We start from the raw sequence: 72,089 nt of genomic DNA, 5'->3' as shown, positions 1-72,089 counted from the left end.
GGTATCACCTGTGCCTCAAAAGAGTAGAAATTTGCTGCGTGATTTATTTATTCATTAATTTTTTCCAAAAAGAGGCCAGGCTTTTTTGTTATCCCATGAGCCCATAGTATATTATAATTTATACAATGATATATTAAAATTTGACTTTTGAAGAGAAAAGTTTCATTTTGTGGAGTTTTTTATGTTGATGCAAAGCACATTTGTCCCCCTACCTTTGTGACTTATGAATATCAGAAAATACCTCACATTTCTGCCTAAATTTTAAAGCGATAATGTGCAAAACCTGGACAACATTACTGTTTTTATCCTTGCATCTGGCACATTTCTAACTTCAGACTGCTGTCATAACAGTGAATATCTTTTTAATGTTAGGCATATAAGGATTTCTGGTCTGGAATGATTGTGTCACTTCAAATTGAACTGCTTTAAAAAAGAAAAAATGTTCTGGATATGTTTATTTTTGTTTATTTTCTATTTTCTTGATAGAAATAAAATTGTATGCTTGCTCGTATGCTCTTGTAGGAAACTGTTGTGTTTTGAATAATCTCTAAGCCTCTCTTCTGGCTGGATGTTTGACTCTCTATATATCGGATATTGTAGAACTACAAAAAATAATTGCTAATAATTGCTTTTTTGCCTAAAGCCAGTTCTAACCATATAGGGCACCAGCCTTATAAAAGGTTTAAGGTTAGGTCTTTGTGGAGGCCATTTTTTCTAATTAGTTTGGGGATTTCTATCTTGCTGAAATCCTAGAAAGAGTAAACTGCTCCAAGAATCAATCTTTTGTCTTGATTAGGGTTCACAGCTGCCCACAGTTCTGTATTCAAGGCTAAACAAAGAGTAAACTATTTGACTTCAATGACAATAAGTTAAGAGAAGACAATTTAAGATTTTATTTCTACTAAGAACACTTTACTCTCATGGATTGTTGTGGTAACAATAATTTTTAGGGTTTGTTTTGCAAGTGTTACCTCTGTGTTACTTATAGGGGAAAAAAAGTATGTATGATGGATTCCACATCCTCATTTCAAAAAGATCACTAGATGGAATAAATACAGACTCAAATCGTCTACTGGACTGATAACCTCCCACTCACTCACAAACTTGTTTTGTAATAAATAAAACACACTGTTAAGCTTCCTAAATTTATAATTTCTCAGAATTTTTGAAAATGTGTAAACTTTGCTGAAAAGTTAGATTTCTTGCAGCAAAACCAACCAATTAAGCTCTACTATAAAGGGCTGACTAATATTAGTAGATTTATTTTTTTAAAGATCTTGTTGATAGATACAAAATGTGTGGCTACTAAAGGACATGTAGTGGAACTGCGCATGTTTGTAGGTATATTCAAACCGTGGGTGGTTTAACAATATTCTAATAACAATATTCTGCTTCTGTCTCCTTGAACCCGTCGGCCTCAGCAGATGGCCGCTCACACTGAGCCTGGTTCTGCTGGAGGTTTCTTCCTGTTAAAAGGAAGTTTTTCTTTCCACTGTCGCTACATGCATGCTTGGTGTGAGAGATTACTCTTGTGTAAATTAGTCACTTTTACCTATCCTATTCCATATGATCTGGTTTAATTGTCTGTAAATTGCCTTGAGATAACATATGTTGTGAATTAATGAGATATAAATAAACTTAAACTGAATTAATAAAGAAATAAAATAATTAAAAGGCCTCAGTTAGTATGAAATTCCTGCTAATAAAGGTACAATTTAAACATCTGACCAAAACTGCATGATTATGCACTCAGTGAGTTGATTAGTTATACAAACACAATTAATGATCAATCTATATTTAATAAAATCCTTGAAAACCTAAGTTCTGGATCTTGTGGCTTTCCCACAGTAGGTAACAGACCACAATAGAAATCCACGGTAAAGTGCTTATTTAGGCTTCCTTTTGAAACCACCTAGACTCTATAATTTTCTTGAAATAGGTAGATACTCTGACGACAGATAAATGTTAAATAATGGTCATACATAGGAACAATGCATGCAAAGAATACACCCTGCAGATGCTTCTATTACACTGTAATCTTGTGGTATATTCTATGAATTGTATATATCTCAGTGGGTGCAGCAGAGGTTAAGTTATCATTTTTATAGAGGCAACAATGACATCTTGTGGCGGCTTGAAAAATCCTAACCTCTAATGGGGAAAAAAATAAATGATGCAAACAAGATCAATCAATACATTTCTAGATGTCATGACACCACCATCCACTTTGATGTGGTGCAGAGGACTGCAGCTTTGATGGCCTTCCTTCCATCAAACCAAATTGTCTCTGTCGTTTCATTTCAGATCAGGTTGCATCATTTTTACTTGTAAAAAATGAAAAGTTTGCCGCCCTCTCAAGATATTACTGTTATTAAGACATAAAGAAAAAAAAAACAATGACGTGATTCAGGAAAGGAGCAGTTAACTTCTTGACAGTGCAGATAATTAGATACCGTGAACACTTTGAAGGAGTTTCAAAGAAAATGAACCTACAGGGATCAGCCTGCGCTCTGAGAATCGTGACGTCATGCTATTGGATGTATTTTCACAAATTGATAGCTACTGAATCAGCACACACAGAGGAAACATGCAATTAGGTTTCTTGGTGGCAAAGGTGCAAGCATGCTGGAAACAGACCCTCTGGGATTTCTGACATTTAATGAGGCAAAAGGGAATCAAGTTTGTTTTTCTTTTTTAAACAAGCTGAGTGGTAGGGAACTGAAAACAGCATTAGAGATCATAAGATGTACATTTTATTACCAATTACATATAAAAAACATAAAATGAAAAAAATTATGAGCTGCTTAAAAATATATAGCCAAAGTAATGTATTAAAAGTCTCCTTATTAGGAGGAAGATGTAGTAGAAATCCTAACTGTTGCAGAAGGATGATTTAATGTAACCTGAGATCTACAGCAGCTGTGAATCATACAGTTTCCCTTACAGCTGAGCCTGAGATGAATCTTAAATGCATAGGAAGGTCTGTACTAGAGCAGTATTTCACTGCATGTTTGCAAAGCTGTTATCAAAGAAGCTCAATCACAGTGTTATAAGGTTGAACAATACCATCAGTAACAAGTGAGAGATTTTTTGGGTAAATGTTTTTTTGTTTCTTTTTGTTTTTTTTCCATTGTCACTTTTTTAATTTATTCTGCTGAATATTTTCGTAATTGACTTTTGGTTTATGCTTCTCCTTAACCCTTGAAGTTCTGAAAGATCTCAGCAGCATCCAACCAGGACCTGAAGCAGTCCAGGCCTCGGTCTCGGATTTGCTTCCTTCCTTTATCGGTGATCACATCTCCGTTCTCCTTCACGATCACCAGTTTGGGGACGGCTGTGATCTTGTAGCGCTGCTTTAACTCACTAGAAGAAACAAGAACAAACAAACAAAAACAAGTTACTAACTCAGTAATAACATGTATACTATCATCAAAGCTCAAAGCAAGGTTTTAATTGGTTTTGTTCTCCTTTTTTTCTTATTATCTGTTTAAAAAAACTGATTCTGGCTTATATTTTCTCATTCATATTTAACAAGAGTTAAATTAAGAACAATAAGAGGAATAGAATCTGTTGCAAGTTTATTTAACCCAAACTCTTGTTTTACAACTAGCATGTTCTTCATCTTTTCAGTCTGTCTTACAGTTAATACTAATAACTAGGGCTAAAACTAACGATTATTTTGCAAATCAATTAATCTGTCAACTATTTTTTCGATAAATCATTTAATAATTGGATAGCCAAAGGACCCTTAAAGAATACATTTTTATGAAAATAAACCAGATAGACTCAAACTTTTTCACTTGAGGAGTTTGGGATAGAACATATTGACAGACAATTTATTTTCAACCTTCAAAAAAATGTTTTTATATATTTATATGTATATATATTTTACAATTTTGATATAAATACTGCTCTAATTGGATTGCTCTGTCAGCTAAAGCCGTATTTTACCGTCTCTATATTCTGATTAAAGAATAATCGATTACTAAATTACTTGACGATTATTTCAATAATCAATTACTCATGATTAATCCGATTAACTGTTTCGGCCCTACTAATATCTACATTTTTGCATTTGTTTTCTGTTGTTTTTACACAATTATAAATCTTTAGACAACTTTATTGGATTTGCAATTATTTTGGAGGTTCTCATAAATAACCTTATCTATGTATTTTTCATTTTAAGTTTCTAGAATTTATGCATATTTATATCTATAGGTTTTTCCCCAGTTCCCTTTTCAACTACAACAGCTTTTTCTTTTAATCACTTATTATTACAGAGGTTTACTTGGGCTTATAAACTCTTTGCTTTATCTGCTATAAAGCACAATGTGGTACAGTTGTCTATATAGAAAGCACTAAATAAATGTATCATTTTTACACACTTATAATTAGGGAAATACATATAGATATAAAGCCTGTTCATACATTTGTTTCTAATAAAATGATTATAGTTATAAACACCCATTATAAAGGTCAGGACACAATCAGTCTGCCCTGCATTTAAACCTAATCCTCGGCAGGGTGACCCTCTAAGTAGTTTACATAAGCTACAGCTCAAAAGAGCGGTATAGACTGTAATATTTTATCTAGTTAAATAAAAATTCACTAGTTTCAGCACTTCTTCACAGTCAGCAGCGACTTACTGCTTGTAATCATCATTCCAGGGTAAAGCCAGCCAGTTTCCGTGCATGTCATGATAATATTCGACCATGTCATCAGGAGACTTGTCTGAAGAGATAAAAACGATTTCAAACTGAGCAGGAGGCTCGCTCTCTTCCACCAGCTCCGTGTAAAAATCACACAGAATGGGCGTGAAGTCCCGACACGGTGGGCACCATGCACCTGAGAAGTAGATCCCCACCACCTTGTTCCGCAGAGCTTCCTCCGGATCCACGAACTCGCCGTCTTTATTCAGGAGAGTCCGACCAGAAAATACCTCCACCATGTCTGCCAAACGCTCATACACCTAAACACACCGAGTCCGATACCTTTACGGCGTAGACCCGCTTTAGCTCATAGTTGTTCTGTTTAACTGTCTATTTGTTTTATGTTTAACTTCTTTTCCGCAAAAGCTCCTTACAGCCAATCCCCATAAATCACCTTTCGACCAATCAGATGGTGAGAAAGCTGTGACGCGTTTACGGTCACTTTGGAACGGCATCGTTGTTGCTATGATACAAAGTGGCATAGCCTCCACTGCTTTTTACAGCTGTTTGTGGCATTTTTGGATGTCAGACTTGCAGTTTGGTAATTAAACCACATTTTATTATGGATTAAATATTGCTTAATACAGGTTATTACGGTGGCCCAGAGGGGCCAACACTAATACAAAAAAGCAAAAGCTGCAATGCAAATACAAAAGCTGCAGCATAAATGCAAAAGCTGCAATGCAAATACAAAAGCTGCAAAATAAATACATAACCTGCAACACAATTACTAAAGCTGCAACAAAAATACAAAAGCCACAGCAAAAATATAAAAGCCGAAACACAAATGCAAAAGCTGCAAAGCAAATACAAAAGCCACAACACAATACAAAAGCCGCAACACAAAAAAAACTTTGTATTTGTGTTGCGTCTTTTGTATTTGAGGAGATATTAACATGGTTGTATGTCTTTGTGTGACTCTGTGTTGCCCTGCAATGAACTGGTGACCTGTCCAAGCTGTACCTAGCCTCTCGCCCATTGAGGTCCCGGAGATAAGCACCTGCCTCACCATGACCCTGACAGAATAAGCGGAAGATTGGATGAATTTAGAAAAATGTCAATCTCATTTTTTGTTTTTTATCTTAAAACAACAAGCATTGCATCCAAACATTGAAATGCAAAGAACCGTATTGGCAGATCAAATTTCTATCTTTAATATTTCATTATGTTTTGTTTGTTAGATTTCATCTTCAATTAGTCAAGAATATAGGGTTTTAATAGTGACCTGTCAAAGAATGTACCGTGCCTCTGGCCCAATGACTGCTGGAGATGGACACCAGCACCTCAGCAACCCTCCACGAATAATTGAGTATAGACAACGTAAGGATTAGTAGAAACAAATGATATAACAAATAAGTTAGGCGGAAGGGGGGGTGTACTGCATGTTTTCTTTAAATTTAATGCTATCTCTAATATCATTGACTAATGCACATACACAAATCCCCACTATTGTAGGCTTGAATCATTTAATACTTCATGTTTGTTATTTGTTTTATGGTTAATTTACATCTTTTTATTCATTTTTTCAGTTTATGTCTATTTCATGGAGGACTATCGCATTTATTTATTTATTTATTTATTGTTAAACTAAATCCAGGTAAAATAAATGCTTTTACTAATCTTTTCAGCCTTAAAAAGTCTTCCATGTAATGTTGGTAAAATGCACATAGAGGTCAGTGTGTTACAGTTTCCCTGCTTCCTCAGCAGAGAGCAGAGGTCATTTTGAAAGAAAGCCAGCCATTCTTTTCTTGTCCAGCATTTGCCTCCCATCAGCAGATTCAAGCAGTCTGTGTCTAAAGAGCAAGAAGAGATTTTTACTTTTTGTTTTCATATATTATTTTCCCTCTTTTAACAACATGACCTCTAATTCCAATTTATCCAACATGCGACGGCTGGTGGAACAACTAAAACTTGAGGCCAGCGTGGAAAGAATTAAGGTAGGAACCTAGGTGTTACTGTTAAAGCCCGCTCATCTTGTTTGTTTTGGCTTTCCCACTTGTCAGCATTGACAACACACTGTTGTATGACAATATTATGGCTTTCTACAAAATATTAGGCTACTTTTACTGTTCCAGTGTCATAATTTAGCTAAAAGATCATCCGTAAAATTAGTCCTTTTCAAGTTAAATGATTAAATACTTTAATAGAATTGTAAATTTTTTATAACAGATTTGTTATGATGGTTATTTGCAAAAAGCTTTAAACATGCTTTTCTTTTATTCAGGCAAAAATATGTTAGCATTGCAATATTTAACACAACTGAAGTTTATTATAAAAAGAATCTGAGTTTACCAGTTCAGGTTTGTTGCAAAAACTTTTTTTTCTTTTTTGCGTAAAAAAATTGATAGGTAAAATTGCAGTTAGTAAGATACAGTACATAACGTTTTTGCCAAAAAGGTGATTCAATCTTTTCATGTTAATTGTTTGTTTTTTCAAGGTGTCCCAGGCAGCTGCAGAGCTGCAGCAATACTGTCTGCAGAATGCAGGAAAAGATGCCCTGCTGGTCGGAGTCCCTACAGGGAGCAACCCCTTCAGAGAGCCGCGCTCCTGCGCTGTGGTGTGAAGGTCAGACTCTGCACAGTTCTCTGCTTGTCAGTGAATATCTATTATATCAGCTGAGTTAAAAAAAAAAAAGAATAAGAGATTTTGCATGTTTTGCAGAGTACGAAGACATGATGGACCCAACTGCGACATCTCCTGTAAAGAAAAGGACATTTTAACATTTTGGCTGTTATTCAGATGTTTTTTTTTCTAAACTGTGAACTTTTTTATGAATATGAAAAATATGAAAATGGATCATAATAAAAGTTCTTTTGTTATATATACGTCTTTTACTATTTTTTGATTTACTTGTATGTTTTTTGGCACAATGCAATGTTTTACTCAATGGCAGACTTTTTTCTCTCTTTAAGATCGATCTCTGTGATATACAAAAGCAGAGTGATGTTGTGGCTTTCTGCAAATTATACAAAAAGGACTATTAAAGCTGTTCTTTAAATGACACTTTGGAATCTAATGGCGCTGGAACTTCCTGATGCTCAGTCTAAGTTAGGAACACAGCCAGAGAGAGGAAACCCAGTCTTCCTGTTCCAAACTGCAAAGACACAATGAAAGATAAACCGAAAGCTGGTCGCTTTCCTTGACTTGCTTGTAAAATCAGGCCATGCTATGAGAAAATCACACAACAGTGTTTGCATAAATACGGTAATAAAGTTCATATACTTAAAATGAAAAATCCTGTCTTTTATAAGAAGGTGATTTTATTTAAACAAAACCTATTCCTGTATATTTGATTGTAAACTGTTTTAGTACGTGTATCAAACTGACCCTTTGGTTTAGTAATATAAAGTTTATTACAAAAACTGTCAAGTTCAGCACCTATAATGTCTAGCCGGTCATGAGACAACAACTTTTTATCACTTCCCTTTCCTTTTCAGGCACTCTTAAAGGAAAAGTCTGTAGTGTTTTCCCTATAGTGCTACCATTACCACTGATCTGTCCTTTAATTGGTCTAAAACATTTTTCATGAATTTCTGTGCCTGAAATAGAAATGAACAGGTGACCTTTTAGCTTTGCTGAATGTTTGATATTATGTTGCAATGAAGAAGAGTCTAAAATATATGCAAAGCAGTAAAAGCAGCTTAAGCTGTCTTGGTTTTCCTTCACTGTATCACTTTAATCTATGAGTCCATCCATCCATCCATCCATCCATCCATCCATCCATCCATCCATCCATCCATCCATCCATCCATCCATCCATCCATCCATCCNCCATCCATCCATCCATCCATCCATCCATCCATCCATCCATCCATCCATCCATCCATCCATCCATCCATCCATCCATCCATCCATCCATCCATGTATTTCACAGAAATTTGCACTATGTATAAACAAAAGCACATATATAATTTGTTTTGTTTGTTTTGGGGATTTCTTTACCTTTAAACTTTTACCGATTCATCTTTTACAGTAAATAATTTAGAATATAATTCTATATGATTCCAAACTCCATTCCAAATTGTAGCTGAAACAGTTTTTAAAAAGTATTCCAGCAGTGCAAACTTCAACAGTCACATGAAATTATGACAGAGGATGAATAAATGAGACCATATTGAAGCCTAGATTCCTACAGCAACTATCTCTGACTTTTTAACACAGTGGTTCAAAAGTGAAACAAACCTAAAATCCCTTCAAACTCAGATCAAATACTGTATGTAACACTAAATGAGATGCTCAAAAAGTTTACCGCAAACAGGGAACCTCTCTTTTTTCTTACACAAAAGCAATCCATTTGTGCCTCTGGTCATAAATTCTGTTTGATATTCTAACATTAGTAGTTTAAAACCTTAATACGATCTACACTATTTCACAATTTGTTTTACTTATTTCCTACCGACTACCAGCAAAGGGACTTTGATACATTGACTGGAAACATTGCAAATGGAAATAATATAACACATTGCTATTCAGTACACATTAAAAATGTGTATATTTTTCCTAAGTTACACTTATTTACCTCATTTCTGTCGCTGATGACCGAAAGACCACGATTATGTAGGAGTTAAAACTGGCTTAACTGAAACAAGACATAGACAGTTCCAAAAGTCACAAAATGCTGAAAAAAGTGAGCAAAGATTCACCTAAAGGTTCGGGGTAAATCCAGACAATATGCATGTTTCTTTATTTTGCTGTGGTTCAACTCTGACGCTGTGGAAAATCACAGTTGTATGAGTGATGACTAATCCCGGATTATTATTCTGGCTCCTGAAAAGATTTTTTAATTTTTTTTAACAAGAATTGTTAATAATCCTTACATAAAAATCTAAATGAAGAATGTTTTTTGATTGTAGGCCTCTGCTGTGATAAGTTCATCCTATATCAAGAAATGCACCTCCCAGAATGGGTTTATTTTATTTCATACTGCATGGATTAATTTTTAATCTATAGAAAAGGGTGATGTTACCGTGGAACAGCTCCAGTAACAGTGTCAGTTAGTGATAAGCCTGAGCTTGTTAGTTTCTGTTGAGTTTACCGTTTTGTTTCAGGGCAAACAAACTGATATGCTTCTTCCTTGTATCAAAAACATCAAAGCCTGGGGTGTTTAACAGAACTGCTTTTCAGCAACAAATTTTTTTGTAATCAGTTTTTTATATCTTACTAGATTAACAAAAGCTTCAGGTGAATCAACACTTAATGATCTGAGGGCCTAAAAGTAACAAAACTGACCTAAAGCTTCTGAGTGCTCTCTCTGGTTGAGCTCTAATCGGTCTAAGGTATAAGAAAATCAATCAAATCAGAGCATGTATTGCAGGTTTTACAGAAATCAGATGATTTTTTTAAAATAAAATGATAGTTTTTCTTCAACTGTTATATTTTAGGAGCCAGATGTTAATTGTTTCAATTAAATAATCTACAAAGGGACACCATTTAGCATTTTTGAAATTAAGTGTTATTAGAGTTGAAACAAGCAAACTAAATAAACAAAGTTATTTTTTATGATTTACTGTGAATATAGCTTCTTGCTCTGTGAATTATTGGAGATGTTATTGGCATGTACTCTTGAACCATCTAAAAACTTTTTATTGTTTTTCTATTAATATATAATCTATACTTGTAGAACCAGACATTTTGCTTTAGTTACACCTGTAGGTCTTTTTGAAATGTCTCTACCAACGTTTCACATTAAAAAGCTGAATGTTTGCCCAAGACTCATTACAAAATAGCTTAAACTTATTTTCTTAATAAGAATTTGACTTACCAATTCTAACAAATGAATATTATTTGTTATAAACTCTTAATTTGTGCTCTGGCTGTATGTATGGGGTCATTGTCCTGCTGGTAACTAAATAATGACCCATTCTCAAGCCTTTTATGACATCTGAAAGGTTCCTATCCTTTTCTTTGGTTATTTTGTGCTACCTGTCTTTTATATCAAATCTGATTAGCTCTCTTGTTCCTCTTAAAAGAGAGTAACAACCAACAATGCATGCACACACACACTCGCTAGCTGCAAGGCAACATGGTTAACAGCTGCCCCACCATGCAGCCCTAATGTTACCGTACATAAGAAAAACTGAATACAAACATAAGTAACAAATTAAGTTCAAATTTCACATAATCTAATGAGGAAAAAAGTCTTTACTTGAGTATGCCTGTTCAAATCCTTAGTCTTCCAGGTCTTGGCATCCACCAAACAGGCTCAAATTTGAGACAACTGGATTTTTGCTCACTTCTTTTAAGGACATTTTGACACCTATCCAGGATTCTTTATTGGTTTTTACTCCTTTACCATACTCTGTTCTGGTTGGCAAGCCAAATGTGGATCCCCATCCAGTCCACCTCTGCTTAAGTTGTTCTTTTTATTGTAGATATAGACAAGTGTGTAAAATTGTAATTTTTGCAATTTCATCACAGACAGATGTAATATTCACTTATACGTGAATATAAAGTATTTTCTCCCAGTATTTTGCTTTTCCTCTAAGGTTTTTCTGTTTTTTTTTTTTATGATCTTGGCGCTGATGATTGGCTAAATTAATCATTTCATTCACCTGTCTAACTAGATTCTCATTACTGCTCATCTGATCCATCTGCTCTAGCTTCTATTTAACCTCCCTGCTACCAGTCATCAACGCTTATTATTCACAAGCCAGTGGTGAGATTGTTTCTCAAGCCAGTGGTGAGATTATCTCAGCGTTACCTTAATATTTCTGATTACCTGTTCTGCCTCAACCACTGAGCCTGCCTGTTGCCGTCTGATCTGTCTTAACCTGCCTGCTTCCTGTCATCAGCCTAGATTATCTCTTGAGCCAGTGTGAGTGTTTTAGCATTACCTTAATGTTTTTGATTACCTGATCCTGACCTGTTTCTGCCTCTAAACAAGTGAGCCTTCCTCTTCCCATCTGATCTGCTTGCCTTACCTATCGTTGGACTCCTGCTGGATTCTTCCTGTTTGCTGAATTTGGAGCTGTTTCCTGTCACCGACCTGGATTTGCCTTCGGAACCTCTTCGGACTTCTGATCTCCTGGTTCTGAATCCTGAGCATGTCCTCGACACCAGCTTTGGCTTCGTCCTCTGGATTATCCTGCCTTCCTTCCTCTGCTCGGATCTGATCTCCTGCTTGTTCTCCATCCTTTGGTACTACAGCATCTGGGACTCTAAGAGTGGTGCCCGCTGCATGCTGTCAGTTAGCTGGCTGAAATCAACCTCATTCTCTAGGCACGGACTGAACTATAAAACCAGGTTATTGACTCACACGTTCGTAATCATCCTCCGCCAGATTAACATGGTAACTAATCTGAGTTTTCCTGCTCCAGAGGTTTCTGCCTTAGACGTCCTTGCTGTTACTGCAGAACCACTGTCTCTTAATAAACACCTTTCTAAGAAATCTGTCTCTCTGCCTCCAATACTGGAGCCTCCTGTTCTGAGCCCTCAGTTTTAGCTTTCTTGCCACACTTTAACAGCTCATCAAACAAATTTCTATATCGGACAAAAATATCAACCAAAAATAGAATACAAAAAAGATGTTTTAAAAGGAATATTTCTTTCATTGTTGGAAGAGATATCCAAATCCACATGGGTCATGTAAAGCATGGTGCCCTAACTTTACCATCAATTTAACAGAATTAACCCAATTTTTGGTTTCACTGGTCACACCCAGGTCTGATTACCGAGATTACTGGATTCCCTTTCGTAGAACCTGTTTAACTACATGATCTAGGTTCAAAGAGCTTTTCAGGACTGCAAAGACATTCTTAAAGCTGTGGGATTCCAGTGAACTAGGGTAAGAGGCCATTTTGGTTTCAAGAGTGCTCTGAAAGCCCATCCAGACAAAGGAAGCCAACAACTGACCAATGAATGCCTCGCTTGTCTCAGTTAAGGCCATGTTTAACTGAAACTGCTTACCGGAATGCTCAGTGTTGTTTCTAATGCCCCGTCAATAAGAAAAAGTCTGGGCATTTTGATAGAACTCCATAGCCAAAACACTCATCTTCTTTTTTCACCAGAAGACTCATCCTCATATCAGAATCTCTGCAGAATAGCAAAACAAAAATGTGATTATTACATTTTCTTTGAAAGGCAAACAATTGTAACATAAAAAACAAAACAAAAACATAAAGTAAAACATGGTGGTGCGGTTAGGGCTCTAGCCGGGGGGGGGCCCATGGCCGGTTCTACTTTGGGGTGGCTGGCTGCCGGAGGAGCCCCTGGACTCGTCCCCTTGGCTCCTGGAGGCTCTGGCATTGCGATGGATGAGGGATTTCCTGGGGTCTCTCCTCTTCCCTCAGTGGTGGTGATGGTGGGTGGCGGGGATGCCTTTGGGCATCTGGGGTTTTGGGGTCCCCTAGCGCTTGCCTCGGTGCTCTGGGCGGATGGGTCTTTGGGTCTCCACAACCACTATTGAACATTTTCCCTTTGGATAAACTTTACATGCACAGGTGCACTCTCACAAACAACTACAGGTGCTTGGCTTCAGGTACTTAGAGATTCACTCCCATACAGAAGCCCATATTCTGACCTTCAGCTACCACAGTATACATGTCAGATTAAATAATTCAACTTATACTTCAGTGATAGTATCAAGGTGCCACTTTAGTGTATCCTTATACTATATCCGTTGGTTGCGCTGTTCTTTACACATCTCTTTGCAGGTGATGAAGCAGACTGAAGACGTTTTATTGTTGTCTCCCTTTTATTTCCTCTTTCTTTCATCTGTTCTCCATTTTCCTGTTTTATTTTCATTGCAGTGTCCATACAATCTGTAACACTCCCTGCATAATTTTAATAAAGCTATTTATATGCATAAATCAAGCGGAACACTATGGCGATACCAGTACTGCTCCACTTGTGAAAGCAAAATCTGTTGGGCCCTTTTTTGGCATCAAGACAATTATTCTTATTGCCACATTGCCAGACAGGACACTGTCTAAAAAAAGAAAAAAAATGGCGGTGGTTGCATAATTATAAGAAGCTGCCTTTTTGCTTCCAAATCTGAATGACATGGCTCAGGCAATGAAGCATAAAAATGTACCTATACATCAGAAAATCCTGAATGTCAAAGCTTCTGACCTTAGGCTAATGCATCAATGGGTTTTGCTGCACAGCAGTAATCTAAAGTAAGGCGACAATTACATTACTAAATATCCTAAATAAAAGCAAAACATAGGTTATCAGTTGTGGCTTGACCTTAAACAGATAATTTATGCTCAGATACCCTTTTATTGCTGCTGAAGCATTCCTCCACAGTGATGTAAATGATTTGCCCCAATTTGTTGCAACTTTCTGATGGCAGTTAAGTTGCAAAACCAGTTATCAGGTTAGGATGCTATCAGCTTTTCCTCCTACACCCTGGTTGTGAAACTTTTTCATTAAGACAAGGAAAAATATTGTTTATAATGGAGCATCTTTTTAAAATGTTCTTTATATTTCTAGCAATTGCTCAGCTATGAAGCTCTGTCAAACTATGCCATCTGGTGTTCAAGTGAACAAATTATGGTGAAATGCTGTCATTTACAGCTGAAAGTAGCAGAAAAATATTTTCTGTCATTAATAGTATATGAAAAGGGATTATTGAAATAATTAGTATGATCAATCGCAAAAAGATTCATCACAAAATCATCTGTTGTAAACATGTTGATCCTTAAACAAATAAAGAAAAACATACAATTTAACTGATAGCCTTTGACATTGAAACTTTTATTAACTTCTTCTTTGGCAGAGTTTCTCCTGAACAACAAAATGTAACAGTCAGTTAATATGTCATTCTGCCCTCCTTTTTACACTGTTAGTTTAGTTACCATGCACAGCCCTAAAGCACAATGCAACACACATTATAAATAGAATCAAATGTTAGTCTGGTAAACAGGTTTCCCTTAACTGACAATAACTACTCCACCTATCATTTAATTCTTGCAAGGTAAAGAGACAGGACTTTAAAAAGGAAACAACCTGAATGCGTCTAGTGGTTTGTCCTTCCTTTAAAGGTGTGGGCGGAGAGTAAAAAGACAGAGTCAGGTTTCACTGAGCCTTCCCACTCTAGACTCAGCTTGGTGGAGCTACAGTCCTCAGAGCTGCTCTGATCTTAGTGCTTCCGTCCCCTTCTTAAAGCCTCATATTTTGTTTTGCTCTCTTTCTGGCTTATATGAATATAGTTACCATCAATGAAGAGCCCTGATAGGACACAGCTTTTGGAAATTTCCACAAACTGTCCACACCTCTTTCTAACACCACTGACCCCTGGAAAGGATTTTAACCTCTTGGAATTCTTTTTGCTTATATGTGTGAATTCTCAGAAGACTAATGAGAATCTCTGTCAAGTAAGGAGATGGCAAAGATGTACAGACTCTATGTTGCGCTACTAACAGGTAAGAATCACTTTCCTATTGCTTATGTTAGAATGAGGGATCAACTTTCTTTACTGCTTTATTACATGGAGGTTTCAAAACTTGATAAGATTTGTATAACACAGTAAAAATTGTAGATGAATATTTTATTGGAAGGCTGTTTTTCAATATTTTTGTTTAGTTGTGAAGTCTAAGAGCATTTTCCTACTAACTAATATCTATAAAGAAGCTTCAGAGCTGGTTAATCTTTCAGTGGAGATCCTATAAATCAACAATATATTATCTAACTCTACACTAATCATGACATATGAAATAATCCTGGCTATAGTTTGAAACATTCTGCGATTCACTTGAAAGTTAGTAAAGCAAGGATGGGAGAGGAACTCCTTCTGCAGTGTCAAATGTAGGCAAAAATTGGACAATGTGTTTGCACACTTTCCCAATGAATATATTTAAATGTGTGTGACTATTTTTTTTAAAATTGGTTTTCTATCTGAAGCTCTAGCCTTGTGGAAACATTGCCTGGCAGAATGGAACACAACCGATGGATCATCCGCCTGCCATCTTCATGGCAAGATGGACAATTGCACAGGTGAATACGGTACAATCCCTTATTGATGTCATCAATGGCTGAAAGCTTTGAGGTCATCAAAGCAGACACTAAACTGGTCAAAGCAGTCTAGGTAAATAGTCCCGGTAATCTTTGACTGGATTATGGCTTTTGTGGCCTGTTGACGTTCCACCTCCTTCTATTCATCTTTGGCAGGATTATTTGCATGAAAATGGGTGATGAAATGTTGCATCCCAAAAGAAGAAAAAAAGAAACTTGCTGCCTTCGATTTGTCTATAACACACAAACTTTGATTTATAATGGAGAACATGTAATCATAAGGTGTTTAATAAAAAAAAAGAAAGAGAGATTTGCTTATTTTGGAGATCCCACAAGACAAAGTTAAACAGGTCTCTAGTTCAGTTTAGATGCTACTAAGATTTTCGATTATATTTGTTTTGCTTATGATTTTTTAATAGTAAAATAAATCTATCTGTCTGTCTGTCTGTCTGTCTGTCTGTCTGTCTGTCTGTCTGTCTGTCTGTCTGTTTATGTGCAAGTGTTACACTAAGTGTCATTTTGGTAGGTTTAATAATGTTTGTGATCGTATATTTCGTATATTTATTATATATTTCGTATATTTATTATAAATATACATTATTAAACCTACCAAAACATAAAAACCTTACAAACAAAACCAATAACTGGTGAGATCTCAGTCCTTTTACCTGATCCAATCTCAGTCATCATGGTCATGGCAACCACAAAACACACTTCAATCAGAGGCAGACGGACTTTCTTTCAGTTTCTCTATAAACATTTAGCACCCTACTGACAAAGACTCCTTAAAGTGTTTTAAGAGATTTTGAGAAATATCTGCTTGCCTCTTATTTAATTGTGAGGAATCCAATTTGGCTGTTATGACAGTTTGTTCTGTTATTTTTTTTTTTTAAGAAAATGTAATAAATCAAGGTGTCATCTCTATTAACTGAAAATGTCTCCTTTTTGCTCTCATGTGGGCAAAACTAAAAAACTGACTAAAGACAGGACAGAAGACAAAAACATTTTTAACATCTCATTGAAATCTAATAGTTCAACAGAAAGTTAGTTAGATAATTAGTCATTTTCATTAAAATAATACAATATTAATACATTGAAAGATTCCCCTTTTTAGACATTTGGCTTTGACCTCTAAGCTAAACAAAATAATTTTTTTTACAAGTTGTTAGATTTGCTTTCTAATGTAAAAACCACTTTTTAATATTAACCCACCTCTTGAAAAGATGTTGCTATTTGCTCTTCTAGCTTACCGGTCACCAAAAAACACTGTTCTCATCATCTTTTCTAACAATCTATTGCCTGACTGCATACTCTAGAGGTTTCCTTTCAGCTCTGAGGTCCATGGTTCCAATCCATTTCTCATGTTTCAGCTAACAAACGGAGCACATTCATTGATGTCACCTGGAGGGCACTATGCTTTTACAAGCTCATTTTTTGTGTGTGGTAATTTCACTGAACCGGATTGTAAAGATAGCGGCAGCTTTTCAAGAAGTGCTACGTGAAAAGTGGTGGTCAGAAGTTCAACAGCTGTTTGAGGGTGTGAAGTTAGCAAGCTAAAATAAACACCTGTTTATTAAGGGAATGGAGATTCCAACTTTCATGTTTCAATTAACAAAGATCATGCTAATTGAGCCACATGGAAAATGAGTCCTTGATGACTCTAGGCCTTCACTGGATCATATTGCAGCCAGTCTATTAATAAATTAGGTCAGAGAGTCAGAATGTACGTCATAGTTGCAAGCTGACAGTATGTGGTAAAGTTACAGAGATAGATTTTACAGGAAAACATTTTTTTTTGTGCTTTTGATCAAAGTGGGATCTAATGATTTAGAAATAACGTAGAGATCTGTAGGACAAACTGAAGTAGCCCACACATTTCAAATGTTTATGCACGTCACATGCAGAAGCTATCTGATGCAAAGGATGCTGTCCTGTCATTATTTTATGAATGAAATTAGTCTTTTAGCCTTATAAGAAAAAGGAACTTGAAGCTGGGCACCTTTATTGGCTTTGTAAGTTTGCTTGATAATGGAGCATAAGGTCACAAATTAGATAAATGTTTTAAATTTGTTCCAAATTTAAACTTTTGTTTACTATTTAATTTCGCCAGCAGAAAATGATATAGAAGAGTGGAATGGCCACTTCTCGAAATGTCCAGAGGAGCTAAAACATTATTGTATCCACGGAGAGTGCCGTTACATTAAGGACCAGGAAACACCATCCTGCAAGTGAGTAATAGTTTGAGAAAAATGTGAATGAATAGACTTATAGAAAGAGGATAATTGGGAGGTTTTGTCATAAAGTATTTGATGACAAAAATAGTTTTTAGGTGCATAGAAAATTAATTTTCTTTTTTTATGAAAAAAAAAAAAATATATATATATATATATATATAATAATTTAAATTTTAAAATTTTTTTCAGGTGCCAGAGTGATTACATGGGTGCCAGGTGTGAATATGTGAACATTTCGGAACCGTGGAAAAAGAACAGAAATATCATTATTGGATGCTCCATTACTGTTCTTCTGATCCTGATGATCCTCGTCCTTTCCATCTGCATCTGTTCACAGTAAGACAAATTCTTTTCTTACACTATATATACTTTTCCTTAAAGATAGTTTTGCCTCCTCAGACCAAGTATTAAGTTGTGAGTATTCCTTCCGACTTGGTGATCTATAAGGATTCAAATATCCACGAACAGTCATAAAAGTCTAAGATAATATAGTAACTTCTGCCTTTCTTTACCTGTGTGGTCAGAATGTCACCAAGCAGATCTCATGAGATGAATTTAAAATCTTTCAACAGCCTTTGACTCAAGGTGGCCTGGTACCAAGTATACCAATTATCACTCTTGTTTCAAATAAGGTATTTGTTCTGGACAGCCCATGCCTATAACACAAATATCCAATAACAACAACAAAAAAAGTACTAGCCTTCACAATTAAAAGTTTTTTGTTTTTTTTTTTTAACTAATCCCCTCTAGGTAACAATATCATAGTCAATTTGGGCTCTAAGGTCCCCAAAGGGAAGCCATAAAATTCCACCTGTACATAAAGCAGATCCTCAAAAAACTGCAGTTCTATGCACAAACTCGACACCAGTCAGAAATGTAAGTCCTGCATCCTGAGGTTGGAAAGAACGAATCCTTTCTCAAATCTGGAAGGATGCTCATACCCATTAGCTGAGGGCTTGTCAGTATCCCAACTCCTCTTTCCCGCAGTATCTCTGCTAGGAATACAATTCACGTCCTCGCCCATAGCTGGGCCCCTAAGACCCAGCTGCAATGTTAGTCCTAATGTAACTTGCTGGATTACCAGCTGGAGCTCCTTACCTGCCAGCCTGGTGACATTTCATATCCCAAAAATCGGGTTGTAACATCTGGATTTAGCCCACTCTTTCACCTGCCACCTAGCTTATCTGGGACCAAAACCCAACATTCGTCCCAAACGGTGTTGAATTTATGTGCATGTGGTCCGAAACATGTATCTCAGTCCTTAAATCCATTTTAAATAACCCCCCCTCCCTATATAATTTGCTTTTCATCATTATCACAAAATCGGTTTTAATGCGACCCCATCCTCTGAGGCCATATTGCCATAGAAGACCCAACCAGGAGCCAGAGCCCCAGATAACGTTGCCGTTTGGTTTAAAGGGTGCTCAGATTTCTCCCCCTATGCTTAAGAAACTTCTCTAAAAACAAATTATTTTTAGATTTATAAACAATTACATCATAAAAAAAGGTGATGATTACACAAAGATGTTACATAGCCATCTCCTAAGCCTCCGGATTGAAGAGGCACCATTTTTTGATGAAAAAAAAAAAACTTTGCACCAGCTGTATCTTTGAAAAAAAAAGCTGTTTTTGCAGTCGTTTGAGTTATTGCCCTCCATTATGTACCTTGTTTATCTTCTTTTCAGTCGCAGGTTCAGATTGTGTGGACAGAGAAGAAGACAGCCTGGAGAGCCAAAGAACTTGACAGAGAAGGACACCATGTTGGATACGAGTGCATCAATAACAGCAGACCCAGAGATACATACCAACTCAGTATGAGGACTCCCTCAGAGCCAATTGCAAGCCTGTAGGCATTACATGTATACACGTGGGAGAGCTGCTGAATGCAGCGTTGCTGTGAAAACAGGTCGCTTCATATGCTCTCTGAACAGCACCGAGGACCATGAGGAATACCAATTCACAAGGAAATGTGTCATCCTGGGATAGAACCTAAGGAGCTCCCTTTCTCCTTTTAGAGATCAGCTTTGTTTCAAACATTAAACAGGCTTGTGGAAGAAGAGGGAGATGCCCTCCTGGATTGATGATAAATATATGATGGGGGAGTGTTCAGCTGCCTTAGTGCTGGAGAGGAAGGCTTTTGTTTTAAAAGCTGCGGCCTGTCACCGAGTGCTGCTGGTCACACAGCACTAAATAAATTGTTGCTATGTTGGAAAAAGCTGTGAGACCAACTGGCAGCCAATGATAACAGCCAGTAAGGTTGTTCTGGAACTGTCAAGTGTGGAAGACAAATTTATACCGTATACCGTCAGAGGAGAGGAAAACGACTGTCCTTTTAGGGAGTCTGAGCAACATACATTAGCCTTTAAACAGAGTGTAACACCATATCTTTCAACTACAGCCCCAGGTTTGTTTGCTGCTTCTTTGGCTTTTGTGTAATGTCACTGTTTCATTATCTGCACCACATAATGTTTAGCTATGACTTTAAATGCATCACTACAGATCCGTGTGTTCATTAAGCTTGTAAACAGTATTGTTACTGATGTCCAACATCAGTGCAAGAAAAGAGACAGTAAGGAAGGAGCTACATTAACTGAAAGGCCTGCAGAGGATAAGTAGATATTATGCTGGAGGGTTTAAAAAAAAATCTGTATTTGGAGGTGAGCAGCCTGTAGGCTACAGAACAGCTGAGTCTGTGTGCTCGACCTGACAGGGCTCCCCTGTTGAAGACAGTTTTAGAGCTGCCAAACTTTCACTGGGGTTTCAACATGTATCAGAGTCAAGTAAATCTGCCTCAGCCATTTAAATTAGCCATCAATAAACATGCTGTGGTGTAGTTGTACTTTTTAAAATATTTTTTACATATAAACGAAGAATATGTTTACTTCACAGTTTGTCTCTAAAAAAAAAAAAGTTTATTTCTACAAGAAGTTCCTGAGAAGAGGCAGTACAAACAACCTATTTTGGAGAGTGATTATAGACTCATATCTCTCAGTTTGTTGTTGAAGTGCTAGGCTAATGTAAGCAGATCAGATGTGTTTTGCTTCATGACACAAAAGCTGCAGCAGCCATTACTGTCTCTCTGTTGGGTGAAGTACATCAGGACTGTTCAGGAAAAGCAAAATCATTAGTCCAGTAAAAGTTGTGTTTAAGGCCTACTTTACAATTTTGAAATCCCTGTACAAAAAAAAAAAAGGAAAAAAAGAAAAAGAGGATTTTTAAGTACCGGTAAATAAAATTAACATTGCTCTCCGGCTAAAATAAAGTGTTTGGTTTCACTGACATAAAATTAGAAACAGCAGATATTAGGAGAGGATCTTGGACATAAACTTTTAATCTGGTCATCAGAAACAATCTTAATTGGAAACCCTAATCTGATTCTTTTGTTCGGAGTCCAAAGGATTGGATTGGAGTATCTCTAACCTTATGATCTTTTATCCAACTAAAGTGGTTGATATTGTGAGGAACTAAAGGTAACATGGTTAACAGACTTTTTGTTATTTAACTCTTATCAGCCTGACTTTAATTAACACAGCCATGTTGAAATTTCTCAACTTCATGCTAAAAATTAAACTGAACGCCTGGTGAAGTTGAAGTTTGACGTTAAGATGTAAATCCAAGGCTGCTACTTGTATGAAAGTTGCTGGAAAAAAACAAACTTAAATGTCTCATTTATAGGGATACAGTTTGTATATCATGAGAATACATTCCTACATACGACACTTAGACCACTGGACTATTTCTAAACATGTTTCCTTAGTATTTAAATACATAAACCCTAGAGAAACACATCATCAACTTGTAGTGCTACCAGTATTTAGCAACTTAACAAATGGCAGATCCCACAGGTTTTCAGCTATGTAACTAAGTGCTCCACTTGATTGTAAACTACAGTAATTCCCAGGTTGGAGCTTTAGCCTTTGAGCCAAGTTAAATCTTTAAGTAGGGTAATTTCTAGTCACTCTAACTCAAACCAAAACAAACAATATGTTATTAACAGAATTCAGAGAGAGAACTAAAATGAAATGGGATCCAGGAGTTAGAAATACTAAAGGAGGTTTGCAGTTAGTGTATATGACTGCTGAATTTGTAGCAGGTTTATTTAGTGTTTCTTTGTGCAGGAATTAGTCTTAGCTTTAAGAGTACTGTTTATTGTGTACCGAAGCCTTTTAAGATTTGACTGATATTCACTGGGGGAAAGGGTTACAGTAAGAGATTAAAGCATAATAAAGGGAATAAATTGAAATTAACATAGAATATAAAACAAAAGTATAGAAACAAAAGGAAATTGACAAAAGTCGATAAAAGAAACTGCCATTTTATTAGAATTGGAAATAAAGATTCATGCAAATGCTGATCTATACTTAAAAAGAAAACAAAATTTGAAGTCTTTTTAAAGCTGCATTAAAAGTGATCAATTGCCTGTGATAATTAATGAGAAACACATACTACTAAATTAAATGTAACTAGAAATTGAAAGAGAGACTGGTGCTAAATAACAAGTGAAACAGGAAAATAATAATTATTCTTCCAGTTCAAGAAAGCTCTGATGGTTTTTTTGCTATACTGTCTGCTGATAACAACTGAACCCCAGTCATTAAAAAGGCAAATGATTTACATTCTTCTTTCTCCTTCCCAGATCATTAGACCACGTATCACTAGATAACAAAATGCGTTATATCGTATAGGCTGGTTTATATTCACCTAATGCTAACTTTGTTTGTAATGAAACAAACAACACATACTGTGATTAAGACGATCAATCCTTATAGTTTTACAGTGTTGTGTTGCCATGGTGCAGTAACACCGGCTAGACTCTGCACGGTACACCTGTGACTGTACAGTAAGTCATAATTGTCCTCGGTCATAACTGTCTTAATTCACTTCTTGTGAATTTAAAAGAAGCCGCCCCCCAAGTTCATCTGGGATCAGATCAAATCTGATTTAACAGTTAGAAAGTTTTGAGAAATAGTCCTTTTTTTTGTGTTTTGCAAAACTCCATAGTATGCAATGATTTTTTTTAAATTTCTGAATATTAGAAGTGAACAATACCAATGGACACTTTAAAAAAGTCTGCAATAATGTTTATTATTAACTTTGAATGTTTCCCTGTGATATCAGTGAAACTGTCTTCATAGACATCCGTGGTATGCTGTAGTTTCTATGTGAAGGGCGGGTCAGAGGAAAACAAAACTGATAAGAGGATAGATAACGGCTAAATTGTTGTAGATGTTTGATCCAGAGCCGTGATGGGCTTACGGCCTATCCACTGGATGTATCCCGCCCTTAATCATGTGACTGCTAAGTTAGACCAGAGTGCCCTGGTTACATTTGACAGGACCAAGCAGGTTCATGTTGGATTCAATCACAAAGTTTTTCTATTGTCCATGCATGTTTTGAAATAGCATGCCTACAAATGTGACATTTGAATCAACCGAAGCCAGTTTTGACACTGGATGGAAACAGCTTCACCTGTTCCCTCCTGACATGTGTGCAGGCTGAGCTTTGCTCTGACAACTGTGCAGAGATTAACAAATAGTTGAGTGATATGTCAGCACAGAGAAGGCTCCAAATCACAGGTGGACACTGTAAACCAAAATAGTGAGTGAGTCATAAAGGAAGTATTTTAAGCTTTTAGTTTGTTTTGTGTAGTTTATGTAAAGGCCACTGGAGGTCAGCAGTACACCACAGCCATTTAAAGTTCTCAGCAATTATAGCGCTGCAAAAGCTAACCTCTGAAGTATGAGTTTAACCAGATTAAACTATACTTGCTTTGCTTTTATCAGTTTCACATTTAAACCAAAACAAGTATGTTACCCAGACATATTACCAGCTGTTTTTTTAACATTCTATACCTTTTTATAAATGTAAGATTAAATTGTCTTAGGTATTGCTTATATATAAGGAACAAAAGAAACATAAATCTTTTTTTTTTTTAACAAACACTGTTATTTACCAATGTCTTTAGTAATCACTATTTTTTTATATTCTTGGTTTTTCAGGATTCATCTTATTTAAGCCACAATGATGAACAGTTCTTCTGGCTTTCTAAAGAGCTTTTTGTTGTTTTTCTTTGGATGTTAGCTGCTGTTTGACTTTCTCTTTTAAGGAGCCCCTTTAATTTGGATGCCTTTCTCAAAGCATGATGCAATGTGAACCTTTTAAACAGATTAGCAAATGTTTAATTGCATAATTGGATATTTTGACCCGTAACAGAACCTGGCCCCAAGACAAAATGTTCATTTTTCTTTCTTTTACAAGTCTAATACTAATTTGAGGTATAAACTATCACAGTCCTATTTTTCAGTTATCTACAGGCATAAAAGATTATGCTAGTTCTTAAAATAAAACCTCAACATCTAGGTCAAAACACATTTTCCAACACATGTTTAAGCCATAACATAAGTATGTAACAAATAGTTAGGATGTAGAAATACCCACTGATGTGCTTCCTTGCTGCATGGAGATTGTTAAACTGTATCATCCCTCCTTCATTGAGCTCTGCTTTTCTCTAAACTCAAACAAAAAAACATAAAAGAGATTAATGCTGCTAGACAACAAGGAAAGACAGGCATCAGGGAACTCATTGATAAACAAAAATCAGTCACTGTAAATAAGAAACACAGGAAGGCTCCCACAGTGAGATGACTTGCTTTTTAGCCTCTGGGTATCTGATACTTTCATTTAGTTTCTCTCCTTGAGCTCCATTGTTTGGCGTTTGCTCAGCTTCCTCTGCATCCTGAGCACATCTATCACTACATTCCAGTACATCATAATCCTTTTATTGAGACATCCAAATGTCAGTACTGTCATCTTGATTTGACATAGACATATGACATGATGCTGGGTATGCACCATTTCATACAACAGTAAAATGAATACTGTTACTCATCCAGCTAAATCTAAAAAAAAAAAAAAAACTATGTAATTTCAATCCCAAAATATTCAATGTTAATGTATTACATAGGTTCTTGTACAATAAAAAGTATAGGAGGTTATTCCTGAAGTGTTGGCCTGAAATTTTCTTTTGAAACTTGTCGGTCAGCAGGTTGCGGTGTGTTGAATTTCTGTCGTACATTTTTCCCACTTAGTTGAATAATTTATATATAAACATGAAATAAACTGGTTTAATTATGTTAATGACGTCTTCTTTTGGTTCTTCACTTATTCACTTTCCCAAGTTTTATGGAATGGACAAAATAACATGTTAAGGGATGTGTCTTGGTTAAAAAAATAAGAGCAAAGGAGCATAGAAGATCGGGCTGCTTGTGCTTGAACTGAAAAGTGTTTTTATTAAAAATTTCACTGCATATAATTTGCATCGAAATATATTAAATAGCCTCTTTTTTTAGCATTATAAAAAGAAAATTCTATTCAAAAAAATAAAAAATTTCACTGCATATAATTTGCATCGAAATATATTAAATAGCCTCTTTTTTTAGCATTATAAAAAGAAAATTCTATTCAGATATGTGTTGTTAAAGCTGGATTTTTCTGCTGGATCAATCTTTCCATTTGCTGTGCATAGTTATGCTGAACATGAACATAGATACTTCTTTCATGTGTCAATAAAGGGTCTATAAAACCCCAGGTATAGGTCACTAGTCCACCATAGACATATACAACCATTTGCAGCCACACTGATACCTAAAGGAGGCATAAATAATCTCAGATAAATCTAATTTGTTTATTGAGTGCTTGGGAAAAAAGCCAGAACTAATGAAATTGTAAAAAATGCAAATATTAACCAGGAAATTCATGATAGAAATTTCCCCTCAGGACTTTCTCACAGTCAAGTAGCAAAATCAGCCACTGCAACATCAAGCTGCCTCTCGTCGCCTGTAGTTTCATATTAATCTGAATATGTCATATAAATTCATTAGAAAATATGAAGTAAAATAATTTCACAGCAGAATAATTGGTTCAGGACTTACATGCTTCTGTTAACTCTTTCCAAAACTAAGTATCAAACAAGCGCTTTGGGGGCATTAACTTTATATAAGCTTAATATCACTTTTGATATTATGAGTCATTGCCTCTCTATTTTAAATGTTTGTATATCCAGGGCAATTGTGACAGTTCTAGTGTTATTTTTACCAGAAATCGCCATGGGAAATGTGCAACCTAAATCCCTCCTTTTTTTAATAAATCTGATCTGTATTCTATAAAGATGCAGCAACTATTAGTCTTCCTCTTCAAACTGATCCCTCCACCCTTTGAAGAAAACCGAAGAAAGTAGAAGGATCAGAAAACAATTACCTTGTGAGCAGGTATCTGTGGCTGGAACCGAAGCCAGTGATATTGCAGAGGTATTTCCTGTCACAGAGCTTTTCCCAGCTTTCCTCTTCAGCATGGCAGAGAATCTGCCATGGTAATTCCTGGAGAGTGCTCTCAAGAAAAGAAGAAAAGGGCAAATGTGTGGTTAAGGAACAATAACCTGTTGACTCTGATTTTCATTTCTTCTACTTTGATCCCCAGAAAATAGAAAGATTTTGCCTTCTGGATTTTACTTGTGATGCAAAGGCTTTATTGCCCACGTTTCTTTTCAATCTTTATCTCATACTGTATTTGTAATGCAGAAAACCTCCTTTATTAACATTGTCTAAGAACTTATAAAACATAATTTCCATAAAAAAAGATTTTCTTCTTTGATTGCATCTCTGATAATTAATGATACATAAACAACCCTCCAGTTTTATTACTACTTCCCACATAGGAACTGCTTTTTTTTTTTTACTTTATCATGATTTCTAATCAGGTTTAATCATACAATGATAAAAGAAAAAAAAAAAACTTATTTACTGACAAAACAAAGGCACACAACATATTAACTCTTCTTTTAGCAGTATGAGTTTAATGACAGGGTCACTGGAAATTCCATCAGTTTACCAGAACGAAATAAACAAATGCAAATAAGTTAAAAACATTATTCACTATCCTCTGAACAAGGTAACATTTGATAATGCATTTGCAGTAGAATGCAGTAGAGGTAATCTACTTTATGTTGTTGAGCTTATAATACAGTGAAGTTGTGGAGTCCCCTTGCTGAAACTATATTTCAGAAGAAATAGTAATTGAATTGAGAGCCAGGTTTTGGGGACAGATACCTGCCTTACCTAGTACTTGGGATCATTGAGCAGCTGTTACATTAAAAATATGTTCAACTATCGGACTCGAAATGTTTTATCCTGTTAAAAGAAAACTGATCAGGATGTTTAAAAAGAAGACCAGAACTGTCAAAGCGTACCGGTAAGTCTGCTGTAAACTGCTGAAACCAATAAAAGTCTCCATGAAGAGCAAGATGGCTAAATTACAATGGTCCCAAACAGACAGGCTACCCAATGGCCCCAATATTAACCCGAAATTAAAAATCGCCCCTTCGAAATAATGACAAAAAAGCAAATATTGACTGAGAATCTCAGGTTCTGATGTGCTCCTACAATGACAGAGCATTTCCAAGAAAGTCATATTTCCTCAAGTTGTCCAAGCTGCTGTGACCTGTAAGACCTCAAACTTAACTCTTAGTCTGTTATGATAAATGCTGCTTTTCTTTAGACTCAGATGAGAATGTTACTGAACCTTCCCTTTCACTTGAACTGAAATGTCATTATAAGCCTCACCGTGTTTGCAGTTAATTTCAGGAGCATGAGTCAGTTGCTTTAGGGGCTGCCACGCTTTTGTTGTTAAGGCAAGTTGAACTGAATAAAAGCTTTAGGACTTTCATCATCCGGCCTTTACTAATGAATATTGTGAATTCGCCTTACGCTGTGAGGATGAATTATCGTCTAAGGCAGTGATAAAATTATAATTTATGGGGATGTTACTTGAGCTTGTAGTTTCTTACTACCCATACAAAAAGTGTTAGAAAAAACACCAAGGAGGAAGAGTAGAAGATTTTGGTTAATGCTGGAAAACTTGTTTGTTGAATGTGCAAAGCACACAAAGATGTGTGCTTTGCACATTCAACAAAAACAAAAATACAACACTTTTGGTTTTGCTCCCACTTTTTATGAGATGAACTCAAAGATCAAAACCTTTTTCCACATGCAAAATATCACCATTTCGCTCAAATATTGTTCACAAGCCAGTCTAAACCTGTCAAAGTGAGCACTCCTTTTCTGAGATAATCCATTCCACCTCACAGGTGAGCCATATCATGATGCTGATTAGACACCATGATTAGTGCACAGGGGTGCCTTAGATTGCCCACAATAAAAGGCCACTCTGAAAAGTGCAGTTTTGTTTTTGTTTTTTTTGTTTTTTGGGGGGGGTTTTGGAGGGATTTTCAACGTGTTTTCTGCTTCCAACAATTGTGTACAGATCCTTGCAACATGCATTATCCTGCTGCAACACAAGGTGATGTTCTTGGATGTAAGGCACAACAATGGGCCTCAGGATCTCATCACGGTATCTCTGACCTTTAAAAATTCCATCAATAAAATAAAATAATAATAACATATTTAAAAAATGCATGCCCATACGATAAACCCACGGCCACCATGGGCCACTTGATCCACAACAATGACAATGAAAACCACTCACCCAAACGACGGCACACAGGCTATCAACCATCTGCCCTGAACAGTGTAAAAACGATTTATCCGTGAGGAGAAAACCTCTACAATGGGCCAGACAGCAGCAAATGTAAGCATTCACCAACTCAATTCAGCTACTGAGACAAACTGGAGTCAGATGGAGACCCCAAGCGGACTGCAGCGTCTGAAGGGGGTGGGGCGCAACCCATCAGTGGCTTTCAGGTTGTGGAAGAAACAAAGGTAAGTGACCACTATCATCTGACAGGAGATGATTATCCGAGTGAGTCACTTACCTGGTGTAACAGTTCAGTCCAATCCTCTGAGAGAGGCGAGACCAAACCTACTGCAGCTCAGAGCCGTCCAAAGTGTCTCCGATGCAGCAACCCCAGTGAGCAGGCAGGAATCCAATCCAGGTCAGAGAAACAGCTCAGAATCAGACAGTTCCGAGATCCAGGAATCTCTAGTCTGACAAGGGGTTCTGATCCAAACGAAACAAACAGATCCAGGGTTCCAGGAATCCTCAGAGCGTGAAGATGGTTTCAGAGTTCTATGAGTCCAGCAGAATGCTCCAACATACATGCTCAGATGGAGACAGGCAGGCTCAGTGGTAGAAGGGAACATAGACAAGACATGGTACCAGGATAAATGCCAAACTTTAAACTGGTCTCCACCTTGGAGCCAGGTTTATGGGAATTAAAACTGACCTCCCCCGTGTTACGAGCCAAGGCCCTAAGGGCTCCACGGAGAAGGACCAGAACCCACATTCCCCCTGCATACCGAATCAAAACCCTGAGGGCTCAGCGGAGAAGAGCTGGCATGGGACACGATCAGGAGACAGGAGACAAACACAAAATCCTCTCAATCCACTGGCCTCCAAGAGTCAGGACATGCACCAGGAACTTAACTCTCATGAAACAAACATGAATAACTAACACAACAACACAACATGAACAAACTAAGAATACATGAATAGACAAATACACAAGAAATACACAAATAATGATCATGCCCCAATAGTTGGCCTGAACTGTATATATAGCAGAGCAGGTGAATATGATTAATGATAATTAGAGAAGGGAGAGGGAACGGCAGGTGAATAAAGTGAGTAATCAGATCAGCTACCGGAGCTGCAAGCATGACAGTATTACTTCCTACAAGTTAGATGTGTTAGCTTCTGTAAAAGAATTTCACATTTTATTCTAACAGGTTTATCTTTTATGTAAGCTTGTTACATTTTTATGAAGCCAGAAACAGTATTATGTACACTTATGCTAAAGAACAGGATGGTGACTTCTTGAGAAAAACAGTAAGATGATTCATAACCTAGGATGCATAACTACAGAACACTATTCAGAATGAGGGACAGCTATTGTAAAATTAGAACATAGTCTTTATGCAAGCAGCCTTGATCCAATCAACAAAAGTTTTTTTTTTATGTCTGAAAAATAGGAAAATGATTTCAATATTCAGCATAATAAAAAGATACATTTATAATTTCCATTTTGCTTAATGTAGATGATGCCCAGCCTTAGAGTACTACAAAACATATAACAGCTTTAACACTTTGACCTTTTTCACATTGTAACCATAGGTTCAATATATATGTGACAGATCAACAAAAGCTAGTATAAAGGCGAAGGAAATGATTTGTGTTTTTTATATTATTTTTATCAAAAAAGTGAAAAGAATGAATGGGTATTCTCAACTTTCATATTCAATTGCATTCAGAGGTCAGTCTATCATATAGAGTCCTTTTATATCAGTATTATTATAGCCGTTCTGTGTTGGTCTTAAAGCTTTGAGAACTTAGGAGAAAGAGACCAATCATACCAGGAATAATGTATGAGAAGTTTGAAGCTGGATGAGGTTTATTTCATTAAATACAGAGGGCGTAACCTGTAATGGACCACTTACATTCATCATCCAAAAGTTGGAGGAGTATCGCACAAATGCAAACTGACAAAGACATGCTAAAAGAAAGAGATAAAAAAAAGTCAAACTTCAACACAAGTATATAGGGGACAAAGCAAACGTGTTGCTCTGATCAGATGAGACCATCCCGACAGATTTGTGAATAGACATACCTTCACCAGAGGTGAGTGGTAACTAGTTACATTTACTCAGTTACACATAGGTAACTTAAAAATATACTTTTAAGATTAGTTCTATGGCATTGCCCTTATTAATTTCACTTGAGTAAAACTATTATAAAATATCACTACTCTTACTTGAGTAAAATTTTTGGTATCCATTATGACTACTTTCAATTAATAAAAACAAGCTTGTTTTAAACAAATATGCACCATCAAGAGACACATTTATGTTTTGTTATTTATGTTTTGTTCTTATTGTTTAAATGTTATTTTCCATCTGCTGAGTCTGCCATGTCATTTGGAAGTTTAGTAAAAATATTGTAATATAGTAAGTATTTACAAGTTTTATAACTCTAAACATTTTTTTTGAAGAGTGTTCATTACAACTATTTGTATTGTATATGTAATTACTGTATGTTATATGTTTATTTTTATCTTATTCTTTGAAACACCGGAATGTGAATATTACATCATTTTATAAAATATTAAATTGGTTGTTATTAATTAATTTTCCTTTTCGGATTGATTGAATTGAATTGAAAGACCATGGGAAGTATCTAGTTCAGTTACTTAGGTAGCCTTTTTACCAGATCCTTTTTTACTCTTACATGAGTAATTTCTTCAAAGACTACTTTTTACTTTTACTTGAGTTCAAATCTGATAAAGCACTACTACCTGTATTTTAGGTAAAACTTTTGGGTGCTCTACCCACCCTGACCTTCAACAGGAAACTTTTCCTTCAGAACTGCAACACAGAAATAAATGAGCCAAGCTCTGAAATATGGAGATAAAAGGAGACAAGGGAGAAAAAATAAGACAAGAATCACTTTAAAAATCTTCTTTTTTGCTGCTTCCGGAAAAAAAAGATATGCTGCACAAATGATCATAACCTCTGTGGAAACAAAAAAATTGGCCTTTTGGGATCTTGTTGTATTCCAAAACTTTTAGGTCTGCTTGAAATAGCAAAAAAAATTAACAAAAAAACAAACAAACAAACAAACAAAAAAAAAAAATATTAAAGAAAATTTTTGAGATGAGGGACTTTCACTCCCAAATTATGTGTGTTAAAGAGTAGTGCCACTGAGCTTTCAGTCTGTGCCACTGACTTCAGCAGACACCATGATGCCTTAAGCCGGGGTTATCAGAGCCTGTGCAAGAGAAAGATTAAGAGCAGACTGCCTCTGCAACTCTCCCACACAGCAACATTTAAGATGGTTGAAATATGAATGATTGATGAAGTGCATTGTGCTTTCTTCTTTCATAGAAATAAGACCAAATTATATTTCCAGACAGTTTCATGAACTTAAAGCTAGGGAAATGCTGCTTACAATTTGTCGATTCATTAGTCAGCGTTAGAATTGACCACAGACTCATTCAGGATATATATATATATATATATATATATATATATATATATATATATATATATATATATATATATATATATATATATATATATATATATATATATATATATATATATATAACTTAAATAACAGTAACTCAGTGAATGTACGATGGCAACATGTGCTTGTGGCTGTATTTTTTTAGAAGGGTTCAACTAGTCTTTACCATGCCATCTAAACTACTTTTTTAAGATAAACACAATGAGGACCTACATGCTTTATGTGATTTTAAATGATTAAAAAAATGTCAAAGAAGCAGAGTCTCATGACACAGAGCGTGTTCTGTCAAAGAAGCAGAATGTTTAGTTCAACCATTCACTTTTGAATGGTTTGACTCAACCATTCAAAGCTTGGGAGAAAAATATCATAGTTCGGTTTTTAGTTAGCAGCAACTTCTGCTCCTGCTTATGGAATAACATCTGCGCAGTGTCCACTGGCCTCAATTAGGGTTGGTTTAAAAAAGAAAATGTAAATAGATTTTATTTACAGCTGTCAGGCAGCTGTAGCTTCAGATATTAGCATATGTAGTGTATGTATTGCACTTTCATCTCCACAGTTCCTTTCCTGTCTTATGAATAATCACCACTTTCTAAAGAAGATTCATGCATTCATCAGCTATAGGGTCAGACCATTCCAGTCACTCCAGCTCTTTGTGTGCTACATCGGAGATCTAACACTGGTTAATGAAACACAGTGAAACTTGGGTTTTTCCACAGCAGTTTCAAAGAAAATTATTATTTATTTTATTATAAAGACAGAAATAAACTACTAATTTCTTGATGGGTGCAAAATCAATAATTCCCAACACAACTGTTGGTCAGATAAAATAAAATAAAAATCATAAACTTTCCACGCCTTAAACTACATGCAATCTACAGAGCCAACTGGTCCCCACAAGTATCTGCAATCCCCCACAATGTATACACACATAATTATGCAGATATTGTTATACAGTTAACTTCTTATGTGGCATTACCGCTGTACCTCTTAGCAAAAAAGGTGCATCTTTGTCTTAAAGCCATGCCCAACATCCTCCTACTCTAAAAAAGAAAAGAAAAACAAGCACGAAAAGCACCTGAAAGGGTGTGTTAAATATTAAGCTGTCTTGAGGATGGAGGCATCAACCTCTCCAGACAACAGATGCATCCAAATGTAAGCGGAGCAGCAGTAGTTTGCTGCAGATGTTGGAACACTCAAAAGGGATGTAACAGCACGTCAGATTTATGATTTGAGTGCTCATTAATTTCTCGACAAATGTTAAATATTTTAAGCAATAATATAGCCTATCCTCTTTAAGTGCAGTTGATTATTGTAATAACTACCAAGCAACAATGATCTATTTGATCAAATTTGGTGTCAATTTACAGCAGTTCAGATATGCCATAAAAGTTACTACAGGAATACACCTGTTTCTTACATAATATAACTGAGTATGCTTCTTTCCGCCTCTGTTCCCCTGTCTATCAGAGAAAAGAGAGAAGAAAAGAGAGAGAGAGAGAGGGGAGAGGGTGGGGGGTATTTTGATTCCAACAGTAGCTCATGAGCTATCTGGAAATACCTTGCTATTATATCGCTGTATTTTATTACATACTTATGAGTATGTTATGAGATTTAAGGCAGAAGAGTATTTCCCTTGTGGACTCTAATCAGCACCAAGGACAGCACCTGATTTTACCGGAGCGCTGCGTCAGGGTCCCTTTTCCTTTTGGAGAGCTTAGAGCAACAGCTCAGCCTGATCCTGACGATGAGCTCAGCGGTCTAATGGGAAAACTTTTATCTCTATTTAGTTATCAGTCCGTCTTTTTATGATTTTTTAAGTGTAGATATGTAGCCAGTATGGAGTGACGCATGAAGCTCAGGCGGAGGACTTAATTTTTTTTCCAAGTCACAGATAATTTGCATCAGGGAATGACATTTTTGAAGATCCACGGAAATACAAAGTAAAATGTCTGGAGAATTAACCGACAACAATAATGAAGGCTCTGTCGGGACTGTCCACTCTTTGTCTCCTAACTTTAGCTGTGTTTCCAATACTTCCAACTGCTCACAGGCTGAATTTCAAATGTCGGACTTTACCAAAACCGATTTCATCGGAGACGGTGCCGCTTTTGTTAGGATTATCATCTCTGTGATCTACTCTTTGGTTTGTGCGCTGGGTTTGGTCGGAAACTTGTTGGTTTTGTACCTAATGAAGTCCAAACAAGTGTGGAAGAAATCTTCCATCAACCTGTTTGTTACTAGTTTGGCGGTGACTGACTTCCAGTTCGTCCTGACTTTGCCCTTCTGGGCTGTGGAGAACGCGCTGGACTTCACCTGGCCCTTCGGAAAAGCCATGTGTAAGATAGTATCCTATGTCACGGCCATGAACATGTACGCCAGCGTGTTTTTCCTGACGGCCATGAGCGTAGCAAGGTACTGTTCCCTCGCCTCTGCGCTGAAAGGCAGACGGCGGCGCACACGCTGCTGCCCAGCCCGCTGCGTCTCGGTCTTCATCTGGTTCGCCGCGGTCTCCGCCGCTCTTCCCCACGCGGTTTTCTCAACAACCGCCACCGTGTCCAACGAGGACTTGTGTCTAGTGAAATTCCCGGAGACGAACGGTTCAGCGCAGTTTTGGCTGGGACTCTATCAATCTCAGAAAGTGCTGCTGGGCTTTTTGGTGCCTCTTGGAATCATCACAGCTTGCTACCTTCTACTTTTGCGCTTTATCACCTCTAAAAACATCAACACCTCCAGCGCCAAACGACGCGCAAAGGTTACAAGATCAGTCACCATCGTAGTTCTGTCATTTTTCCTCTGCTGGCTGCCCAACCAGGCGATCACAGCCTGGGGCATCCTAATAAAACTCAACGTTGTTCACTTTACTTATGAGTACTACACCATGCAGGTGTACGTTTTCCCTGTGTCAGTGTGCCTGGCGCACTCCAACAGCTGCCTGAACCCCATCCTGTACTGTTTGATGCGTAGAGAGTTCAGGAAAGCGCTCAAAAACCTCTTCTGGCGCATGACCTCTCCGACTATGACCACCATCAGACCGATCACAGGCACCACAAAGCCAGAGATGAACGAACAAGGGCAGCCGTTGGTTCCTGGCAATGGGCCAGGCATGGCTGAGGTGGTCTTCTTTCCTCCGGGGGCTGTGATCTACAACGACCGACGCGACCTGCCGCAAAACAGCACATAGTCAGAACAGCTCTGTCATTACATCAACAGTTACTGCTTCTGAAGGTATTTGGACTGTATTTGATAGGGTCTACTTAAGCATTTAAAACATCTAGAAATGTCAACTCTGAGTTAAATATTTCCAAACTGACAGTGGCGGTTCTAGACCAAATATACCAGGGGACCAGAGTGTTTTCTTGGGGGCACAGAAAAGCATGAAATAAAAAGAACAGGGGAAGGGATTCAAATATATTAAGATAGCTGCATGAAGTGAACTTAGGTTTAAATAGGTTTAATTAAAATTCTGTGTCTTTTAAGGTCAATATACATTCAGAATTTGGGAATTTTACATATTTTTGACTTAATTTAAGTAAAATTACAGTTTTCTATAAAATCTGAATTAGAACTCAAGAAAAAAAAAAGATAAATTCAGATATAAAAATTAGAGCTAGTAGTTTTGAAAAAGACAAACATTTAGGACATTAAAACTGGGATCCTATCTCAATCCCACTCAAGCTATCAGCTTATTGTTTTTAATTAATAAGTAAAACAGAATTTGTAAAGAAAAAAAGGAAATGGATCCAAAGAAGCTATCAGTAACCATGTATGTTCCAGTGCATAGCACCATTAGAATTTCTTTGAGAATTATGTCTTCAGTACAGGGGCCAGGACATGAGCTACAAGGGCACTGGCTCCTGTTGGCCCCTGTCTAGAACCGCCCATGCAAACTAAACAGATCCTAATTTAGACTCATCAAATGTGTATTCAGTAATATCCCTGCTTCCTTCGAAACATTAAAAGTAGGAGCTTTCTAAGGGTCCCGTTTATACCGGAACACAGCCATCAGGAATGGACTCATGCATCCTGGCTGATAAATAAAGATTACTGAAGCAACAAAAAAACAACATTTTGTGCATGTCTACAATAAGGCTTTGATGTGTTTTGCTGTTTGATGTTCTGATATAATGTTAAAATGTTAAATGTGAAAGTAAAGTGCATCATCAACCTATGGCAGAACTGTTCCCTTCATGCTGGCATTCATTGTTGAACAATATCATGTAAATGTGTCTTAGTTTGAGTATGAAGAAGGATGTAATAAGGAGCTGTGTTACAACATTAAGTGATGTTGAATAAAAAATGATTGCATATCATAAAGGCAAGTGTACTTTTGATTAATTTATTTTGTTTGCAGGGGAACAATGGTTAAAAAAAAAAAACATTAAAGATAAGAAATACATGAATAAGGAATGGACCAAAACGTCTGCCCATATGTTAAACATTGTTAATTAAATGTTTAACATATGGGCAGCTGGTGCCGTGAGTTATAAAAATATTGAAAATATATCCTGAATAGATATCTTTCATTTTAGCTTATTTGTCTTTTAAAAATAACAATATTTAAGCAGATCTTAAACATATGTTTCATTAAGACCGTATCTGCAATGTGTTTCATTGATCAGATGTAGAATTCTAATCATCTAAGAAAAAAAAAATGTGATTAGGTTAATCTAGAAAATCGTCATAATGATGGAAACATTTGCCTGGAAATATTATGGGTAATTAAATTATTGAATATTTTCACCCTTTCAGTTAGTGAAAATAAAGGGTTCAATAATATTATAACTTAATTAGATGCACCTGATATGATATATATTTTTAATATCAGGCAGGATTATGGGAGCAGTATCTTGGATAAGCTGCAGCTTCTCAAAAATCTGAAAAATCCCTTTTTTAAGTAAACACTTTATTCTGAAGATTTTTTTTTTTTTTTTACATAGCAGTAGTCAGATACCACTAGGTCGTATGTGCTTAGTATAGTCAGAGGCAGTATATTAAAAATGTTATGCAATTGAATTGAATTTGTCGTGGCCTGAAAATTAAGCCTTGAAGAATTCTAAATGAAAACTTAAATTTATCTTCAGCAAATTTTGAATTATACCCAGTCTGTCAGCAAGATCTGAACTAATAGAACTAATAATAACAGTCAGTAATAGATGATCAGCTGTGACAAATGAGATAATGAGATCAGACATTTTAGTCATGTCACTGATAAAGTGTGTATCATTTAAAACTTATAGCTATCAATGTCTGTCAGGGTTATAACAAAAAATAAATAAAACAGAAATAACTGCACATATTATGCTTTTCTTGACAAAAAGAGGGAAACTTGTTTCATTTTTTTCTTTCAGAAATTGATAATCCAGAGACTTTGAATACTGTAGAAACACCTAAAACCCTGCAAGTACAGAAAAAGCTATTAAGAAACAACCATTTATAACATTATCTGATTATTCTCTCAGTTTCAGTTAAACTGAATTTGGCATTTGTTAAAAATGGAGATATCTAATTGTATCCAGTCAATCCAATTAACAGAGGTGCAGAAGCATTTATGCATTGTAGTATGGGAATAATAAAATGCAAGCAGTCTTGCATTGCTCAAATCTAGAAATGAATGCATATAAAGACCAATCCTTAAAAGGTATAATCTCTAATCATAAGAAATAAAGGTGTTCTAAAGACAAAGCAAAGTACAGCTCATATCAGATAATCTAGTTTGAATCCAGGTGGAAGACAAAAGAAAAAAAGGATCAGTGACCTTTAATGAACCAGACACAGCTTATCACCACCAGAAAATGCAATGCTGAAGATGCCACTTTCTCCCTTCAGTGGAAAACACACAAAACCAGAAAGATATTCATGTTCTCCAACTAATGCTATCTTAACGGCAGAACTGTCTGTTTTAATAGACAGGTTCACTTTCTATTAACAGAAAGTCAGTGTTTAGTAGCTACAAAGTATGACATGATCATTGGATGGTGTGTCCTACATGCACACAGATTTAAACACATGTTTGATTATAACACAGAGATTTAATCTGTTGGTCAAATTAACAGTCGAATTCCAACAACAAACTGCAATGTATTTAAATTGGGTCTCAAATGAAGTCAAGGGAATAAGAATGCGGGGTTTCACAAGCGTTCTCTAAATGAAATATAAGAAAAGTGTGTTTAATCTCTACACAAATAGCCAAATAAAATCAGCTTCTACTAACTGCTCACCAATAACTTTTTTAAGCAAAATCTCAGAATAATTCCTGCTGTTATTTGACCTCGGTCGTTTGAAAGAGAATGCAACATCATGGAGACTAAAGAAACACTCCAGGCAGGTCAGAAACACTGTAGCGGTGAAGTTTAAAGCATGGTTAGGTTATTAAACCATGGTCCTGCGCCGATGATTTCACAGAGGACTGCTAAGACTATCATCTGGAAATTTTCAAAGCACAAGGCACTACTTCAAATCCACCAAGGGGGTCATTCACCTCAGGAGAGGCTTCCGGGGTCCGAATGAGGTAGGAAAAACTGTTAACCATCAGGGCAAATATTTGTTATTCCCACCACAAATTTAGCCATTTGAGACTGACAAGAAGAAACAACAAACATTTCATAGTATACCACATTGAAAATATGTAAAAGCAGTTGCTCTAGTCATCTGACATCACAATTGAACTTCTGCTATACTTAAAAAAACACTGGTTTTAGTAGACTGCAAACACTGCACACGGCTATGAACACACAATCACCAGGATGAAAAATAGTGGTGGCAGCATCATGCTGTGGCGTGGAGATATAGGAAGATGCAGGAAGAAGATGAGGTGAAGTCTGGTTCTGAAAAAAATGCATGCCACATTTTTCAGTTTTTATCTTTGAAATCATTTTAAACCATGTGATTTTTTTATTCCCACTGAATTAAATTTAAGTTCATAGTTGTAGAATTAATTGAAATAAATCACAGGACACTGTGATTTATTTATCACTCTAATAGCTCCAGGATTTTATTATTTATAAAGGTTTTGTTTGGGGTTTTTTCCACACACACACACACACACCCACATACTCGTTCTGTCGTAGTGAGGACCATGTGTTTACTACCATTGACTTCCATTGATTTTCAGTCATTTTCACCCCTTTCTATGCCCTAACCCTGAAACTAACCCTAAACGTAACCATTATCAATGCATACCTCACCCTAACTCTAACCCAAATTGGCACCTTAGCCCTAAACCTAACCATTAGCAAAATAGCATGTGAGGACCGGCAAAATGTCCTCACTTAGCAATAACTGGTACTCAATTTGATGGTGAAATTGGAAAAATGGTCCCCACTCTGAGGGCTAGTCAGGTATACACACACACAAACAAAATAAGTTTCTGATTGTCCTGGATAATCTCATGGAGCAAGATGTTTTTTATACAATCAGAAGAACAGTAGTTGTTACTGTTGCAACTGTGAGCTCCCGTGAATGAAAAAGGGCTGCAACATAAGAGCAGGTTTCTTGTCTATCGCCTTGCAGCCTGGAGACAGAGACACTGTGTAATGAGCAGCACAGAAGCGTAACTTCAAAGTGATACTGCATAACATGGCCTTTAATAAGTCCCTCCATTTTCTTACAAAATTATGCATTTTTTGCCATCTATGGTAGACTTAAATATCCTACTTTCTAGAAGTTTCATGCCACAAGAAACCATAAATGCATGGTTGATTGTTTTAAAAATCCTGGAAAATATGATGTTTCAATGTATAACTGTTTGGTGACCTGTTCCTATTTTTGAAATAGGTAATCAGGTAAATGGGATAAATCCACTTATTTCTGATGTAAATGTTAGTTTTTCTTAACCATCCGATTACTTTGACACCCTAGTGTATAAGATTTGCATGCTATAAAAAAGAAAACAAAGACAGTAAAGTAAAATAACACCCACCTAATGATAGCTTCTCATCTGCTGCACATGCAAATAAAAGCATAAACACAGACAGTTATGTAAATTCATAGGTTTGCTTTTGGGGTTTATTCACCAGGACAGATAAAAGCAGCACAAAGTAATGCACTTTTGCACTGATTTTTTGTTGTTTTTAACTTTCATTATATTATGACAACACTGTTTAGTGCTCAAATGATAACTAATAAATACTGGAATTAATAATGGAAATCAATACTTAGTTTTGGGCAAAGAGAGTTTGGAATAATGAAAAAAAATCTCCTCAAATTGTACAACTTTCCTACGCAAAAACCATAAAATAAATGTCTCCTCTTTCAGATAAAAAAGCTTACGTCAATTCCACTTTTATAGCTGCTTTGTTAATAATAGAGACTACATGTCACTGAGCACATCTTCCTGGGCAAACACAGGGAGGCTCATCAATGCGGATCACCTCACTTCGGAGAACCCAGCGTCCAACCAAAGGGTCAATGAAATACACATTCAAACAAGCAGTATCCGCAGTAGTTATTTTTATTGCTGCTCGGAAACAGCTAAATCTTTTTTTAATCGCAGGACTCATGCACACATGATGTATCTGGAGTCAGAGATAAACCCAACATCTTGGTCTGCTGTAGCAAAAAATAATTAAACACGTGAGATGAACATGCAAACTCAAAAAGTCTGCAAAGTTGTTGTCATTGGTGCAGACTTTCATTGAAATGGAAATAATCTGAATTATTAGATACGGCCAGTTCTTTGCATGTTTTATTATCACTGTTGCGTCACATGGCACATGTTACCTACTGTACCATGTCAATTATACTTGGCTTCAGCTTGTTTGAAGTTCACAAACCTGACTCTCATCCACGTAAATTATACAGTGAGCTAAATAAACATCCAAACCTCCAACAATTAGGTGGAAATTCAGGTTTATTGGGCTGGTAGCTGCTGATGCAGGAGTCCGGATGGAGACCCCTACCAAGAACTGTTAATCTCCTGAGGTGCAGCAGAGGAGAGCTTTTCCTAAGCTGGAAAAAACGGAGGAAAAAAAGCAGCAGGTGTTTGGTCTGCAGCATTAGACAAAAGGGGAGGTGGTTTTAAAACAAAGAAATATTTCTTAGGAAACTATGAAGCTTAAATGAGACAGACGAGTTTGTCCATCAACAGATGGATAGTGGAAGTTGGAGACTAGTCTTTAATGCCGATGGGGACCAGAGATGATTAAATACTACTCCCTGAGATCAAACATAGAGAGGAGAAGGAGAGATGTGGCTCAGAGAATGAACGGATTCTAGTCCAAACTGAGTGTTTGTAGCAATTTGAACAAATCACTGCTTTTTAGGTCCCCTCTCCTCCATTGAATATCAACACAACCCTAAATCTGAACTGAAGTTTCACTCAGTCATTTTGTTCCTTCTCAGCAGGTAAAGGTGAAAACACTCCTCTAAAGGCAAACTCCACATACTCAGGCATTGATTATCCCACTATAAAGTGACAGTTGTTCACCAAAATTACATATTTATGACATACGCAATCACTTTTTTCCCACAAATTTTTAAAAAGAAAAAAAGTAGCTTTACGTCTGTGTAAAACTATAACCCTGTGTATTCTACCTCAATCATCTTACCACAGCTTAACTAGAGAAGTACTCACGTCTAACTCAGCTTAAAACACTCTATGAGTCACACATATTGTAAATCAGAGATGTTATAAAAAGAAATGCAGGCATAGAGCCTCATTACCTGGTAACGTACCACAAATAAAATCAAACTTCATATTTGCTTGGAAGGTACTGCCAGGTTGTGCAAATGTCAGACAGACGGATTGTCTTTCTAAAGATAAATGTGAGCGACAAAGGTATTTCAACTTTGGTTTGGGGATATCTGGTGAAATGTCTGAAAGCTTGAATTCAGAACTCAAACCTATAAACCCAGAGGGAGACAACAGGTTAAGAGGTAAGTAGGTATTAAAAATGTGAATAAGGTTTCCTTGTTCTCTGAAAGACTTGTTACTTTACTCAGCAGTACAGGGAATGAATCATGATAAATACTATTTGCCGCAGAATGGTTACGAACTCGTAGGGAGTACATTTAATCAAAGGTGCCTGAACCAGTTAAATGAAGAATTGGTTTCCTCTAAAGGTTGGCCTACATGCAGCTGATGTTAATGCAAGACAGCTTAAGCTGAGGTAATAATTAGACCCAGCAGCGAGCTTGCATGATGAGAGGTTTGATTTTAGTCTCAAGGGGAAAAAATCAGGACCAGGAAATTTTGCCCAAAATTCAAAGAATGACTGAATGAAAGCTTTTGGTAAGTTTCATGAAGGTTACTTGCAATCAAGATGAACAATCTGCCAACAGCTGGATACTCTGCTCACATAAGCCCTATTAACGCTACCCCGCTGAAAACCGATCCGTGACGAGTACCTGCCGAGCTTGGATCAGTTAACATTCAGGAAGTTTGGTTATAAATGTGATATTTTGCTGTTTGCGGAGAGTCAGGCAAAGAAGGCAGCCTTTGATGAATTTACTTGACAGAGTCGGCTTTTGGGAAGTAGATACAACAAAAGAGAGTTTAATCAGGGCTTACAGACACAGGAAACAATGACAGACATTGATGTTAATCCCACTGCTAAGCAGAATCATCACTGGAAATAGTTTGGCAAGGTAGGGAAGTCAGAATTTTTATAAATGTCTTAAATTTCATGATTACAGAGGCTGACTGTAAGGAGGTGACGCGGTCTGCTCATGCACTCTTTGTTATCTGAGAACCGAGCCTGAATTAAACCATGCCGAGCCCTACTGATGAACTTTTACCAGTTTAGCATGGTTCGGTTGTGTCTGGTGCGATCCGGTTCAGTTTTTCATGCCATTTACACTCAACAGTTATCTTGTTTACTGAATTCGGACTGATCTTGGCACGGTTTCAAAAGGGTAGTGTAAATGAGGCTAAAGAATCCACTTTTTTTGTTTGCAGATTTTTCTATTTAAACACATCTTTAAAGGGTAATAAGTATGCCAAACCAAATATTTAAGAATATTGTCCTTTTAAAGATATCATGTCTCTGCTATGTTAGACATCCAAACTCTGTACATGTGAAATAGCAGTTATTCCCATTGAAAATAACAAAAAAGTCAGCCCAAGAATGAGTTTTATATCCACATAGCTGTCTGTCATCACTTTTCTGTTTTTCTTTGCTTTGTTGCACTCATATGATATGATATTTTAAAAATCCATTTTGCTCCCTTGAAACACAAAAGAAAAGTTGGCACATCCCATTCTGTACAGTGTGTTTCACTTTTGAAACCCTGTCTGCCAAACCTTGATGCCTGTGATTCATCCACCGTCTGTGGAAGATGGATGCCGCCATAGTGTCTAAAAGCTGCAGTTTTTCTTTTGACAGAGTAGTAATCTTTACTGTCACTTGTGCTAGCTGCTTCGGCTCAAGAAATCAACAACAAAAAAAGAGGAACCTTGAAGCACTTCTCCTGTTAAAATGTTCTGCCCACGGTGGCTCTCAATGGGTTCAAATCCAGATTAAGAGTTTTTTTCCTTTGGATTAAAAAAAAACTATTAATGTGACCTAGCCCCTTTACAATTGAAATAAAATTCAAATCAGTCAACAGGTTAAAAATTTTTAAAAAGGTCCCATAGTCAGTTCAAATTATATCTACTTAAATTAATTGAATTAAATTCCTGTATTTAGTCTTGAGTTCACACCTTCTATCAGTTGATATTTATTGGTGATATTTATGGGTTTTTCTGACATTTTAGATTTTCATCCTTAAACTCAATCCAGATCATTTTAACAAATCATTATTTTCAAAGTTTAAGTAAACTCTTAACTTTTTAAGGGCTGAAATAAAAATATTTAACATTTAACAACTACCGTACCTCGGAATCGATATAGCTTTATATCACAAACCTGTATTGTTTATTCTCAGGCCTTAATTACAGATAAACATGTAATAACTATATGTTATTGACAGTCCTTTCTAACTAAATGTATTATTATATAAATGTATTCAAGTCTCACCAAAACAGCTGGCAAACAACACATTAAACTAAATTTAGACTTTCTAACATTTTCAGACAGTCTGATAATGCAACAATCCATCTAACCCCATCCCAGTGAACACAGAATTAGCTTTAGGGCATAAATTTTAACCCCATTACTGCTCAAGCTGCAGAGAAATAACTTTTCTGCCAGTTTTAATTGTAATCACAGATTAATTTGCTGACACCCTCACCATGTATGACCCAGTCACAGAAAAGGCAGCATGTAAGAGGTACAGCAGAGCAGCGGACACAGAGCTGAGGGTTGCATAATCTTTTAATCAGCAGTACATAAACAGGGCTGTTAAGTTTTAAAAGGGGAAGTTCAACTTTCTGCTCTTCGCTAATCACCAGCAAAGGAAAAAAGCATAATATTTTTGGATCCTCATCTGTCAGCAACATGACTTTGGGAGCAAACACCTCTGCTGAAAGTAAATAGATCGCCTCGCTTCCAACTAGAAAATTAAAGGAAGACCTTTAATAAAAACATTTCCACCACTCTGAACATTTATTTTTTATTCATCAATTTATGTTCTGTAAAAATTAATCATTTTTTAAGATTAAAAAGAACAAATTGAATTAACCAAACTATGATATGTGCCCATTCAAATCTGTTTAAATCAATGTTTGATTATTGAAAAACACTAAGTGAAGCTACTTCAGGCTGCTTTGTTTTTATTGAATATTTTTGCATTTAAATAATAGCTATAAAAACAAATGTTCTCCAAATAATATGAATAACGAAGAGAGGTTTTCTTATTTATCAGTCAACAGAAAAGATAAACAAATAAATTAACAAAGAAAGGGGTTAACACTGCAGCTGCTGTTCTATTAACTACATGACTATCAGTGTAATTGAGTAAGGACTGTAAAAACAGAAACTCTTAATTGGTCACCGTAAGACCATCTGCTTTTCCTGCAGCTTGTCATAATAAAGTGTTCACAGTCATCCTCTCATAGCTTCAATAAGATCATGCTTTCACCCATCAGTGAAAAAAACAAAGATAAACTGTGTATTACAGGTTGCCATACGCCAAGGTAACTTTGTTTGAAAGTGAGGTGATGTTAAACAGAGGCTGGTTTATTAAATTATCTTTTTTTTTTAATAAAACATTCGTTTTGGATGCAATTTTCCTTTATTCTCATTAAATGGACATAAAAAGACGGGAAGACAGCAAAGATCCCAATGTATATATGGGAGCATCTAAAAATGATGACCTTTCTATAGGGGAACCTCTTCCTTTATTACAGAGGCTAACATGGTCCTCCATGGTGGCAACAATAATATCACCCAACAATACTTATTGAAGGTTTGAAGCAAGTAAAATATGATTTGGACAGAAAGGAGCAAAATAACCCTTCAGTTGCCCTTAAATATTAACAGTTTGAATAAAAAATGTACAATATAATCTTAATTTATATTAAACTGAATACCCCTGCGGAAGACTGGCGACCTGTTCAAGGTGAACCCCACCTCGCTCGTAGACAGCTGAAGAAAGTCACAAGCGATTAATAGATAGCCCTCTTTAGTTACCTCTGTTTTTTTTTTACTATTTAGTAGATAATTAAATACCCAATCTTTATATTTTTCACAGTTCTCTACCAAAAAGGCAACTAATTATAATGAGAAATAGCCATTTCTCTTCATCTCCCAAGGTTCTTAAGAGCTACAGTAAAAGCAAAGAGGTTAAAAGTTCAGCTGTTTGTCCTGGAAGAATATAAAACATGTGGCATGCAGGCAATTCGGTGTTATGCAGTGTCAGAATGCAAAATAGTACCTTTACTGTAATGGTGTTGGTTCTACTTTTAAGAATCACATACTTTCTTGAAGCATGCCCCCTTATATGATAGTTGCACCCTAATTGCTTATGTGTAAAATGGAGGGAATAGAGAGGGAATGATATGATGGTGACAGCAAGTGAAAGGAACTCTTTGTATTTTGCAAAACAATGTTTTCAAGGCTGGCTCCTTTAGTGGACTATACCATTTAGATCAAGTTAGCTCAGTGTATGAATTCAGACTAAAGGCAGCATGTCGAGCTTTCAGCTTCATTGTACATGGCATTAAAGAGAACAGACACATCAGTAAGAAACATTGACTCTTCACACATTTGCCAGCACAGTAAAAATGAAAAAGATGAACAAGAGATCTAACTATTTATGTTGATTTCATTCATCATGTTGGGAAACAATCAAATATAATATATTATTCATTGAAGAAACAGACTAACGATATAAGAAAGAGGCTTTACTTTTTATTTATTAAAACAGCACCATTAATATTTAAAGCAGTATTATTCCACATATCTGATAAAGAGAGCAATAAAGATGCAGCCTATTAAAGACATAGCTGAGGCTGACAGGACAACCACAATTACACTTCCTGCTGCGTTGACCAAACCTCCGAGCCCCGCTCCCACAATGATCTGAGCCAGCTGGACCATACAGGTGAGTGCAGCGCAGTCCATGCCGGTGCCTCTGGGACTTTTATTGCTCCCTAGAAGCTTTTGTTGTTCCTGGAAGAACAGCAGGGAGAAATTTTCTGATTAGTGGGTAGAAGGTAGATAAAAATATAACTTTCTTTGTTTGGTATTAATCATAATCATGTACTGTTTTGGGTATTACAAAGTTTTCATTAAAGGTTAAAACATAATTATGTGTATATTCTACTGAAGTCAAGAGTTCATTTGTTAATGGTCATAAATATTCCTACTTTTGTAAGAAGCTAGTTTAAATGTTATAAATAAATTTGTCCTTGTTACCAGAGCTCAATTAGAAGACATTAGCTGATAAGTGGTTTACCCTGTCTTTAACTTATACACCTTTATGCACACAAAAAATAACAAAACAAGCAAAAAGAAACATTTATTGTAATTAAAGTTCTTTCTTTATATAAATCTCTCTGTAAATGAAGCTTACAAACTAGGAAGGAATAAAACACCAGAGGACGTACTGGAAATCCTGCACTATTAAAAAAAATTCTGTGGTTGAAGCAGAAAAGTTTGTGTCTTCTAATTTAAAATATCCCTGCTGATAAGACGTCAACTAGAAACAGCCCCATACCTCCTCTTCTCGCTGGTATTCTGCTATCAGGTTGAATGGGATTGTGTAGAGCGTGCTGGACATGACGCCGAACACACTGCAGAGGATGAGCGTGGCAACGACATCCGGAAAGAGGCCAATTAGGCTGGTTCCCATGCCGAACACAAAGTACCCCATGAAATACAACCCTTTTAGGCCGATGTATGGAAGCAGGAAACGTTGCACGTCTGAAAAACACCCAACCACACGTGTCACAAATAGGTACTTTTAATAAGTAAACAGCTCAGGCACATGAGGTTTGTTGTTTCAGAGGAAATGGTGGATTATGTGAAAAATCATTTTACTGCACAGAAATGCATTCAGTATCTATGCATTGTGAAATAAGGGTGCCTAAGACTCTTTATTCTGTCCATAAAAACAACCAATTTTCATTGTTACATGGCAATAGCATCATTATATGGTTCTACCAGATTTCAGATCAAGGACATTATCTCCCCTTCCTTTTGTAGTTGTTATTTTACATGGATACTTCCTTCCTCACACCTACTTTTTGATTCTAGTACACATAGTTCTCAGCTTGCCTCTGGGAAAGCATCAATGGTGCAGAGCCTGTTAATGAGAGGCTTCAACCTGCAAACCCCTTCTAAAGTACAGGAAAAGTCTGATTGCCCTCTACTATCTGTTCCAGTGCATGACCTCGTCTGTCTCTCATGTGTCTGGATGGTAATAGATGGTGATTTCATTAATTATGGTTCAGAAAAAAAAAACAGACTTTGGCACAAAGACACCCAGCGCATCCACTTACATGAATAAAGAGCAGAAGACACCGCATTAATACACAGTCCCCAGCAGCCAATTTCTACACCTCTCTCGTAGGTGGCATACGCTGTAGAGTTGTGTTCTGCATAAGGATTTCCTTTATAAACAATCTGAAAAAAAGGAATGGAATAATCTGTTTAGAATAATTGTCTAGATGCTCTCTGAGGAGAGAACTACTATCAATAAATAGCCTAATTTAAACCATTTTCCTTCTGCGATATGTTTGAGATGACTGCTTAATGTTATGTAAAATGGGTTACATATATATAAAAAAAAGCTGAAATGTTGGAACTGTAACTACTGTATACATTCATATGTTTACATCACTTTTTTTCATCACAATGTTTTTATCACTGCTGCTTACCTACAGTACACTTTAAAAAAGGAAATTGTCTAGAGAGCTGTATTTAACGAAATTTATTTGTTGACACTTATGTGAACAAAATGACAAAATAAAATATGTTTGCGAATTGCTAATATCAGCTGCAACAAAGTCTGCCACTCTGGGTCCCTTAACCCCACGCTGCTCCCTGGGTGCTGCACAATTGCAGCCCACTGCTCCCCAAGGGGTTGGGTCAAATGCAGAGCTGAATTTCTCCAGTGTGAGATTCATAAAGTTAAATTATTATTATTATTATTATTATATAATTATTATAAGAAAAATGTAAATTAATAAAAAAAATTTAAGCAAGTCATGCTTATGCAAAAAATGAGATCCAAATTGGCCACAGAGCTCAGTGAACCTTACTCAGGAAAAAGCCCATCATTTCCCAACCTATTCTATCCGATGTTAGACATGCATCACATGAAATGGATCCATAAAATAGAAGTGGACACAGAGCATTTATTGTTCATATCATACGACATAATGCAACCAATCTATCCAACCAACACTACTTACTCTAAAATACAAGTGTGAGCTATGGAGGTAAGTCTGTGTACTCAGAGGAAACTACCTTAGAATACACTTTTGAAAACAAAATAGAACGGTGCAAACTGACATCTAAATTAAACACCTTGAGCCTATAGAACAATAATTACACTACATTTTTAAATCTTTTTTTTCCTCCACTGTCTGAAGTTTATTACAATAGATTATCCACACATCACTACATTTCTAAATTTCTAAAGTCTTGAGTCAGTGGGGGTTAAATTAGAAACAGCAGCCATTTAGTATTACAATGGCTGTAAATAAGCTGTGCTCAAATGCACACACTTAATTTTGGACATCCTATGTATTTATTTATTTTCTTACTTTTTGTGACTTTATCTGCTGAATTAAACAAAGAATTAAACTGTCTACCTTTTGTTCGCAGTAAAAGCAGGCTCTGCGAGAGGCTGTCAGAATAAATATAACAGTCTGGCTCTCCAGTGTCTTTTGTAATTTCAGTTGTTGCAGAGGACAGTTTGGAAAGGAATCAGGTGGCGGAGATCATTCATTATCTAATCAATCTGTCTAATGATGCGTCAACTAGTTGCTCAGTGTTTTTGCAACTTTTTAACAAGCTGTTCTCTGACTATAGTTGTGGAGTGTTGGCTTCTCCCAAAATTAATCCTATTTAGAATGAGCTCTACAAACTAAATGGGGTATGAGATCATTAACATGACCCTTTAATCCACTGAAATCTGTGAGATTATTAACCCTATTTAAGATTTGCTGTGCCTCCTTTACTCTTTTGTCTTAAAAAAAACAAACAAGAAACAATTTTGAAACAATTTTGAATATAAAAGCTATTAAAAAGTGTATCATTGCAATTTGACATAAACTGTTGTTTGACATATTTAACACAGCAAGGTACCTGTCATTGCATATATCTAAACAACTTAAAGGAACAACATATAAAGTTTTTAAACGTCCCGTTGATTAAGTAGTAGAGAGGGTTGTTTATTATTGCCAGCTGCTTGGTTGTTTATGAATTTAACAGTAGTTGAAATAAAGGGGCAGTAATAAGATGGTCCCACTAATGAAGGTTTTGCTGATGAAGTCCATTTTTTATGCTCTTAAGTAGTTTAGCAGGCTGTGTGCAGACAGACCGCGGAACAAAACTAGATAAGCATGACAAGAAGGGAGAAGAATTGCAGTTATAAATATCTGCAGAGAAGTGCATTGATTTGGAAAAACACACTGTTCAGTTTAGTGATGCATGAAATAGGTTCAATTACTTATTATATTGAATATTAAATGTGTAAGAAAAGTTGACAACTGAGCGCATGATATCGCTTTAAATGTTTTGGCTAGAGAAAAACATATCAAATACAACATTTTATTTTCCCTCTACTGTAAAGGTTAACTTTAAAACTATTTCAATAGCATCTGTGTATAAGTTTTTATGTCTTATCTCCACTTGTTTTGTCACACTCACTAATTTTTCTTATGTTGAACAATACAGGAATTTGTATTTATTTAATTTTTGAAACAGAAATAAATTCCAAATTTTGGTGGTAATCAGTCTTTGAAATTCCATTTGTATATATAGATATAGGAAGATTTTTGGTAAATATTCTAATAAAATAATAATTGTACTTTATTGATATTACATTGGAGAAATTTACCTCTGCATTCAACCCTTCTCCTTGGCGAGCAGTGGGCTGCCATTGTGCGGCACCCGGGGAGCAGTGCGGAGTTAAGGGTCTTGCTTAGGGAGCCAGAGTGGCAGTCTGTGGGAGTGGGGTTTGACCTGAGCACCTCAGGATTCTAAGCTCTATGCCCTAACCACTACGCCGCCACTCCCCAAACACAAAATATAAAAGCTATAAAAAAGAGTAACATTGTAATTTGACATAAACTGTTTTTTGGCATATTTAACACAGTGATGTATCTATGATTGAATATATCTACACAACTTAAAGAAGCAAAATCTAAAGCTCTTAAACATCTGTTTTATTAAGTAGTAGAGGGGGTTGCTTATCATTGTCAGCTGTTTGGTTATTAATGAATTTAGCAGCTTTTAAAATAAAGGGGCAGCAATGAGATGTTTTGCTGAAGAAGTCCATTTATTTATGCTCTTAATTAGTTTAGCAGCCTGTGTGCAGACAGATCATTATACCCTAATTATTGATAATAATAATAATAAAAAAAAAAGTAAAATGCATTTGGAATAACATTAACCAAAAATGTCCATGCTATGAACACTTTTTTGCTAACTGCCACACTTTTCCTGGACTTTCTTCATAAAGCGGTTTTGATTTTCTTTCTCCAAAATAGCTGCCTTAAAAAGTACAGATATTGACTCAAACTAACCTGTCCCATGAAATCAGTAAAGAAGAGCATGTTGCAGAGAAAGGCTGCCCATCCCAGCAGGTGACTGATGCATAGACAACGATAGTGGCTTGGCATGTTGATGAAAGCTTTCATCAGGGACCTGAAAGTCATCTTCTTCTGCTCCTGCACAAACAATGATCCAAGATCAATACTAACCTCTTCCAAGTCTCTCAGCCACAACTGACTCCTTCTGGCAAGTTTTCAAGAAACAGAATAGTGTGTGTTTTTTAGAATCAATGACAAGAACCAATATATAAAGGTTAGAGGGGTGAGATGTGTGGTCACTGGAAATGTTCTGCAACATCCTGTTATTTCAGGGCAGTTTGTTGCCTTTTAGTGCATTAGCTTGGATCAAAAACAGCTATAAAAAATATGAGATTTTTAAAGTGAAGTTTTTTTCTTTATCACATAAATCATAACAATCTAATGTTAAGATGTTTGTCAAAAACAATTAACGTTAATATATATATAGGATTGATGTTCTTAGTAAAATCATTGGCAGCAAACTGCATGTTTAAATCCAATAAGTAAAAAAACACAAAGAGATCTGGCAGACCATGTTCAAATTTCACCTGTTAAGGAATAACTAATGGATCATTATCTATATCTAAAAATAATACGTCGGGAGTGATTTGATGAATTTAGTGTTAATTAGTAAAAAAATCAAAACTATATATTTCGTCATGACTGAGTCACTGAGTCCGGGAATGGCAATTTTTGCCCAAATATAGTAACACCTCACTCCTGACATATTCCTCCAGTAATGTCACAGTGCGGCAAGCCTAGTTCCATTCTCTCGGCTTTACAAGCAAAATCAATTGGAATTACTAGATATATCTGCAATCAAAAACAATTATTTAAGATTATGAAAGGACTTCACCATTGACATTCACGAGAGCTATAGTTAAACTGACAGTGCCCACATGCATGGCAGTTGGATGTTGTGATACGTCGGCTTTTCCTCTCCACTGTCGCTACAAGCATGCTTGGTGTGAGGGATTGTATTTGAGTCAATGCAATCAACTGGTTTTCTTTAGATAGAAAACTTTGAATCAATTTGACTGTATGATCTGGTTGAACTGTAAAGTGCCTTGAGATGACTTGTGTTGTGAATTGGCGCTATATAAATAAACTGAATTGAATTGAATTGAAAATTTAAAAAACATTTGTTATTTCAAGTTTCTGATTCATGATGCAGCACAGATATTAATCTGTAACTCTCTGATTCGCATAGTGCACTGGTTGTCACCATCATGGATAATAGTGCGTTGTGACAAACACCAGATACAGCATTGGGACTTGCTCAACAGCCAATACCGCACCATGAAGTTACAAACCAGTAGATGGCAGTAGTGCCCTTTGAATTATTCTTAATTAAAAACACTTATCATTTATTGAAAAGTATGTAAATATATCATACTTAAAGTGCTTTCAGAAGTTTCTATTCTGAATGTGACCAGACATTTCCTTTAAAGCAAAACCCAGAACATACCAGTAATTATTTAAATCTTAGATGTTATCGACACACATCAAACACTTTTGTGGGACTCAGTTTTCTTAGCATATAAAATAAAATGGACTATCTTAAAAAAGTAAAACTCAGTTGTGACCTTAGCTGGAACCAAGAAATCGCCTACCTTGTTTGGCTGCTTGGCGCTTGATGTCACAGAGTTAGCTTCTCCCAGAGCTGAGAAGGATCTCGGCCTTTCGCCCAGAGCTGAATAAGATCTCGGCCTTTCGCCCAAAGTTGAAAAGGATCTTGGCCTGAGGTCTGAGGCAGATATTTGTACAGCAGGAGAGGTTGGCTCTTTACCAAGGGCTCCGTAACCATTGCTATGGGAGCCCAGTAAACGGAGAGCACTGGGAGACGAGGAATCAGACACTGAAGGCTCCTTGGAAAGAGGTGTCTCTGGAATGCTAAACAGGTGCACGGTGAGGAAAAAGCCCCAGGTGATTGCAGAGAAGAAGAAGATGACTTGGTACTCGGAGCCCAACAGACGACCTAAGGCTGAGTGGCCCCAGTCCATAGCTCCAACCAAATAACCACACGCTCCACCCAGTCCTGAATACAGACAGATGGAGATAAGAAAAAGAAATGCTCTGCATGAGATGTGAGTTAGCTAAAAATAAAATCTCCAGCAGCACTAATACACACAAAAGAAACTCCTTCATGCAAATGATCACTAGTTATAGTCATGTCAGTTGGAGTGGCAGCAATTTTTGGCGCCAAGCAGAGAGACGTGTACTCACCACGGCACACACAGGTCAAAAGCAAGGTTAAGTGCACCATTAACCTGGAGGAACATTTTAATGCTTGTGTTTTATTCTGATGCCTTCCAGCTGGCTTTATCTCATGCCTCTCACAAACCGTTAATCTAAATGTGGGATTTATATAACACTTTAGCTGCACCTCTACTGATTTCATTGCTTTTATCACTAGTTTGTTATGGGGAGCATGTTGTACTCTCCATTACTGCAGGCCTCATTTAAACTGTTTCACTACTTAATGATCATTGTATATTATAAAGGGTTTGTATCTGTATGTCTCTTTTTAGTGCATTAGCGCAAATGATGTCAAATGAATGATTCTTTATAATTCATAGTGTGCAGCTTCTTAAAGTGTATTCTTAAAATAAGTTATAGTACGCATTCTTTCAGAGGAGTTTCAACACTGGTAATTTGTATTCCTGTTGGGCAACATCTTCAGTATTAAACAAGTAAGCATCTAAAGATCTTTCATCCAGGAACTTGTTTGCAATTCTCAGATTAACAACTTAAAGAAAAAGTGGCACATGACCTGAGTTCTTCTAAACAGGTTTTCTTTACTGTCAAGTCTTTCTAGGTAGAGAAGGCAGTGAAGCTTTGTCATTCCCAACTTGAGCAGGACAGTTATATTTCAAAACCTTTTTTTTCTTAAACTGATGTTTTTCTTTCAGGCTACTGTGAAAAAATGCAGTGTATACATTTTTGTATTCCAGTCAAAAGAACTGTAGTGGTTTATGTGCGTCAGTAGGAGGTAGGCCTGGGCAAAAATAATCGATCCAATGAATTAATTCTTTGTTGCAGGTGATTTTAAAAAATGTAAATCGTTGTTTTTGTTTTTATAACGCCGCATTTTTGGCTCCCCTGTGTTTCTGTAGATGCATTATTACTCTGGGGGTTGGGGGGTGAATCATAAATCGAAGGAAAAAAAAACCTTTAGGCCATATCATCCAGCCCTAGAAGGAGGTGCAATGAAACATTTTCTTAGAATAAAAAAAAAAGCATATGCTGACCATTTCAAGAAAACAATGGCAGTCCTTTTTTTCTTAAACTGTTTACCTAATTCCTGAAACATGCATTTTAACTCTGAAGAGTAAAGACAAAAGGAGGCACTGCTTTTGTTGATTCTAATAAAAAAAAAATCACATCTGATGTGTAATAGGTATTTTGTGCTATTGTTTTTTTTTCTTTATTCTATTTTTTTGTCTATACCACAAATAGGCTAAATACAATCTGCACTCTAGAAAATGTTTTCCAAAGTCTTATTGCTAAACTGCTCTCTGATGTTGAACTCTAAGCTGTGGATTAATTTAACAATTTACTAATATGGACCCTTATTTCCTTCACAAATGTTATTTTACCCTTGACTTACTTTTTTCTTAACACTACATACATAAACCCTTTTTTAAAATTGTATATATGAAAACCATTTTGTTTCAGAGATTGATTTCATAAACTACTTATACATAATCATAAAATGATAAAATCTCACATATTTCAACCCATTTCCCAGTATCGTAGATCTGATCATTATCTTGGCTATTTTTTTCTGTAATGGGACAGGTTCAAAGGAAACTAAAATACATATCCAACAGATATTATTTACTGTCATAAATCCACATTTCTCTATCATAGAAAATTGCTTTAAATCACCAGCTGTCACAGTGGGTACAATTTCACATATGTTAGGAACAATATGCCCCTTTGTGGAAGACTGCCACTTCTTACTGGAGATGAAAAAAAAATACAGAGAAAACTAAGTATGAAATTTTCTTTATTTTTTGTGAATTTGCATAGCCATCATGCCATTTGACTTCTAACTGCTCCAGGGCATGAGATTAGACAGAGCTGAGGAAACTCCAGTAATACTTCAATTAGAAAACTTCTGAGTTGTAAGTTCTTGGAATAGAAAAAGTTTTTCCATGTGTAAAATCAGCAGAAAGGGCAGATGAAGCTAGAACAACTTGCTGCAGTTTTGCTAATGAATGCACAGTTTTTCAATCAAAGCCTGGTGTCTCTTCACAGGCTCCAAGGCATTTGAAAAAACCATCATTATAGAAAGAAACTAATACCACCAAAGGGGAAAATGGCAAAGCTGCAAAATGACCTGGTATCTAATACATACAGGGTCTCAAAGCATCAGCTGTCCTTAAGCTTCATTGGCAATCAAAACATTTGGAGAGAAAGAAGTGCAGATTATGGTTAATTCTCTTAATAGAATATAGAATTAGAGGAAACGGTAATGAAAACAAAATAACATTTTTGTGTGGTTGCACTCAGTTTAATTTAAGATAGCATACAGTTGGATCATATAACCCCTTTCAACATTTTGCACTTTGGTCATTTTCCTTCTTTTCTTTTCTTTTCTTTTCTTTCCTTTTTTTTTTTTTTTGCCTGAAATGGAACAAATTGTATCCATGAGGAGGTTGTTTTGTACTTTTAGAAAGTACATTTATAGCAACTAATTTTCTATATTCTGCTCAGCCTTTTACTCTCATGACTCTCATGACTCAGATGAATATTATCTACCAGCAAAAGGTTATTTTCCTTTTCTGCAGACATATTTTACAAGTTTACTTTAAAAAAAGAACGTTGCTCAGAACACAAGCAAATGGAAATAGTTGAATAAACCAATATTTTACTGCTAGGTTATATAATACGTGACATTTAAGCCTTTTAGAGCCATTTTTGTAACAAAACATTTACTTTAACCTAAAATAAACTAGCATCATGCTGGTGTACATGAGCTCTCTGATTATATAATAAAGGAATTTTTGATTTTTGTCATTTTGACAACAGATTAGTGTGTTTGTGGGTTTTTTCCCTTTTTTTTTTTTTATTCATTTATTGACAAACTAGTTTTGAGAAATTTTTATCAGAAAAAAAGGCAGATTTGTTTACTGCCAGTGTTGCAGCTGCTGGAATATAGCTACAAAAACAGACATTTGAGTTTAAAGAAAAAAAAAAAAACCTCAAGAAACCTTTTTTTTTTTTTAGACGTCATCTAATTGTAATTAACAAGAATAAATACAGAGACTGCTATGAAAAAAACACATATGGTATGTATTTTCTTAAATGTCACATCTGTCGCTACTTCAACACTTTCATTATTTACTCTTCCTTCAGCCTTTCCTGTAGAGATGAAGTTAAATAAAGGTCTGACAGCTAATTTAATGGGCATTTCAGGAGAAAAATGTTGAACTTTTATGGGTTGAACGGCAAGTCTTGATCGTGGTAATTAGCTGTTGCACTGTAAAGTCAACACCTTTTGTTGTTTTCTTAATGCATGTTGGTTTGCAGAGAGAAAATGCAGTTTTCTGAGGCGAAGCTGGAAAAAAAGACTTTTCACTTGATCACATACGTGCATCACTCAGACTGGATCACATACAAAAGTTTACGCTGATCAGATGTCTGAGTTATTAAGTGCAGTTCCTTCTTTAGCCAGTTCAGGGAAGATGAAGCCATTTTTCTACATTTAAATAACTGGCAGCTTCAAAATCAACCACTTAGGATTAACACTTTAGTTGCTTCTGCTTGACAGTACGACTGATCTCCTCCCAATTTTATGATCTCCCTCAATTTTCTGTATCATCAATACAAATTTCAATAGTTTCACTTTCAGGTGTAACTGTGAGCTTTTTTTCCCCCTTAATCACCCCACCATAGAGTATATTGGAAAAGGTAGAAAAAGCAGCATAAAAAAAGGAAAAATTTAATACTGTCCAGAGGAAACTTAATAAACAACTATCAAAAAGCAATCCCAAGACTAAATGAAACTATGATTGAGTTCTGATTTGCAATAAAACAGAAATAAGGATAAGAAATAAGTTAAATAACATTCTGGAGAATTCATGCGAGGGATCTTTTTACAGGTAATGTCCATTGTATAATTTCTTTTTAAAGCTTTTCCCATAGCCAGAGTGCGGTACAGAAATCTGGGTCATTCAGTAAAACATGATTTATAATGCAACAGATGCGAACAAGAAAAGATATAAAAATATTTAAATATTCAGTCTATGAATGAGAAATTTCTTTCTGGGATAAATCATTAAAAAGCAACTAGATAAAGTGAAAAATTGTAAAATTCCAAAAAATGCCTGAGCAATTATAGTCAGAGTGGGTCACCACCAGGACTTGGACCAAAGCTATTGCTCAGTTCTTCAGCAAGGTAGGATTATAGAGGTGAACACTGTGGAAAAGAAGGTAAATAAACCCTCGCTCATTCTATTTTTATCTTAAAATATGACAGTTTAATTACATAATGTGTTCTTGATCTGTCAAGTGAGTTTCTCAAGCGTATAAATTACTTTTTTGTTTAGAGCAAATGTGTTACATCGATTTAACACAGAAAAACATTTTAACTTTTTAATATGTGTTCTATCAAGCTTGTAAATTAAATCACCAGACTTGGATTAAGAAGACCATATTAATGAGATCTGCTGCATTACCCTGCACACATGTTCTGATATTTTACTAAATGTAAGCAGAGAGGAAGCTTCTTTTTGTTGCCCACTTCAGGAGCTTGCTCCTGTTTAATTAGACGCACCTGTTTGCAATTACAGCCCCCCTCCTCTGTGTGTATTTAGCTGATGTGTTCCACTCCTTCCCTGTCAGCTCATATCATCCTCTGACACCTTCCCTTTTTATGGTCCGCTTCATATTTTCCTCTGCCTCATTTATTTTTTCTTGTTAGAGTTGAACCGTATGTGTCAAAGAAGTATTTGAAAACTGATTTGCTGCACTACAGATATTTTTTGTCACACTTAAATGTCTCAGATGATCAAACTGGATTTGGAAAAGATAACCTCAGTAAAGACAAAAAGTAATTTCAAAGATAGTTTTGTTTATTTAGCGAAGAAGGCTATCCAAATCCAAATTACCCTGGCCTAAAGATATTATAGATGTGAAGAGATGAGTAAACCTGTGTTCAACTATAAATCGACTATGATTATCTACATTCCTTTGGTTCAATGTCACCAGTCAAACATATAAGAACTTAAACAGAACCTGTTGGATGAGGTCAAATTGGGTCAAATTTCTCTAAAAGCAGCTCATAACACCTTTTCTAAGTGATGCAATCATCAATGCTATCCTTTCACATCAGTTAGTCTGAAAACTGTATCCCACAATAATTTCTAAGGCATCTCCGAGAAATGTTATTCTCCTTGCTATCTTTCTGACTAAAAGTAACTTGTAAATGTTGAACTATTCATCAGATTATAAGGCTGAGTTTGGCATTCTCATCCTCAATGCTACTTGTCCATATGGGTCAATGTGTCATGAAATGAGGAGCATTTTCACCAGCTGGACATGCCTTCCAACAAGCCAAGCCAAAGCATGAGGAAACAACCTCTGACCTTGGAGACCATAATTGGATGCTGGCTATGGAAGGGCTGAACAGAGGCAGTTTCAAGCAGGCGGCGGTATATGCTGAAAGGGAATAGGGGAGCTGTGTTTTGTATGTTTAAAAAAGGCCTAGGTCAAACCGACTGCCTGAATGAAATTGGCAATGCATAAAACTCCCCCCAATATCATTCCTACTCTTGAAAGATTTAAATTCAAAGAAAAATTTTAATTCTGCCAACATGTGTTTCTTTTCCTGAGTGGAATTATAAGCAATATTTCCCAAATTAATTATGATGGTTAAAGATTTGACCTTCTAACTTAAAATATTTAGAGCTTATTATCAAATTGTTTAAACATCAAAAACATTCCAATGCTGGTCAACACTTATATAATAATAATAATATATAAAGTCAACATAGATTTTTTTGTTGTTGTTTTCTAAGAAGATTATACATGTTTGTTATGACAGTATTAAAGGTAGGCCAAACATAATATATATAATACTAATAATACCAATTAATAATAAGAAAATCATGTAAGGATATAATTTAACAATTTTTGGTAAATTCTCATTTAGTAAATTAATTACAGTGATATTTGGTTAATTAGAAATAAAAATTTCAATTTAAAAATCAATTCTCTACGTGGAAAATGTTATCTAAATTAATTACAAACAGTGAAGTTTTAAAGTCTTTATTTCTGTAAATGATACTGATTTACTTAAAATACATCTAATGAAAAAACCAAATCATTATATTAGATCAGAAACATTTTCAATCCAGAAATGTTGGCTAAATATGTTCAAAACCTGTTTAAGAGTTTTGTTTTGTAAAAACTTTTTGGGTTTAAAAACCAACCTCGTTTAAGCAAGTTAGAAGTTTATAAGCATTCATCCAAAATATGGCTATGTTGAAAACTCTAAAAAGTGAAGCATTTTTTCTCAAGCAAAGATGATAACCATGAAGGAAAATTTATTTTAAGTAGCTATATTTAACTTCACACTTACTGTGTCTTGCGAATGTATTCGGTCCACCTTGCACTTTTCTACCTTTTGACACATTTCAGGCTTTAAACATAAAGATATAAAATAATAATTTTAGGAATCCAGTTTGTGTGGGTTGTGTTTTTGGTTTTCTTCTCTCCCCCCACCACCAGGTGGTACCCTGTCCTTGTTGGTCCTCCTGCACACCTGCGGCTGGTTGGCTCATCACTGAGCAGTATTTGAGCGGCGGACTGTCACTACCTCGACCCCAGAGTGTTTGCCAGTTTGGGGTACTCTAGCCAAGCTGAGTTTAGCTGAGTCTAACTGAGTCTTTGTTTCGCTGAGTTCTAACGTTGTTTTTGTCTTTTGTCTTTCGGCAGTAGGTCATCCTGCATACTGGATTTTTTGGCCTTCTCCCCCATGGAAGGATTTGTTTTAACTTCACACTGAGCAGGGGATTTATCTCCACAGGTCCCGTTCAAGTACTCCTGGAAATCTAAGCGGCAGTCTGCTCAATTGCTCCTCAGGAACCAACCTAACCAAAACCTGTCTGCCCTCCAACAAGCCCCTCTTTCTCTGGAAAAACCCACACTGACTGGATTCTGGGAAGAAAACTTTCTCCGCATAATTTGAGTCCCGTTTATCTCTGTTTTGCAAGACGTTGTTCAAAGTTCCCATGGACCCTGAACTAACCTCTGTGAACCTCCCTTCTTACTTCCAGTTCCGGTTCACCAGCTCTCTGAGTTCACCTGAATCCTACCCATCTTGGACATCTAATAAACCTGTTAAACTTTTACTCTGGTGAGTGGTTTCCTGCATGTGGGTCAGATCCCTTAAAAACATCATGACAAGTAATTTGTGTGCAGAATCAACAACAAGTTGGAAACAATCATGAGGTGGAACAAAATTGATTGGATATTTTAAACTTTATAACCAATAAAATGAAGAATTGCGTGTGGGAAATGATTCAGCCCTCAGCAGTTAATACCTTATAGCGCAACTTTTTGCTGCGATTACGGCTGCAAGTTGCTTGGGGTCTCTATCAGTTTTGCACATTGAGAGACTGAATTTTTTTTTTCCCATTCTTACTTGCAAAACTACTGGAGCTCAGAGAGGTTGGATGGAGAGCATTTATGAAAAGCAGTTTTCATGTCTTTCCACAGATTCCCGATTGGATTCAGGTCTGGACTTTGCCTTGGCCATTCTAACATCCTGATATATTCATTTATGAACTATTCCATTGTGGATTTTGCTTTATGTTTTGGATCATCGTCTTGTTGAAGATAAATCTCTGTCCCAGTCTCAGGTCTTTTGCAGACTTCCCATCAATGTGAACAATCTTCAATGTCCCTGCTGAAGAAAAGCAAGCCCAAACCATGATGCTGCCACCACCACTTTTGACAGTGGAGACGGCGTGTTCAGGGTGATGAGCTTTGCTGCTTTTACACCAAACATAACATTTTGCATTTTTGCCAAAAAGTTCGATTTTGGTTTCATCTGACCAGAGCACCTTCATCCATATGTTTGTGTGGCGCTAACATCGTGGTGTTTACAAATCATAATCCGTTGACGTTCCTGTCTTCCCTGAAATGTCCAAATCAGCTTTTGATTCGCTGGTCATTGTTCCTGCAGTCCTACAATCTGGATATTCATTACATTAAAGGAAAAGACAACATCATAGCTGATGCGTTATCTAGCGCTCCACTTTTTTAGCATGTGGTGTTTTTTTGTGCTTGTTTTGTCCCTGTTTCTTTTCTATGTGCCTTTAAGAAGCTTCTGAGTAAACCAGTTGCTGGCCTAGAGAACGAGCAGAGGAAGAAATCTGTACATTAAACGAATTCGAATACATTGTGGGTAAGAGAAATACGTTAAGGGTGGCCGGGTTTACTACACGGTTGGTGAATTTGGAGCAGGGTTCCATATAGAACCTGCTTTTTTTTATGGGCGGGGGTGTGACAGCCCTGCTGTGCTGTCGGGTGAGCATATGTGTTAACTGCCTAAATTAACACTATCAATTAAGGTCCTCTAGGTGGGAGGCGCTTCCATTATGCGGCCACCTGGTTGATACTTAAGGAGCGCCGTTCCATTTAGAGCATGTGTGTTCCCTGCTTGAGAGGCGCGTCTCCTGGTTGAAGCAAGCACGCCGCAGACAGCAGTCCAGTTCGGACCAGGTTGGGGTCCCGACTTCCTGGTGTGGAGGGACCAGGCGTGATCGCCCCATCCAAGCTGCCGTCTGATGCCTACATTTAGTTCATTCTTTTGATTCTGCTAAATAAATGCCTTTTATAGGCTTAAAGTACTGCCTGTTTCCATGTCCCCCCAGTTTTTGTTGCGACCACTCAAGCCGGGTCGTAACAGTTTGTGTCTCAAGAATGAAGGGGCCGATTCATTTTGCGCGCCGCACTCTTCAGTTTTTTTTTTTATTTGTTAAAAAAACAAATGTCCAAAAACTTTCGTTCCATGTCATGATTGTGTCCCACTTCTTCTTGATTCTTCACAAAGAATTACAATTCTTATCTTAATGTTTAAAACCTGAAATTTGACAAAAGGTCAAAAAGTTCAAGGGGGCTGAATACTTTTGCAAGGCACTTTATATATTTATGATACCACTCTAAAAAAAAACAAAAAAAAAAAAACAAACATGTTATTTAAATGTGTCTTAAATTCTTGATTCTTGATGAATTGATGAATTGATTCTAGGGTGTTTTTCCAAAACAAATTGATTATTTCTACATATTTTCTATTTCAGTTCCACTTCAAGCATTACAACAAAACTTTACAGACATTTTTCATGCTTATTCCCAACGCAATGTGTTTTATTGAGTATCTTAAAATAACTACATTTTGTGATAATTTCTCACTGCTGTAATGATGGAAACTAATTACTGTTTAACCCATCCCAGTATTGTGTCTCATTCGAAGCGACTGTGTCTGGAGCTTTTGGTAACACCCAGCTTGTGCCAGTAATCATTTATCTGCTTTGATTAATGTGGTCTTTAGAACCCCAGCTCTAAAGATAATTAAAAGATGTCTGCCCACTTCTGCACAAGGGCAACAATAGAAGTGTGACACTCCTGAATATGGAAATAAAATCAAACTAAACATAAAAAAATCATCATTTTGCCCTTTCTTCCTCAAATCTTACATTCCAGCAGTGGCAACGCAGGGTCTCGAGAGTCATGTGCTTGGCCTGTGTTCCTCCCAGCTTATACCCATGACTCTAGCACATGACGAGCTCAGGGCCAGATTACTGCCTGACTCGCATGCTCACACCAGCCGGTGCCTGCTGGCAGCTGAACGCTTCACTGACGCTCACACCAAACACATCATTTTACCCCCTGGCATTTAGAGCATGGCTATTTTCTTGATCATGTTTTATTTTTTCTTTTTTTTTCTTTTTTTTTTAGGTTTCTTTTGGGATGTTTTGGTGCTTCCCAGATTTAGTGTGAAAACAGAAACAAGTCCAGGTTCTACAATGTATGCGAGAATGAATTATCCCACTTTAAGATTTGTGATCTCATCCAAATATTTATCTCTTATTTCAACCAAACTGCACTCTATTGTTCAATAGGTTATACAAAAACTTAACCCAAATCATATAAGGATACTTCTTACTGTTTGTTTAAACAATTCAAATTATATTAGTTTTTATAGTATTATGCTTTTACTTAATTCTTAACAAGTTTATTTTACTTTATGTAATTAATAATTAAATTGTTCCGAAGTGGAAGCAAAAAAAGAAAAAAAAATCCTAAAAGATATATGGCCAGTAAATATAGGCAATCTACTTTGGCAGCGCAAAATAAAATTTGAATTTTCGCTTTAAAAGTCAAAGATAGCAAATTCACAGACATTATTTCCTTAAAAAAGCTGTTATATTGTCCTTCAACACAAAATGTACTTTACTCGATGTCAATTTAATCGCTTTAGCCATTTGCTTTCCATGAAATCAGCTGGACAGCTCACCCACAGTTTGACTTGCCATTTTATGTGTTTACATGTTAGCTCCATTTGTTGGAAAAAAAAAAATCTTATAAATATTCATCAGTCACTTCTGCTCCACCTACTCAGTCACAGCACAGATCCAAAGCAAATTCTCCTGAATCGCTGCCATGAATGCTCAAACGGCTCAATTCACCACCGGAGTTGCATGAGTAATGCAGGAGGCTAAAATAACCCAAGAAGGTATCACAGAACACACTTCCATAACAGTGAAGGTAAAAAAGCAGATGCCACAACTTATCTTGTTGGATAATATGTAGGTAACATTGAAATCTCCAAAGTAGTGAGTGACAAAGTAAAGCTCTGTGTGTCTACATGAGGCATACCTGTAAACAGAGCATGATAGTGCAGACCCCTCTCCTTGTCAGAATGAGAGCATACGTCAAACAGGTAGGCCTTGATGGGCCCGTCGATGAAATCTGCAGCAAAGTCAAACAACACCACCCCGAACATCACCACGACGATGGCCCAAATGCTCCTTAATGACCTGTTGCTGACCAGTGCTGAAAGAAACACAGGAAGCAGCTCATCACTCAAAATTGAACAGTTTACTAAGTTGTTTAATGTTTGGTTATCTTTTTCACACAAAAAACTTATATCAACAAAGTTCTAAGAGTTAGGGATTGGCATTTTTCTTTGTATTTATTGTGAAGACAAAAAAATGACAATATTAAGCATCAAAATCTATATCATAGCCTTTATAATACTTATTAAGGTTTTATATATAATAAAAATAATGTAAGCATCCATAAAAACCATATTTAAAGAATATAAAACACCTTCAGAAGCAAAATATAAAATATCACACACCCTTAGAGGAAAAGTTGAATATTAAACTTAAAGAAGAAAAATGGATGGCTTTTATAGAAGATATAAATTAGAAAATATGTAAATGAGATGCAGTTGGGATCTGTCGATGCATGCAGTCTGAGTCTATAAAGAGAAATATTAGACTATAATATAATAGACTAAACTATAACTAATAATAAACAAATACCAATATGGGCAGAAAGATAAATACACAATACTGCCCATTTACTACAATACATTTTCAGAAAAAAATATCGACTAAAAGAAAAGATGGACACTCAGTGGCTGCTAGTCTGTAGTATTTGATTGCAGCAGGTCCCAATGAATCCCCATAACAGTGTGTAAAACTAGGACAGAATGACAACACAAACAGCCCTAGTAGCCGTGTAACAAGCATTATCTGCTTCTTTTAGAACATGTACAACTGTGTCTAAAGCAATTTCCCCTGTTGTTGTGACTGCAGCACCTTCTGTTGTTCTCTGGTTAAACAGCTTTTGATAACATGTGTAAGGACTGGCTATAGTGTTTAATCTCAGCCAAGTTTAATGTTTTCATCCTTGAACTCTCAGGTTTCCTCAGCACTGCTTATGACAAAGCAAACTCCGATGGCTTTTCACCTCTGAGACGCCTCGTTAAAAATGTTTGTCCAAATGTCTGAGTAAATGCAGCACGCATTTGCGTTCTTGCATGTTTGTTGTGAAAAACTTTTTGGGAATCACCAAAGGGTGCATAACGGTTGATGGCTAAATGTTTTATATAAGCAACCACAGAGAACATTTTACATATACATTTTTTTTAAGTATATTTGGAACCATTTTGCAATAAAATGACTGATACAGACAAGATCCAACTACTTGTAAGCGCCATGAGAATACATCCACTGGTGAACCTTGAGCTGATAATTATGCTAAAGTTAGAATCTGCTGTTACAGTTAGATTAAAGAACATTTTCATTGTTGTTTTCTTTGTTTTTTTTTTTTATTTAATTAAATCTAGGCTACATTTCATTATCTACTTTTAAAAATATCTGAACTAAATACAATGACCTGAGTATATCTAAACATAGGTTTTAAGATGTATGACACCTTCATTCTCTTTGTGAAAACATTTATGCTTATGAGAAGTTGGGAAAAACATACCACATATTTTATGAACATATCTGGACTGGGAATTAATTCTGCACAAGATTTGGGAAATCTTTGGGCAAATTTCACAAAAAACAAGCAATAGGGAAACCTAATTTTTTTACATAACTTCCTAAAAAGAACCAGCTAACAACTGGCCTATTATTCTTACAGAAATCTGTATCTGAGGTATAGTTACCAACCTCAAACTTTTTGTAATTTTAGCAAAGAGGGAACTCAGAGTGCTCAGTTAATTTGCCTGTCTTTGCTTTACACTCCCCATTAACTTCTTAATCCCTTAAAGTCACCTGTAAACCCAACCCAAGGCCTTAAAGAACAAGATGTGTTTAAATAAAAAGGAAAACTGGGTTTTTAAGATTACTCTGCGCAGATACAATTAAGAGAACAACATTGTGACTGAAAGGAATTTTGACCATGTTGTGAACTAAATCAATACAACACTCTAAGAGTGTCTGAAAGGCAACAAAAAAGACATTTCTTTTTTAGAAAACAGATCAAAACAAATCTGAATTCCCAACCTTTTAATCAAAAATACTTTTTAGTGAAAAAAATAAAGCTCATTAGTGTAAACAAATAAAGACTCAAGTTTCAAATGGTTCTCCAGTCTTTAAATAAATGGAAGAAGTAAGATTAAAACCCGAAAATAACAAACCAGCAAACCACATTTCAAATGTTTTTTTGTTTTTTTTCTCCCGCAACAGTAAGAACAAAACACACAGAAGTAAAACATGATGGTAGGCAATTAGAGAGGCATTTACTATAAGCCTGAGTGAAATGCTGGTTTAATTAGTTTATCCAAACAACATCAGTAATGGTTCATATCAGGAACTGGATAATTTATGGAAATTAATTAACAATGATATTTCATCACTCAGTTTATATGACTATAAAAGTTTTTCAAATCTACTCTATTCTATATTTGTATAACTCAATTATACATTTATGCTTGGGGATAATTAAAACATGTATTGGGATTTTCAGAATATTTTGAATATTTCACCCCCTGGCCCTGTCACACATTTGTAGTTGTTGTTTTACACCCAACTGTTTAAAGGTACAAAATTGAGCCTTTTGCCTACTCAAAATTAGAATCTCTTTTTTTGGGGAGGTTATAAATCTTGAAAAAAAAGAAATTTAAACTTATTTATATTTATCACTACCATTACTTTAAAAAATCTAGTAGAACTAAACTGAGGAGAGATGTCTTAGATAGATAGGTATACAATGGCTTGCTTATGTATATAAGGTCAAAACAAGAAGGGTAGACAAATGTGGGTTTATAACATGAGGATTGAAAAAGGTGAAGTGATAAATTGACTCTGACCCCTTGTTTTTAACCACTGAGGTGATTTTTCTCTGGTACTGAATCAATGTTTGAGCTGTAGAGGTAAACCCTCAATGATCTTGTAAAAAGCAGGAAAGAAGAGCTGTCAGACTCGGCAACTTGAGAAACTTTCTCAGAAAAAAAGCTCAAGTGGGCTGTCTTAAAATAAATAAAATCAATTTCTTTTTAAAGGAAAAGTGAGGTCACCAGTTCTATGAAACTGAACTGGAGCCTGACTGATTCTAATCAAAACAAAGTCTCTCTATCTCTATTTAAATTAGATGACATTCTCTCTACTCTGTCTGATAATACATCTGATTCAGGGGACATCAGCTCAGGTCAGCTTACGGTGGTAAAACATCCACCTTCAATCACAACTTTAAAACAGGAGTGTATGTTTTTTTGTTTTGTTTTTTGTTTAGACTTAAGCTAAAAAATCTCAGAGCAGGAAAGATAGGAGTTGGACTGGTTAAAAAACTTTCAGCTATGATTAACAGCAGATGTCTGTACTCAGGAGACAAATCAAATCCACCATACATCCCCATCCCTCACCTGAAATGAAAGCATCTCCATTCAGGAACATGCTCATCCCTATCAGCATCATGATGCCAAGGACCAGGATGTAGGGCCTCCGCCGTCCCCAGGGCGAGCGACAGTAGTCGCTGGCCGAGCCGATAATGGGTTGCAGCAGAAACCCAAGGATGGGGCTGATCAACCACACGAGGCTGTACAAACTGCGAGGTAGACCCACACTCAGCAGCACCGGTGTCACAAAAGCTGCTTCAACAGCGTAGCAGAACTCCCGACCAAACATCACCAGGCTGTGGAGGATAAGACGACCCAGAGAGCGTCTGGGCGGCTCCACAACTCCAAATACATCACTGTCGCCACTGTTTATGTAGTCTTCTTTGGAACAGGGGTAGTCCGTCGTAGACTCTTGCAAAGACGTGGTAATATGTTTACCCGGTTCTGAGAGCATGCAGGGCTGGGGCCTTGCAGACTGGTCCTCTGATAACAAGGTCATGCTGAAGAGTAGTTACACAAAAAACAGATATAGAAAAATAGTTTAAAAGGATGAAAGAGCTTAGTTTCTCTCTGTCAGCGAAGCCGGTGAATGAAGAAAGTAGAATTCCAGATCTTTGTTGTAGTGCTTGGATAATCCTCTGCTCTATTGCATAGCTGAGCAATAAGTCCAAGATCCAGTCAGCATGACTTAACAAGTGGAAGGCTGTTTGGTGGACTAAGTGCAGAAAAGAGGGCCTCAGAGAAGAAGGAGGGGAGAATGAAGTGGGTGTTCTTGTGCATTACAGCATCTCTCTTCCCCATTTTCAGTTTAATAGTAGTAAATTCAACAGTCATGTGAGTGTGTGTGTTTGAGTGTGCAAAAAATACTGGCTCTAGAAGTGAATGGCCTTAATTTGACTGCAACTCTAAGAAACCACAAATTTGTTATGGACACGTTTCACTCTAAGCTCTGTTTATTTTCTTGTTTAACTTTGACTGAAAAGATTAAAATGGGTCAACATTTTTACAAATGAAGCCCAAAACACCAGAAATCCCCAAATAGAAATATAGCAATTTCCTGCATGGACCAGTCCACCAAAGAACAGCATAAACCTGGAATAGCAACAGCAAAATGCTTCTAATGACAAAATATAAAAAATAGGGATATATTTGCAACCTGAATGAACATTACCACTATGTAGTGGCACTAAGTTTGGACTGGGTTCAGCCTCCAGGAAAAAAAGTGCTTTTTAAAACTGACGCTCTCCATCCATCCTTCTTTTTTCTTCTGCTTTAACCGGGGCCAGGTCGCGGAGGCAGCAGTCTAAGCAGAGATTCCCAGACTTCCTGATCCATACACAACTCCTCCAGCTGCTCTAGGGGGACCCCGAGGGGACGCCAGGCCAGCTTGGACACATAGTCCCTCAAGCTTGTCCTGGGCCTTCCACAAGGCCTCCTCCCGTAGGACATGCCTGGAACACCTCCGGACGAAGGCGACCAGGAGGCATCTGAAACAGATGATCAACCACTGCAGCTGGCTCCTTTTGACGTGGAGGAGCAACGACTCTACTCCGAGCTCCTCACCCAATCTCGAAGGGTGTGCCCAGCCATCCTGCAAAGGAAACTCATTGTAACCAGCATTGTGGTACAAATTACGTACTTTAATTATTTGTTATTTAAACATCAATGCAATGCAAAAAATGCTGTATTACCAAATATGTGTAAAATTCTTGATTTTGTCAAAATCTCTACATTTAAATAAATGAAAAATAATATAAATATGTTTTGAGATTTAATTATCAATTTGAAAACATTTAGGGTTTTATCAAAAACTAATGTTTTGGCTTTAAACACTTGAATTTACAATTTCTTTTTAAAAGAATTTGTGTAAAAGCAATGATTACAACAAATGATGAGTATTTTACTGTACATAAATGATACTATAAAAATATATGACCTGTGCTAAGGAGGGACTGATCATACTACCGTAATAAAAGCTCTACTAAAAATGAAAAAAACATGTTTAATCAGGGAATTTTGCATAGAAATTAAAGGACTGTAAAGGGGTGAAACGAAATAGAGTTTCATTACTAATAACAGTTGTCAGAAATATTAAAAATACAATTACATTTAGTATGCGTGTTACGATGACATAAAAATATCGCATTGGTAATAAATAATCAATGGCTAATGAATAATGGCTTTAAACTTATCTGTTTTTTCCCAACTTACAGGGTCAGTTAGCTGTGCTGAGGTGTCAGTGAACTTCTGAAAACAGTAGGAAAAGATAATTTAACAGACTGCCACTGTTACAGTGGAATCATGTAGACAAAAGCATAATCATTTGTGGCAAAATATTAAGATTTAAACACAACTCAGGAGTAAGATACAAATAAAGTACACGAGAACACAGAGGATAATATATTAGCAAAAAGCAAATACATAAATTGCTAAATAAATGTATAAGACATTAAACATATGGTCGGATCTTTTGATTTTATGTAGGTAAAAGCTTTGGTGCAGAGTTTATTGAGGGACTGTTGGGATGTTCCAGCACAGAGTGCATTACAGTAAACTAATCTACTAGAAATAAATGCATTAATCAGTTTTTCCAAATCAGGTTGTGACTGAGGGGATTTGATTTTTGATATGATTCTCAGGTGAGGAAGTGCAGACAGTGACGTATTATGGATGTGATTCTAAAAGCAAAGGCCACAATCTAAAAACAAACCTAGACTATTTACCACACTTTGGATTCATGCAGTAAAGAATAGTGAAAGGAATAAATCATCTCTCCATTTCTCTCCTGGTTCATTTCTTCTTTCTGTCTAATACAAAAAAAGATGTCTGCAGAGAATAGACTTGTTTGCAACAGATCTTTAAGATGGAAAATTAATTACTGATACATCTGTCTCTGTCTAAAAGTGAGAGAAAGATTACTTGCATATTGGCTTTTAGAGCAACTGCTGTTAATGTGATCAATGCATCGATGGTGTATTAAATCAAAGCCACAACAAAGCAGTTACATTTCCATTTTTAAATATCAAGTCATTTGTCATCAGATTAGGGGCTTCGATAAGCCTCATTTATTAAAGCTGTAAACTGATGTAGTCATGCAAATCGGATTGTTGATAAAGTATTTGAAAACACTTTTAATTGCATTTATCAAGCAGGTGCTGATACCAAATCAAATTAGCCTTCATTAGATCAAAGGAAGAATAACTGATTCTTGGAGCAGAAAAACATGTTAAAAGAAATAATAAAAAATCTGCAACACAAATAATCTATTTGTCACAGAAGAAAATGCTGTAACATATACAGTTACTTGATGGCTTTTACTTTATTAATTCTACCCTTTAAAGTATTAAATGTCATTTAAAGCACAACTGTGGTGCTTGCCTGGAAGTGAAAAATCCGAATGCCTGTTGAAGACGTGACATTAAGGAGGACTACCTCCAATAATAAAAGAGCTTTCTTGTTCCTGCAGGAGATCTTCAGTCAGTACTGAATCTGCGGTCAGACAAAAGCAATTTAAAGCCTGGAAGGGCTGTTATAAGTATTTAATGACAGTGTTGTGGAGGTGGGCGGATAAAGGTGAAAGCAAACTGAGATCAGTGAATTTATTATTCTGGGCAGTTATTGACTATCAAGGGTTAAAAAATCCTCACACTGTTGTTATTTTAGCAATAAATTCAGCTAAGGTGCACATCAGGAGGCCATCTGTTGGATGTACCAATCAAATATTCCTTCGTCTCTCATATTGTATGTAAGAAATGGGCAATGTAAAAAAAACATAAATAAATAAAGAGTGAAACTCTGGGAATGCTACTTTAAAGATTATAAAAATGATGCAGTCTTCCAGGAGGTTGCTGCTTTACCTGATCTATTGGGAATGTTTTTATGTCTTAATAACTGAAAAGGTTTAAAGTTATTTAAATGCACTTGATAGAAGATTTTACTGTTATTATGCTATGGTCATAAACAAGATTTTACATTGTAACTAACCAAAGCCAGTAAAATTAGAGCTGCAGACAACAAATCACATATTTAGTCAAACAAAAGCTAAAAAGGGAAAATAGTTTTTTTAATTTATCTGTTAGATTTTTTTTTTGTGCAAATGCAAATCTATAATTTTTACCAAATTTATCAAATGGCTAATGTTTAAGGTTCTTCCATCTTTCACACCTTACAGTATATGACTTCTGTGTTTACATAAAGACCAGTGAGATTTATCAATTTACAAATGACTATCAGGAGTAGGAGCCAAAGTGAGGAGAAACACAAACTGCAAATATTTTGTGGGAGTGGAAAGTTTCAACACTTAAGAGTGTTGCTGACATTCAGGTTGTAAATTAAGTAACTTCATCTTGTCCTGCTTAGAACATCTAACCTTTTCTACAACCGAATTCTCAGAGTATTTATAAAAACGTGAGAATTCATAATGTCCTGCTTCTGTTTTAACCCCTTGAGACCAAACCCAAACGAGGTTAGCCAATCACATTTCAGTATTAAGGTGGGACATCACAAAAGCTTCGTCTGGATTCCTGATTTCCTCTTTGAAAGTGAAACAGCAAGAGAGTAAAAGCTTCAACTGTTATACTTTCTCATACAGTCTGCTGTTTCTTAATTTGTTACTCTAATTGATTAAAACCCAACTTTATCTGGTTTGCACTAGGTGTCATATCAGCCGT

The 72,089-nt window shown here is 36.2% G+C and overlaps 5 protein-coding genes across 6 annotated transcripts; 3 read left to right on the top strand and 2 right to left on the bottom strand.

Annotated features, from left to right (window-relative positions):
- Positions 1–1,919: 1,919 nt before the first annotated feature.
- nxnl2 (nucleoredoxin-like 2) lies at positions 1,920–5,099 on the bottom strand. The gene is made up of 2 exons (XM_015381435.1): positions 4,647–5,099; positions 1,920–3,363 (listed from the first exon to the last, which is right to left on the bottom strand). Exons 1-2 carry the CDS (start codon positions 4,946–4,948, stop codon positions 3,195–3,197), a joined length of 471 nt encoding a protein of 156 aa, XP_015236921.1. The 5' UTR covers positions 4,949–5,099; the 3' UTR covers positions 1,920–3,194.
- Positions 5,100–6,457: 1,358 nt separating this feature from the next.
- gng10 (guanine nucleotide binding protein (G protein), gamma 10) lies at positions 6,458–8,322 on the top strand. The gene is made up of 3 exons (XM_015381443.1): positions 6,458–6,646; positions 7,147–7,274; positions 7,371–8,322. Exons 1-2 carry the CDS (start codon positions 6,566–6,568, stop codon positions 7,270–7,272), a joined length of 207 nt encoding a protein of 68 aa, XP_015236929.1. The 5' UTR covers positions 6,458–6,565; the 3' UTR covers positions 7,273–7,274; positions 7,371–8,322.
- A 6,453-nt stretch (positions 8,323–14,775) lies between these two features.
- On the top strand, positions 14,776–21,083 carry btc (betacellulin). Of its 2 annotated transcripts, none has more exons than XM_015381441.1 (5): positions 14,776–15,073; positions 15,552–15,644; positions 17,776–17,890; positions 18,086–18,232; positions 19,582–21,083. In XM_015381441.1, the coding sequence occupies exons 1-5, from the start codon at positions 15,034–15,036 to the stop codon at positions 19,712–19,714; spliced, it is 528 nt and encodes a 175-aa protein (XP_015236927.1). In that variant the 5' UTR covers positions 14,776–15,033; the 3' UTR covers positions 19,715–21,083. The 2 variants fall into 2 exon arrangements, with proteins under 2 accessions (XP_015236927.1, XP_015236926.1); XM_015381440.1 differs by having other exon boundaries at positions 17,773–17,890.
- Positions 21,084–33,548: 12,465 nt separating this feature from the next.
- rxfp3 (relaxin/insulin-like family peptide receptor 3) lies at positions 33,549–35,314 on the top strand. Its single transcript, XM_015381444.1, has one exon. The coding sequence runs from the start codon at positions 33,873–33,875 to the stop codon at positions 35,106–35,108; it is 1,236 nt and encodes a 411-aa protein (XP_015236930.1). The 5' UTR covers positions 33,549–33,872; the 3' UTR covers positions 35,109–35,314.
- A 10,807-nt stretch (positions 35,315–46,121) lies between these two features.
- slc45a2 (solute carrier family 45 member 2) lies at positions 46,122–67,918 on the bottom strand. Its single transcript, XM_015381436.1, has 7 exons — positions 67,447–67,918; positions 63,942–64,118; positions 52,661–53,085; positions 51,003–51,146; positions 47,748–47,871; positions 46,964–47,169; positions 46,122–46,416 (listed from the first exon to the last, which is right to left on the bottom strand). Exons 1-7 carry the CDS (start codon positions 67,916–67,918, stop codon positions 46,195–46,197), a joined length of 1,770 nt encoding a protein of 589 aa, XP_015236922.1. The 3' UTR covers positions 46,122–46,194.
- Between the last annotated feature and the right edge of the window lie 4,171 nt (positions 67,919–72,089).

Source organism: Cyprinodon variegatus, unplaced genomic scaffold, assembly GCF_000732505.1.
Source record: "Cyprinodon variegatus isolate N-32 unplaced genomic scaffold, C_variegatus-1.0 Scaffold234, whole genome shotgun sequence".
Classification (NCBI taxonomy): domain Eukaryota; kingdom Metazoa; phylum Chordata; class Actinopteri; order Cyprinodontiformes; family Cyprinodontidae; genus Cyprinodon; species Cyprinodon variegatus.
This window is presented reverse-complemented; position numbering and strand designations above follow the sequence as displayed.

Bases quoted from the DNA above. Each gene is read 5' to 3' on its own strand.
- slc45a2 (XM_015381436.1), bottom strand. From the start codon at position 67,918: ATGACCTTGTTATCAGAGGACCAGTCTGCAAGGCCCCAGCCCTGCATG. The intron at 64,119-67,446 runs GTGAGGGATGGG...TGTTTCTTTCAG, and splicing joins TGGAGATGCTTTCATTTCAG to CACTGGTCAGCAACAGGTCA. The intron at 53,086-63,941 runs GTATGCCTCATG...GTCTGTATTCAG, and splicing joins CTATCATGCTCTGTTTACAG to GACTGGGTGGAGCGTGTGGT.
- nxnl2 (XM_015381435.1), bottom strand. From the start codon at position 4,948: ATGGTGGAGGTATTTTCTGGTCGGACTCTCCTGAATAAAGACGGCGAG. The intron at 3,364-4,646 runs GTAAGTCGCTGC...TGTTTCTTCTAG, and splicing joins TGGAATGATGATTACAAGCA to TGAGTTAAAGCAGCGCTACA.
- rxfp3 (XM_015381444.1), top strand. From the start codon at position 33,873: ATGTCTGGAGAATTAACCGACAACAATAATGAAGGCTCTGTCGGGACT.
- btc (XM_015381440.1), top strand. From the start codon at position 15,034: ATGGCAAAGATGTACAGACTCTATGTTGCGCTACTAACAG. The intron at 15,074-15,551 runs GTAAGAATCACT...TTCTATCTGAAG, and splicing joins CTATGTTGCGCTACTAACAG to CTCTAGCCTTGTGGAAACAT. The intron at 18,233-19,581 runs GTAAGACAAATT...TCTTCTTTTCAG, and splicing joins TCCATCTGCATCTGTTCACA to TCGCAGGTTCAGATTGTGTG.
- gng10 (XM_015381443.1), top strand. From the start codon at position 6,566: ATGACCTCTAATTCCAATTTATCCAACATGCGACGGCTGGTGGAACAA. The intron at 6,647-7,146 runs GTAGGAACCTAG...TGTTTTTTCAAG, and splicing joins CCAGCGTGGAAAGAATTAAG to GTGTCCCAGGCAGCTGCAGA.